Source organism: Miniopterus natalensis, chromosome X, assembly GCF_054644295.1.
Source record: "Miniopterus natalensis isolate mMinNat1 chromosome X, mMinNat1.hap1, whole genome shotgun sequence".
Classification (NCBI taxonomy): Eukaryota; Metazoa; Chordata; class Mammalia; order Chiroptera; family Miniopteridae; genus Miniopterus; species Miniopterus natalensis.
Genome location: NC_142103.1, coordinates 39249868 through 39321956, shown reverse-complemented (window position 1 = coordinate 39321956; position 72089 = coordinate 39249868).

The following is a 72089-nucleotide window of genomic DNA, read 5'->3' as shown; positions in this document are numbered from 1 at the left end:
TCCTGATCTTAGGGGAAATGTCTTCACATTTTCACCATAGAGTATGATATTGGCTGCAGGTTTGTCATATATAGCCTTTATTATGTTAAGATATGTTTCTCTATACCAACTTTGCTGACAGTGTTTTTCTTAAAAGATTGTTCAATTTTGTCAAATACTTTTTCTGGATCTATTGAGATGATCATTTAATTTTTACTTTTCATTCCATTGATGCATGATGTATCATTTTGATTGATTTGTGGATGTTGGACCTGATGTTAAGAATTGCCATTTTAACAACATTGAGTTTTCAACTGATGAATAAGAAATATCTCATTTACTTAATTTGACTTGATTATTCTAATAAATATTTTATTGTTTTAGTGTACTTTTATTGTACATAATTTTTAAATTTATTCCTAAATTGTTTATTATAGTATGTTTTTATAAATTAAATTATTTTAAAATTTTATCACCCTGCCAGAGTGGCTCAGGGGTTGAGCATTGACCCACGAGTCTGGAGGTCATGGTTCAATTCCCAGTCAAGGTACATGCCTAGGTTTCAGGCTCAAGGGGGCATGCAAGAGGCAGCTGATCAATGAATCTCTCTCATCACTGATGTTTCTACCTCTCCTCTCTCTCCCTTCCTCTTTCTGAAATCAATGAAAACATATTTTAAAAAATAAAAATAAATTTTTATTGTTGGATTCTTATATAGAAAATAATTAATATTTTATAAATATCAGTTCTGTTATGCAAACTTGCAGTACTAGTTTCTTAGTGCTAGGATATTTTTTGTAAATTCTTTCAAATTTTCTACATAAAAGATCTTGCTATTTGTGACTGAAGAAAATTTTATTTTTCTTTTAAAACTGGAATTTTTCATTATTATTATTATTTTGCCATATTACATTGTCTAGAACCTTCAATACAATGTTGCTTAAATTTGGTTATTGTGGGGATACTTATGTTTTTCTCAGTTTTAGTGGAGGGGGAGTGAATTCAGTTTTTTACCATTGAATATGATATTAACTTTATATTTAAGGGGATTATTTTTATTTGTTTTGAGAATACCTCTTTTTCCTTTGTTTTCATAGATTTTTATCAGGAATAGATGTTTAATTATGTGGAGCATTTTTTTTTTACACTCAATCATTTAATTTTTTTCCAGTTTTATTGATAAATACTTGAAATGCATCACTGCACAAGTTTAAGGCATAAAGCATGACTGTTTGTTTTACATATATTGTGAAAAGATTATCACATTGGGTTTGGCTAACATTTATCTTTTAATTAGATACAATAAAAGAAAAAGAAGAAAAAATTATAAGAAAATAAACACTCCTTGTGATGATAACTCTTAGGAATTACTCTCTTAGCAATTTTATATCATGCAGCGGTGTTAGCTATAGTCATGATGTTCTACATTACAACCCTCGCACTTATTTATAGCATAACTGGCAATTTGTACCTTTGACCACCTTCATGTAATTCCTGTCCCCCTTTGCCTCTGGTAACCACAAGTCTGATCTCTTTTTCTATAATTTTTCTTTTAGATTCCACATAGAAGTGAAATCATACAGTATTTGTCTTTCCATATCTGACTTATTTTAGCATGACTTTAAGTTCCATTTATGTTGCTGCAAATGGTAGGATTTTCTCATTTTTTATGGCCAATAATATACACATCACAACATCTTTATGCATTCATCTGTATGTGTACACTTACATGGTTTTAATGTTTTGTGTGTTGTAAATAATGCTGCTGTGAACATGAGGGTACAGGTATCTTTTCAAGTTAGTGGTTTTGTTAGCTTTGGCTGTATTTCCACAAGTAGAATTGCTGGATAATAAGGTAGTTTAATTTTAATTTATTTGAAGATCCTCCATACTGTTTTCTATAAGGTATGTGCCAACTTACATTCTCACCAACTTTGTATGAGGGGTCTCTTTTCTGAATTTCCATTCCTGCATTTGTTATCTTTTATCTTTTTGATGATGTCATATTAAGAAGTGTGATTTAAATTTGTATTTTCCTAGTGATTAGTGATGTTGAGCATCTTTTAATGTGCCTTTTGAACTGTTGCATACTTTATTAGGAGAAATGTCTATTTAATTCATTTGTCTATTTTTAATTGGGTTATTTAAAACTTTTTCACTACTGAGTTGTATAAGATCCTTACCTATTTTGTACATTAACCTTTCATCATATATATGGTTTGTGAATATTTTTTTGACATCCTTTAAGTTGTTTTTTCACTTTGATGACTAAAGCTTTGTACTATAGTTTAAAATCTGGTGTGATGCCTTCTATTTTGTTTTGTTTTCTTATTTTTCAGAATTACTTAGACTATTTGAGGTCTTTGTGGTTCCACATAAATTTTAGAAGGGTTTTTATTTTGCACTTCTGTAAAAAATGTCTTTGAATTTTGATAGGAATTGCATTGCATCTACAGATAGCTTGTGTTAGTGTTGACATTTTAACAATATTAATTTTTTAATTCATGAACACATAATACCTTTCTATTTATTTCTTTCCTTCATTTCTTTCATCAATGTCTTGTAGTTTACAGAATAGAGATTTTTCACCTCCGTAGTTAAATTTATTTCTAAGTATATTGTTTTTATGCTATTGCAAATGGGATTAATTTTTTTCAGAAATTTTGTTGTTAATATATAAAAATGCTACTGATTTTTGTATGTTAATTTTGTATCTTGCAACTTTAGTAAATTTGTTGATTAAATCTAACATTTTTTTGTTTAACTCTGACTCTTTAAGGTTTTCTATATATAAAATGATGTTATCTGAAAATACAGACACTTAATTATTTCTTTCAACTTCTGATAGCTTTTATGTTTTTTACCTGATCTAGCTAGGACTGTCAGTACAGTCGTGCCTCATATAACAATGTTTTGGTCAATGACAAACTGCCTATTTGACGGTGGTCCCATAAGATTATAATGGTGCTGAAAAATTTTTAATCTCTATTCACTTCATAGTCATTGTAATACATAGTACAACACATTGTCTATGTGTTTGTGGTAGTGCTTTTGTAAACAAAGCTACTGCACTGCCAGTTGTATAAAATTTTTATATATACAATTATGTACAGTACATAATACTCATTAATGATAACAAATTACTACCTTTCTGGTTTATGATTTTACATTACTATGCTTTTTATCATTATTTTAGAATGTACTCTTTATGCTTATAAAAAAACAGTTTTCTGTAAAACGATGTCATGTTTGGTCTACAGCAGCCTCATACATTTCATGTTTAATACATCTCTTCATTGCATTGTTTTCTCTTGTACTTGATTTATTCTTATTTTGCTTTGTTAATCATGGCTGCCAAACATACAAAACCAACTACTAATGTTTCCGGTAATAGGTCATGTCAAGTTATTGACCTGGAAATTAAATTAAAAGTGATTAAGGACTAAGAAAGTGGAAAATCAGCGATGGTAATTGTTCGTCAGTCAGGCATATCCCATTCCACCATAACTACAATCCTGAAGAACAAGAACAAAATTATGGAAGCTGTTAAAAGATCTGCTTTATTGAAGGCAACAATACTAACACAAATTCAAGAAGGGCATATATCGGACATGGGGAAACCTGGATTAAAGGCCAGATACAGAAAAATATTTCTTTCAACATCGTGGCAAACATAACCAAAGAAAAAAGTTTGTGATGTTAAAAGAAGCTAGACACAGCTATAATGTTGACGTTGCTGCTACTTCTGGGAGGTTTAAATAATTTAAGAACTGTTATTCATTACACATTGTGAAAATGAATGCTGAATTTGTGAGTGCTGATGTAAAATTTTTGGAAATGCTAGATAGGCTGATTGTGAAGGAAAGTTACTTGCCTGAGCAAATATTCAATATAAATGAAACCTCCTCATTCTGGAAATAGATGCCTTAAAAGACTTTCATCTATAAAAAGCTAAGTCAATGCCAGATTTCAAGATTTTTAAGGAGAGGATAAGACTTTTAAGGAGACAATGGCACAGGCTATGCATTAAAACCATTAGTAATCTGGCACATTGAGAACTTCAGGGCCTTTAAGCATATCGGTAAGCAAACACTGACAGTGTATTATAGGAGTAGTAAGAAGTTATGGATTGCCCAGCAGGGCGTGGCTCAGCGGTTGAGCATCGACCTAGGATCCAGGCGATCAGGGTTCGATTCCTGGTCAGGGCACATGCCCGGGTTGCGGGCTGCAGCCGATCAATGACTCTCTCATCATTGATGTTTCTCTCTCTCTCCTTCTCCTTTCCTCTCTCTGAAATCAATAAAGATATATATTTAAAAAAAAAAAAAAGAAGAAGAAGTTATGGATGACTTTGGTTTTTTTCCAAGATGTCCTCGCACCCGGAGTTGTTAGGCCAGTAAAATAGAGAAGCACTATTTCAGGAATAGCATATCCTTCAAGATTTTGCTTATTGTTGATAATTGCTCTCAAACTTCCTGTTTTTATTGGTGATTTCCATCCCAATTTCAAACTAGTGTTTTTCCCTCCAAAAACCACCTCTTGATAAAACCAATGGATCAAAGAGTTATAGCAGCTTTTAAGACCTACTGGAAATATTACAACATGTATGACTGCATCAAGAACCTTCCTTTGGCTTAGGGTGCTGTCACCAAAGAGTTTTAAATGTAATCAAAAAGAAGACATACAAAAATTTTAACCATGACTTCAAAGAATTTTCCAAGAATGAGGAGGTTTCAGAAATAAAAAAGCTGTGGAGGCCAAACAATTTAACTTGCATGTGGATGGGAATGACACTGAAGAACTCCTAGAGGTGATATCTGAGGACCTGAGGAACTGACAAAAGAGAAATAGTTAGAACTGGAAATGAAGCACATAGCTGGAGAAAAAGAAAATCTTCAAGAGAAGATAAAAACCCTTCAAGTAAAATGTTTAGCAAAAGATTCTGCAGACATTAATAAGCTCCTTTAAAGGTCTGAAAACATGGACCCCCAACACTGAAAAGTTTTCATTAGTAGAGATAAATGTTCATGGTGCATTATCTGCTTACAAGCGAACTTTCGTTGAAAAAAAAAAGGTTAAAACAATAAAAACCACCATGGAAATATTTTATAAAAGTGTTACACCTCCTCAAGAAGAACCTCTGGCACAACCTTCAGGAAATATTTTAGTGCAAAGCATTATCGTCACAGGAGATGACAATGTCATGCATGTTATTTCCCCTGAAGGCCCTTTAATGGTTCAATATGTGGTGGAGGAAGACAGTGATAATGATAACCCTGACCCTGTGTAGGCCTAGACAGATTGTGTGTGTTTTGTTTTTAACAAAAAAAAATTATAAAGCAAGACATTTTAAAAATTAAAATTAGAAAACAAATGCACATAGAATAAGAATATAAAGAAAATGTTTTATAAAGTTTTAAAATGGGTTTGTGTTTTAAGCTGTGTTAATACTTAAGAGTCAAAAAGTTTAAAATTATTAAGTTTATACATGTAAAAAATTATGTAAAGCTGAGATTAATTATTGAAAAATAAATATTTTTTATAAATTTTGTGCAACCTAAATTTATAATGTTTATAAAATCTGTAGTAATGTATAGTAATGACACTCACAATCTTGTAAGTTCCATTCATGGTAAGTTCCTTCTACAGTTGTTCTTTTGTTATGATTTATACCACATTTTTACTGTACCTTTTCTACTTTTTCATATCTTTAGGTATACACATATTTACCATTGTGTTACAATTGCTTAAGATATTTAATACAGTAACATTCTGTACATGTCTTTAGTCTAAGAACAACAGACTAAACCATATAGCCCAGTGCAACATAAGCTATATCATATACATTTGTGGAAGTGCAGTCTATCATGTTTGCACAATTACAACATTGCCTAACACCATCAGAATGTATCTTCATCATTAAGTGATGCATAGCTGTACTATGTTGAATAAGAGTGGTAACTCAGGCACATTTGTATTGATCTTGATTTTAGGAAAAAAGCTTGTATACTTTCACCATTGTGTATGATGTTAGCTGTGAGCTTGTCATATATGGCTTTAATTATGTTGAAATATGTTCCTTCTATGCCTATATTGTGAAGAGTTTTTATCACGAATAAAAAGATATACCAGACACATGGATAGAAAGAATAAACATTGTTAAAATGTTCATACTACCCAAAGTAAGCAACAGATTCAGTGCAATCCTTGTCAAAATACCAATGGCAGTTTTCAAAGAATTAAAACAAATAATCTTAAAATTTATATGAAACTATAAAACACCCTAAATAGAAAAAAAAAAAAATTTTTAAAAGAAGAAAGTTGGAGGTACAATGCTGCCTGATACTAAATTATACTACAAAGCTATACTTATCAAAACAGCATGATACTGGCCTAAAAACAGACACAGAGATCACTGTAACAAAATATAGAGCTCACAAATAAACCCACACCTACATGGTGAATTAATATTTGACAAAGGAAGCAAGAATATACAACGGGATAAAGACAGTCTATTCAATAAGTGGTGTTGGGAAAACTGGACAGACACATGCAAAAAAATTAAACTAGACTACTTGTTTACACCATATACAAAAATAAACTCAAAATGAATTAAACACATAAATGTAAGACATGAAACCGTAAAAATCCTAGAAGAAAACATAGGCAGTAAACACTTTGACATAGTTCTTTGCAATATTTTGTTGGATATGTCTCCCAGGCAAGGGAAACTAAATAAATAAATAAGTAAATGGAACTACATCAAATGAAAAAATTTTGCACAGTGAAGAAAACCATCAACAAAAAGAAAAGGCAACCTCCTAAATGGAAGAAGATATTTGCCGATGATATATCCAATAAGGGTTTAATGCCCAAAGTGTATAAGGAACTTATATAACTTAACACCAAAAAAACCTCTCAAAAAATCCAATTAAATATAGGCAGAAGACCTAAATAGAAATTTCTCCTAAGAGGACTTACAGATGGTCAATAGACATAGCAAAATATGCTCGAAGTCACCAATCATCAGGAAATTTGCAAATCAAAACCAAAATAAAATACTTCCTCAAACCCATCAGAATGGCTATTATCAAAAAGTTAACAAATAACCTGTGTTTGAAAGGATGTGGAGAAAAGGAAACTCTTGGGCACTCTTGGTTAGACTGAAAATTGATGAAGATGCTATGAAAAATAGTATGGATATTCCTCAAAAAATTAAAAATAGCACTTCCATATGACTCAGCAATTCCACTAATGGGTATTTACTGAAAAAACCCAAAATGTTAATTTGAAAAGAAATATGCACTTCAATGTTTTTTGCAGCATTGTTTACAATAGCCAAGACGTGTAAGTAACTTAAGTTTCCACCAATAGACAAATGAATAAGATGTGATACATATACAATGGAATATAACTCAGCCATAAAAAAGAATGAAATCTTGTCATTTGCAGCAACATGGGTGGACCTAAAGGGTATTATGCTCGGTGAAATAAGTCAGACAGAGAAAGTCAAATGCCATACAATCTCACTTATATAAAGAATACTAAAAATGAAACAAAATGGAAACAAACTCATAGATACAGAGAGCAAATTGGTGGTCGCCAGATGGAAGGGGGCTGGGAGATAGGTGAAAAAGTTGAAAGGGATTAAGAAGTACAAAGTCAGTTATAATAATAGTCATGAGGATGTAAAATACAGCATATGGGATATAGTCAATAATATTGTAATAGCTATATGTGGTGTTAGATGGATACTAGATTTATCAAGGAGGTCATTTCATAAGGTATATAAATGTTTAACCAGCATATTGTACTTCTGAAACAAATATAATATTGTATGTCAAATGTAATTTAAAAATAAATTATAAATAAATAAATAAAAATGAAAAATATCTAAGAGAAGGGAACACTTTTGGACTCTTTCTATGAATCCAGCATTATCCTGATACCAACACAAAAACATCACAAGAAAAAAGGGGAAAAAGCTTAGAATCGCTTAGAAATATAGATGCAAAAGTTCTCAACAAAATACTAGTAAACAGAATCCAACATCATATAAAAAGGTTTATATACATGACCAAGTGGGATTTATCTCAGGAATGCAAGTTTTTTTAACAGCAGAAATCAATATAATAAACTATACTAGTAAAGAACAGAAACTACATAGTCTTCTCAGTAAACACATAAAAAGAATTTAACATAATCTAATAAGTAAAAGAAGTATAAAAATTCTATTGAAGTTAAGTTATTAGCAGTTCAATGTAGGGTTTTAAAAGTTTAATATATGTTACTTAAGCCTCATGATAACCACTAGATGAAATATTTAATGATTACACAAATTAACAAAATACGTTAAAACACACAACAAAAAATGGCAGCAGCATAAGAAACAAGAACAACGAATCTACAAAAAAAGAAAATGATTAGCAAAATGATTTTCAATAGTAAATCTGTATCTCTCAATAACTACTTTAAATTTAAACAGATTAAATTCTCCAATCAAAAGAATTAAAATGGCTGAAAGGACCAAAAAGAAAAAAAGACTCAATAAAATGTTTCATGCAAGAGACTGACCTTAGCCTTAAAGACACACATAGACTGAGAGTGAAGAGATTCAAAAGACATTTCAAGCAAAAAGTAATCAAAAAACAAACAAACAAAAAACAAAGCAGGAGTAGTTACACACATATAATCCAAATGGACTTTAAACCAAAAAGGGTAAAAAGAGACAAAGAAGTCATTAAAATCATTTTTTTTTGACCCTCACCCAAGGATATTTTTTCCATTGCTCTTCAGAGAGAGTCGAAGGGAAAGAGAGAAAGAGAGGTGGACCGGGCGAGGAATCAAGCCTGCAACCTGTGGTACATGCACTTGGCCAGATAGAACCCAGGACCCTTCAGTCCGAGGACCAAAACTCTACCCACTGACCTAAAAAGGCTAAGGCACTAAAACCGTTTTTATATTGATATTTAGGTTTTCCAGTACCATTTAATTAAAACATTTTTCTTTCCCATTGGTTTGCCTTTATGTTTTGTTTTTTTTTAATTTATCTTTATTGTTGAAAGCATCATAGATATCCCCTTTTTTCCCCCCATTGATCCTCTCCACCGTGCATCTTCCCCCCCAGGCCTTCACAACACTATTGTCTGTGTCCTTGGGTTATGCATATATGCATATAAGTGCTTTGATTAATCTCTCCCCATCCTCTCCCCCACCCCCGCCTTCCCACTAGGACTCATCAGTCTGTTCCATGCCTCTGTGTCTCTGGATCTATTTTGTTCCTTAGTCTATTTTGTTTATTAGATTCCACATAAGAGTGAGATCATGTAAAATTGAATCAGGAAGAATCAGAAAACCTGAATAGGCTAAAAACAACTGATGAAATCGAAGCAGTAATAAAAAACTCCCAGCAAACAAAAGCCCTGGTCTGGACGGCTTCATGGGGGAACTTTCTAATTCTTTAAGTTGTAGAGTTAGATAGTTTACTAAAAATTTTTCTTGCTTTTTGAGGTAGGCCTGCAGCGCTATGAACTTCACTCCTAGGACTGCTTTTGCTGTGTCCCATAGAATATGGGTTGTCATGTGTTCATTTTCATTTGTTTTCAGGAAGTTTTTGATTTCTTTCTTGATCTTATTGGTAACACATTCAGTGTTTAATAACATGTTATTTAGCCTCCATGTTTTTGAGTGTTTTTACTGTCGTTGATTTTTAATTTTATGCCATTGTAATCTGAGATGCATGATATGATTTCAATCTTCCTGAATTTGTAGAGCCTTGTTTTGCATACTAACTTGTGGTCTATCTTTGAGACTGAACCATGTGCACTTGAGAGGAGTGTATATTCTGCAGCTGTGGGGTGAAATGTTCTGTAAATATCAATTAAATCCATCTGACCTAGTGTGCCATTTAGTCACTGTTTCTGTGTTGACATTTTGTCTGGAAGATCTAGACAGTGAAGTCAGTGGAGTGTTAAAGTCCATGATTATGACTATATTACTGTTGATCTCTCCCTTAAAGTCCTTAAGATTATTATTGATAGGTCCTTATTTATTGCCATTTTAACTCTTTATGCCTATGTTTCTCTATTTCTTCTTATTATTACAGCAGTCTATTTAACATTTCTTTCAACACTTCTGTTTCTACTTCTAAATACAGCAGTCCCTTTAACGTTTCCTGCAATTCTGGTTTGGTGATCATAAATTCCTTTAGCCTTGTTTTTTCTTGGAAACTCTTTATTTCACCATCTATTTTGAATTATAGCCTTGCTGGATAGAGTAGTCTTGGTTTCAGATCCTTGTTTGGCATTACATTGAATACTTCATGCCATTCCCTTCTGACCTGCAGAGTTTCTGATGAGAAATCAGATGACAGCCTTATGGGAGCTCCTTTGTAGGTAACAGATTGCTTTTCTCTTGCTGCCTTTAAGATTCTTGCTTTGTCTTGAATTCTTGGTGTTTTAATTACGATGTGTCTGGGTGTGGGCTTCTTTGGATTCCTCTTGCTTGAGACTCTCTGTGCCTCCTGAATTTGTGTGAAATTTTCCTTCATCAGGTTAGGGAAGTGTCTACTATTATTTCTTCAAACAGGTTTTCTAACCGTTGCTTACTTTAGACCTCCTCTGGTACTCATATGATGCAAATATTGCTACATTTCATGTTGTCCCAAGCTCCCTTAGACTGTGCTCCTGTTTTTCGTTTTTTCTTTCTGGATCTCTGATTGTTTTTTTCTACCCTGTCTTCTAATTCACAGATTAGAGGAAGCTAATCTGCTGTTTATTCCTTCCAATGTATTCTTTATTTCTGCTATGACATTCTTTATTTCTGACTAGTCATTTTTCATAGTTTCCATATCATTTTTCATGCTGTTGAGCATCCTTACAATCAGTATTCTGAACTCTATATCTGAGAGATTGCTTATCTCCATTTCATTTAGCTCTTTTTCTGGAGATTTCTCTTGTTCTTTCATTTGGGGCTCGTTTTTTTTGTTTCCCCATTTTGGCTGCCCCTTTGTGTTTGTTCTGATGTATTAAGTAGGCCTGTTAGGACTCTCAGTCTTTTTGGAAGGTCTGTGGTGCAGGACAACATCAGATACTGTTTGTGACTGGCCTTGAGTACTCTGTTTGGAGCTATCAACAACCCACAGCTTGAGGTCCCCTCTGTTAGGGCTGGGTACATTTAGATAGGACCAAGATGCCCACCAAAGTCTGCTTTTCTAAGGCCTGATTCCAGAAGCAGATCAGGCAAAGGCTCAAAACACTCTGCCAGCTGATTAATCTGATTCTCTCAATGTGCCTCAGGCTGTAGAAACTCCACTGGATAGGGCAAAAGGTGCTTGGAGGTAAATGTCTGCCTGGGAAAGATGTCCTCTGCAGTACGGGGGAATAACTCAGCACAGGAATCCAGAGGGTTGCTCTCTGAGCTCTATCTCCAGATCCCACAACCCTAGATTCTCCGCACACAACTCCAGTCCACTCTGCCCTCCCTCTGCTGGAGCCCAAGGTGAGTAGCTGCACATGTAACTTTGTGCATTGTCCCTTTAAGAAGGTGGCTTGAATTTCCAGCCATCTTTCCCTGGCAGATAGAAACCTGGCTGCTTTTCACAGCCAGATGTTATGTGGGTACCTTTCTTAGTTCCGATGCTCTTCACTGGGAAGCCCAGCCTGGAGTTTAGTCCCCAGAGTCCTCAGTGGGAACACACTATGGCTGAGATTTCCCTCTAGACCTTCAGCTGCTGCCTGTGGGAGCCCAGTCAGCCCTCTTGTGCCTCTGCACTTCCTAATAGTCTCTATATGGTCTCCACCTTTCATCCTTGGTTATGAAGCTGCTCTCCAGCTAGTCTTCAGTTGCAGTTAATTTTTCAGGATGGTTTTTCTATATTTTAGTTATAATTCAGTTTGGTTCCAGTAGAGTTTGAATGTAGCTTCTACTCAATCCACAGCCATCTTTAATCCCCTTCAATGCATTATTTTTTAATGACATAATTTTGGAGCTCCTTATTAATTGTTCTCTTGGTTAATCTTAACTTTTTGTTCTTGTGGTTCATAGTATATCATAAATTTTGTTTAAGGCAGGTATTGTAAATTGTACTTATATTTTTATAATATCACTTAATATTTGTATCCCTCTTTTAAATTTCGCATTCCCTTAAGGCAGGTAATATGTCTATTTTATTGAGCACCATCTACCAAAGCTTAGGTAGTCCCTGGATTATAGTAAATGTTTGATAAATGTTTGTTAAATAAGTATGTATTGGTGAGAATATAAGTAATAATCAAAAAAATTATTAAATCTGAGCCTTGGAAGTTAAGGATTTTACCCTTTGTACTATTAATCATTTGTCCCAAATTATGAGGACTGCTAGAGTTGATGTTTTAAATGTATTATAAATAAAACATATTTGTCAAAATTATTCTTCAAGAAATATAATTAAGTATATATAATTGAGAAAGTGGATGGTTTGAGTGATTTCACAAAGCGTAAATCTGACACACACTGCATTTCTGATAATTTGCCAAAGATATCAATAATAGTCAAATTAGCAACTTTTGAATGTTTCCTTTAATGGAATCTATAAAATTGTGATGTTCATTTGTTGATGTAGAAATATTTCTTACTTTTGACCAACTCATATAAGTATTTAAAAACTGGTTTGTATAATTATATAATAATGTTTCATCCAATATTTCCATTCATATTTTATGTTAATCATATTTTTAAAATAACCAGTTTTGAGTAGTAGCTCAATAAAAATTGATCACTAAAGATTATATGAAGAAAATTGTAACAAAATATTTTTCTGATTTTCAAAAGAGTTTAATTTTAATATATCCTAGTCACAAATATATCTAAATTTCCTGAAAGAAGCTAAAATGAAAGATAGATATTTATAGGTAAAATGTCAACCATACGAAGTGAGCAATATTATTCAAATCAAATTCATAAAAGCTATGTTGCATAAATTTTAGGACAACATTGAATCTGGGTAAATTTTTAAAAAGTCATAAATGAAGAAAGATTTTGTTGCCCTTAATTTTTTTTTTCTTTTCAACAATACATTTACAAGAGAATTAAGCATCAAAAGTTAATTCTAAGTTTGAGTCAAGAACTGTAGCTTACTACTCAGTATTTCCTGCCTTCTTCACTCATATGAAAGCTCAAGAACAATAATCTTGTTGATTTCCTATTTTCTCTGATTTGTTAAATGTAAATAATTTAGTAATGTTTTCTTTTATTTATAAGTGATATACGGAACACTGGGGGAAATTACGGACTTTAGTAACAGACCTATGTTGAAAACACATGGGGATATTAGTCATAAAATATATTTCAGGATCTTTCAAATCTTCATTGACTATTCATAACATTTAAATTTAAATTAATATATTGGCTTTGGACTAAGATGTACTTTTTTGGCTTTGCTTCTGACAGGATAATCTCATGTGGATGGTTTCTTGTTACTAAGCATTTGGTATAAACTTGTGACCTAATTGATTTGCTTTGTTATCCATTTCACAACAGTTATAAACAATTGTTGAGTTTCTAATTAAATTTTTCAAATTTATTTGCATATACTTTAGGATAGACTACTTTAAAAAAAAGGTATTATCATTTTATTTCTGTTACTCTATTTTGTTTGCTTATTCTTCACCTTAGGATTTTTTTTCTACATTAGATCATTTGGGAATGAAGTTAGTGAGGGTAGAAATTTTAGGGAGTGGGATACCAGAATTATGAATTCTTTTCTTTGTATTTTAATTATTTTAATAATTGAAGATGGTACAAATAGCAGATTATATTACATTCACATAGAATATATAAAATTATGTAACTTATTATTTGATTACCTTGAATATTCAAAATTTATATTATATGCCATATTTAAACATTTATTCAACTTATACTTTATTAATTTATTATTCATTTAAGTTATTATTTTAGTTTATTCTGTGCCATATTTTATTTACTCAAATATCATTTTAACCATTGAATAAAAAGAATAAAAATAAAATATTTTTCTTAAACTTACTAATTGAAACAATTAAACAATGCTCATCTAGCCCGGCCGGACGTGGCTCAGCGGTTGAGCGTCGACCTAGGATCCAGGCGATCGGGGTTCGATTCCCTGTCAGGGCACATGCCCGGGTTGTGGGCTGCAGCCGATCAATGACTCTCTCATCATTGATGTTTCTGTCTCTCTCTCTCCCTCTCCTTTCCTCTCTCTGAAATCAATAAAGATATATTTTTAAAAAACAAACAAACAAAAAGCAAACAAACAATGCTCATCTATTATATTCTTGTCTGTAATCCCTAAATTTTTTATATTGACTGAAGACAACTCAATGTTCTAAAAACAGCATTTATGTTCCATCATGAAGTTCAGTTTTTTCTTATTACTTTCATTTAAAGAACTTTCTGGCACAGATGAGTAATTTCAGTGTAATTTAGAAATGTTAAGTATCTGTTTACCACAAAGTGTCATTTTATTTGTATTTTGAAAGGAAAGTCAGTAAAATGTTACATTGGTGTTTATATAAAAATTTTTGAATGGTTCAAAAACACTTCAGTGAGAAGATTTTTTTATTTTTTAACAAGCTTTATTAAAGATTATACTTGGAATATGGATTAAAGATTTTTTATAAGTAATTAGTTCATGCAATAACTCACATGAATTCATAGAATGCATGAGATGAATGAGAGTGTTTATTTCCACCTTCAGCTATTCATACTCAAATATTTTTAAGAGTTTCATACCAATTGCATTAAAAGTTGTCTTAAACTTAGCTGAAGATGGCTGCAGTGTAACTTAAAGGGCACAGAAAAGATCAATTGCCTATATTTTTTCTTTTAATGTTATTTCTAATTACCTTCTCTATTACCATTGCAGCTATAGATTTTATTCTTTTAGGTAAAGGGTTATTTGGGAAAGTTTTTCCCAGTGTTAACAGGTCAAGCATTAGCTAAAATTTCTGAACATCAATAATTTGACCAATAAAATCTGCCCAACAACTTTTCACATCCTTTTCAATTTGGACTTTGTAGTGGCAAGGGAAAAGTGAGCAGTTAGGGTCACTATTTTGTGTAGGTGACATTATTGCAGGAAAGTTAAAATAGTTCTTCATAACTCAATGCCAATCAAGTCACAGACGTTTGGAATCTCATGAGAATTATATTACTGAACCTGTAGTGAAATTATATTTTACACTACCTAGAAGAAATTTCATATATTTATAAATTTCTGATATATATCAGAAATACTGTCAATGTCTACTAGAGGTAATGTCAGTAGCTTTATAGACTTTCTGTAGGTTTGTAGACTGGGTCTTCTGTCATAGTTTTACAATTATCCTGAGGTCTGCATACACCCAATGAAGTGGAGCCAAAGAAAAGTCAGAGTTTGATACTATGCTAAGGGGATTTTATTGTGGAAGAAGCCTATACAACTCATATCAATATTGATTTATAAAGTATATTTTACTATATGGGCATTTTAGAACAAAGCAAGTATCCTTAAGTTTGTATTTTTTAGCCTAATTAGAAAAAAATAGACAGCTTTTTGAATTTAAACTGGATACTAGTATGACAATGTGAGTTCTTTCCATTTATATGCTTTCAATAAAGACTTTCACACTTAGTAGTAAACATGGAAAAAGAGTCATCTTTGGTATTTTATCTCTTTGTTCTAAAGTCCAAAGTTTTATTCTTTGTATTTCACCTCTATTTGTACTATAGTTATCTGTGATTGTGCTTTTGTCAAAGATTACATATTAAGATAGTATTTAGGAATGCTTATATTCCTTTACTAGGTCATTTAGGAATGCTTATTTTCTTTAATAGGTCATTCACCACTACCTACGCTTTCATGAAGAGAATACATGAACGGAGAGCAATAAATTGCAAAAATACATTTTCTATCATAGATACTGGGATCAATCTCTAATGTTGAGTTCTAATTACTTAGATTAAAATTCAATGAATATTTATTTTGCATAAGCTAGAGGCTTCATAGTATCTACAAGCAACTATGAATAATATGTGTCCCAAATAATGTATACATACTTTAACAGCTGATAGTTGTTAAATGAAAATGAAATGTATTTTAATAAACACTGCTTTTATTATTATTCAGAGGGTGTGTATACATTTTGGGGGGACACTCTGCATAGTTGTAACTAAATTATTTTACCACTCCCTTAACCAAGAAAGACTTATCTAGGATAACACATAAGCTTACAAGAAAATAGCATCCCAATGTCAAATATTTTTTTGCACAATTATGGTTTATTACATTGTACAAAGCTATAGAATAACAGAATATAAAGATAATAAATTATATAACAGTAAATAATGTAACTAATCATAATATTACACAAATGTGTTCATCTTTTGCCAACAAGGGGATATCTTGCCAAAGGTAAATTCCTAGTGCCTTTCTGCTGCCTTTATCATTTTCTGTGTTTTTCAAAAGGAATAATAAATTTATGAATTCTGTCAAGATTTATTTGGCTGAGGAACTAGTTTATAGTTTATAGTGAGATTTGGAAAACTATTATTTTCATGATTTAAATGTTGGTCTAAATATTATAACTTAGTTATCTGATGATATATCTGTATAACTCACTGATTCAAGTATTAATTATTCCTAATTTTCTTAATAATCAAGTGTAAGATAAAGTATTTAATAGCAGACTTTTAATAGACTTCAGTTAAGTGGTCAGATTAAACATTTGTAGAAGTACAGTATATAATTCAGTGCCTAATTCACAGTTAGTCGATTAGTTTCATAAAGAAAAATTTTGAATGGCATACATTTGGAATACTTTGCCAGTCTCTGTTACGCAGTATCTTACTGCCAATTGATAGTCACTTATGTAATCTTTTGACTTTGTCAGGTTCACAGACTTTTTTGAGACTTGTTTTAATTTTCCATGGAGTCTGGGTTATAAACATAATAGTATGATAAACATGTTATGACATGTCTGAAACTTATTCTTATATGCCTGTAAACAGGCCTTTTAATGATAAGCCCCATATCACATGTTCTACTAAAACACATTCATATCCTCCATTAGGTATAATTCAACTATACAAGTGAATTGAGACACAGGTTAAAGCATGACATTTTATAAACCTTTGATTAAAATAAACTTTAATATTTTAGGTCTTGTCTTATTGTATTTTGAAGCTAAAATTTATTTTTAGTTCTTCATATTTTTTTAGCTTTTAACATTTTATAAAAACCTAGGAATAATGTCTAAATTCCTTATAGATAAAAACAATCCTGGACATTTTCCATAAATAATGTGAAAAGGTAAGTCTCCATATAAGTGAAAATATTAGCTCCCACAGTGCAGCAATAGTGGACTCATGGAGAAATTTTTGATTTTTCAAGATTCCGTTTATCTAGTTAAAATGGTAATAATTTCATAGTTTACATATCTATTAAATATGCTTTCTAGTAAAGAAGGAAAAGTAATCTTGTCAAAATAGGCCCAAAATTTTAGAGAAAGCTTTTGAATCCACTGTATGTTCCAGATAATTTTATAGTATCTTGTGAGGGTTATACTCACTTTAAGGTATAAAAATTCAACCTTTGCCATTTTGTTGATGATGAAGTGAACTTAATAGGTTCTTTTAATCAGCACTGAATACCACAGAGAAATACCCATACTGTAGCCCTGAAACCGGATTCAACAAAGTCCGGGACTACGGCTGCCTGTCACCACCCAGCCAAAAAGCAGAGACAAGGATGGAATTATAAGTGCACGTTTAATAACATCAAGCGGTGAGCATCTGGGAAAGTGATGAGTAAAACCTCTAATATCTGCCTTCCCCTTAAGCTTGTGAGGAGAAAGCCTATATAGGGGGTCAGGGGAAGGGGATGTGGGTAAATAGTACAAGGGCGCTTCTGATGATGCCCAGTCCTAGAATTGAAGTCCCCGTGGGAGTCTTGGGCCTTGATGAGTGTCTTCCTTAATGGCCTCCAGAACAGGACGGTCAGCTTTCTGAAACCCTCAAGCAGGGGTCAGATGGGCATCATCCTGGTGTTTCTCAGACATATTCAGTCAGCCCCCATATTCCTGGTGGCCAGGTGCAGAAGTTCAGGGCTGAGTTAAAAGTCCCTTTGTTCCTGCCTGGTCAACTCAAAACTGCAAAATCTCAGCCAGAACATAGGTTTAAATATGTACATTTGATTAATTAATTACACACCCTGTTAATAAAAGGGAGGGAAAGGAAGAGAAGAGGAAAAAATAAAAATTGTATTTGTATTCTACCCTTGTATCCCTATCAGTGCTATTTCTAGTCAGCTAATTCTGTGATTCAATTAAAAAATATTAAAAATATTAAAACCCGAAAATAACCTTTTGGCCCCTGAATACAATAATGCATTATATAGCTTATCTTTCCCAAGCTGAAATCCATTACTTATTTGTGACGCTTAATACTAATGTATTAATGTCTTCTTTTAAAGAATAAAAGCACAGATTTTAATTTATCCTGTTAAAAACTAAACTACCTTAAGAATTGGTAAACAATCCTTTACAAAAGAGTAGAAAAGAAATATGTTTCGTGTAACTGATTAACATTTCAATCAAGCCATAAAAACATATATTAAATCAGATTGTGTAACAACGTGTAAGAAAATAATGTTTATTGAAATTGAAATGCTTAGTTTCAATATATTGTCATTAGTCAGAATATTATGTTTCTATAAGCACAACATAGAATTAAATCTTTAAGGACATGGTGTTTAATCTTCTACATTTTATTACACTAAGGATATACACTTCACAAAAATATTATGCACATGAAATAGCAATAACCCTGACAATACTGAGATATAGCTAACATATGGAAGGAGAAGAGAAAATTCCAAAATAGTTGAGATTGGTACTAAGTAATGTGAATTTTCAGATGATGGGTACAATGTGTTAAATGAATTAATAAGTCTGAAATTTAATTTATTTTTGGAAAACATTCAAACCATGATTCAAAGCTTAATCATAGAAAATGATCAGAATATCAGAAAGAAAAACATTAGTGGAAAACTAATATGTACTAAATAGCCTTAGTAGGTCTATTATTAATATCACTAATAGGTCAAATCTTGAATTTTGGGGGGAAAAAACAAAACATTGATATAGCAAAATATTTGTTGTAACTTTGTTGCAATATATTTTATCCTCTGAATACAAGTTTAAAACTATTTATATTTTAATTCACACTTCACTTAGTATGATATTTTGTTTATTATGTTTTCTGTGATTAACTGAATAACTGATTTATCCATTGTCTTATTTTAAGAGCTGAACCAAAAATATAACAAATGTACTAAATATGATATATCATTACCAAAAAGATCATAGAAAATTAATGGCATAAACTTAAAAAAAGCTGTTTTAAAAAAAGTTAAGTTTAGGTTTCTGGTACTGCATGAAAAAAGCTTGGAAGTCACCACTTAACACTAATAATAATTAAAAAGCTGAGCAGGCTAAAATATTAATTTTTCTTGGAACCAGAAATTAAGTGAGGATCCAAGGCAAACTGTAGCATGATAGTGGGAAGCTGGGAAAATCCCTGGGCAAGTGGAATGGGGAAACTGAAACAAGAAAATTAAACAAGGATAAACAGTTTGCACAGCTAGCAGCCAGCTTGTGAACTGCAAGACCTTATCTTCCCTAATCAAGAACATTTTAAAGCAAATGGTTTATACCATCTTCCCTAACCAGAAAATACATAGCTTAAATCACCCTGGCCTGGGAAAATAAAGAACAAAGACCCAATTAATAACATTTGTGCCAGCTAAACCCAAGGACAGATGATGTTGGGGGACAAATAACCAAAACCCCCTTAAGGCCAGACAGACCTAAGGGAAAAGTAAAACAGACCAAAGAATAACCCAAAACTCCCCTATATACTCATTTTAATGCATCAGCATATTAACAATGCAACTGGATTTTTGTCAGTCTGTCCCATGCTTTTATGTCTCTGGATATATTTTGTTCATCAGTTTATTTTGTTATTTAGATGGGAAGGTGGAGGTAAGTGGGTGGGTGAGAAGAGATTAATCAAAGAACTTACATATGCATATCTGTATAACAAACAGTAGTGTGGTGAAGGCCTGGGGTAAGGGTGGGAGAGTAGGGGGAGTAGGGTAGAAGGGGTCCATGGGGAAAAAAGAGGACATCTGTAATACTTTCAACAATAAAGATAAATTAAAAACAAAAATGTAAAGCCACAATAAACATATAGGTGATTAGCTCATTAGGAGTTGGTGCTAAGGCAGAGGAGATTTACTTTACTTTTGGCAAACAAGTCAAATAGTAAATTAAACTTAACAGAAATGAGAGGTTTTTTTGAGAAAGGAAACAAGCTGGCAGAATAAAATTTAAAAAAAAGAATGCAACTGGAAAGCTGATGAATATTCTATTGAAACCTCCTGTAAAATTCTCACCTGCAGTAAAAAGAAATAAATTAAAAGCCTTTAGTACAAATACTCAATGTGGCTTTCTCTAGAGCACACCCATACCCCTTCCTGGCATGAACTTTTTATTTCTTCCAAAATTCTAAGGGTCCCCATAATCTAACCTTACACGTAAAGGACTTGAAAAAGAATGAACAAAGCACAAAATGAGTAGAAGGAAGGAAATAATAAAGAGCAGAGTGAAAATAAATAAAATAGAGTTAAAAAAATACAAAAATCAATAAAACCAAGAGCTGCTGTTTTGAAAAGATAAACAAGATTGATAAACCTTTAACCAGACTTATCAAGTAAAAAAGGAACCCAAATAAATGAAATTAGAAATGAAAGAGAAATAACAACTGACACCAGAGAAATACAAAAAATTATGAGAAAATGTTACAAACAATTATATGCCAACAAATTGTACAATCTGGAACAAATGGATAATTTTTTAGGAACATACAATCTTCCAAAACTGAATCAAAAAGAAAGAGAAAATCTGACCAAACCAATTACAACAAAGGAAATTAAAGCAGTAATAAAAAAAAACTCCCAACAAATTAAAGACTTGGACCAAATGACATCACAGGTAAATTACACCACATTCAAAAAAAGAACTAACACCTATCCTTCTCAAACTATTACAAAAAATTCAAGAGGCGAAAAGACTTCCAAAGTTTTTGTGTTGTTTTCTAAGAAGGCCAGAATTATCCTAATCCAGATAAAGACACTACAAAGAAAAATAAAATTATAAGCCAATATCACAGATAAACATAGATGCAAAAATCCTCAACAAAATATAGCACACCGAATCCATCAATACATTAAAAAGACTATAAACCATGGTCACCTGGGATTTATTCTTGGGATGCAAGGTTGGTATAATATCTGCAAATCAATTAAAGTGATACACCACAGGGCACCTTCTTTCATGTTGCCACCTGGCTGTGCAAGAAGACATTGTGGAGAATCCAGAGGGGTCCAACAGACAGAGGGTAGTCCGGGGTCTGGAAGTAAAAAAGCAGAGGTGGGCTCTACCCTGAGAAATTTGCAAGGTGACAAGCTGGGCGACAGGATTACATGCCTACCAAGCTGGCTTCTTCCCTGGGAGCCAAAGCTTCATCCTGCCCACTTCCTCAGACACAATAAAAGTTTTTTGTGGACTCTAAAAATAAATAAGTAAATAAATAAATAAAGTGATAAACCACATAATAAAAAAAATGGAAAATACAAATCATATGATTATATCAATAGATGCAGAAAAAGAGCCTTTGACAAAATCTAGCACTCATTTGTGATAAAAACTCTCAACAAAGTGGGAATAGAGGAAACATACCTCAATATAATAAAGACCATATATGGTAAACCCACAGCCAACATAATACTCAACGGGGAAAATCTAAAAGTGTTTCCCTTAAGATCAGGAACAAGACAGTGATGTCTGCATTCACCATTTTTATTCAACATAATACTGGAAGTCTTAGCCACAAAATTGAGACAAGATGAAGAAATAATGGCATACAAATTAGTAAGAAAGAAATAAAATTGTCATTATTTGCAGATGACTTGATACTATATAGAGAGAACTTCAAAGAATCCACCAAAAATCTTCTAGAACTGATAAATTCAGTATAGTAGCAGGATACAAAGTAAATATTCAAAAATCAGTTGCATTTTTATACACCAATAATGAACAATCAGCAAAGGAAACTAAGAAAACAATCCCATTTACTATTGCATGGAAAAAATACCCTACAAAAAAATTATATCAAGAAGACAAAAGACTCAGAAAGTTATAAGACAGTAAGAAAGAAATCAAAGAAAATACTAATAAATGGAAGCATATGCTGTGTTCTTGGATAGAAAGAATGAACACATTAAAATGTCCATGCTACTCAAAGTAATCTATAGATTACCAATGAACCGATGTCATATTTCACAGAACTAGAAACAATAATCTAAAAATATGTATGGAAACACACGAAAAAACTTAAATAGTAAAAGGAATTTGGAAAATAAGAACAAAGTTGAAGGTATCACCCTACATGATAAAAAAACTATATTACAAGGTTATAGTGATCAAAACAGCATGGTACTGGCATTAAAAACAATACATAGATCAATGAAACAGAAATAAGCCTATGCTTATAAAATCAACTAATCTATGACAAAGAAAGCAATAATATACAATAGGGTAAAAAAGTTGGTTTATTCAATAAATACTGCTGGGAAAATTGGAGGGATGTCAGGAACCAGCCCAAAAGACGAACAAACCTGAGTTTGAGCGGTGGGAATTAAAGAGACAAACACAGTTATGGGATCAGGAGGGCTGCCCTCCAATGAGAGCCTCAAATGGTTTCAATGCCTTTATTATATAGTGAGTAACAAACAACTGGTAAGGAAGTGAGGGTGATACAAAGTAGTTCTTCCCAGGCTGCACAAACACACTTTCAGCGTAAACATCCTGCCTCCTGCATAAGCTCAGACCTCTGTAACTATCTTCATTTCGGCTCCCCACAGGAACCTGCGGGGAGGATTGGGTCCTTGGCTCCAGGCCCTCAGGTGGCGTGGACCATGTCCAGACACGTCACTGGCTCCCAACATCAGGACACCTGTAAAAAATGAAATTAGATCACTTTTTTAAACCATATACAAGAATAAACTCAAAATTAATTAAATACTTAAATGTAAGACCTAAAACCATAAAACTCTTAGAGGAAACATAGGCAGTAAAATCCCAGACATTTCTCTTAGTAATATTTTTTCAGCTATATCTCTTCCAGCAAGAGAAACCAACAAATAAAAAAATAAAAAATAAGACTAAATAGAACTAAAAAGTTTTTGCACAGTAAGATAAACCATCTACCAAACGAACAAAGAACCTACTGGATAGGAGAAGATATTTTCTAATGATAATCTGATAGAAGGTTAATATTCAAAATTAAAAGTAACTCAGACAACTGAACACCAGAAAAACAAACAACCCAATTAAATAGTGGGCAGAAAACCTGAATAAACACTTCTCCAAAAGAGACATACAAATGGCCAATGAACATGAAAATTTGCTCATCACTAATCATCAGAGAAATGCAAATCAAAACTACAATGAGATACCACATCATACTGATCAGAATGACTATCGACAAGAAATCAACAACAAGTGTTTAGGAAGATGTGGAATAAAAAGAACTTTCATGCACTTTTAGTGGTAATACAGATTGATGTAACCACTATAGGCAACAGTATGGAAGTTCTGTAAAAAATTAAAAAATGAAACTGCCTTATGTCTGAGCAATTTGATTTCTGGAAATATATCCAATGAATTCTAATCTTTATTTACAAATAATATAAGAATTCCTATGTTAACTGCATCATTATTTAAAATAACCATGATATGGAGGCAACCTAAGTGCCCATCAATAGATGAGTGAATAAAAAGCTGTGGTATGCCTGGCCTGCATTGCTTAGCGGTTGAGCATTGACCTGTGAAACAGGAGGTCAAGGTTTAATTCCCGATCAGGGCATATGCTGAGGTTGTGGACTCGATCCCCAGCGGAAGGCATGCAGGAGGCTATGGATCGATGATGATACTCTCTCATTGATGTTTCTATTTCTCTCTCCTTCTCCCTTCCTTTGTCTAAAAAATCAATAAAAACATAAAAAATAGAAGTAAAAATTACAAAAAGTTGTTGTACATATACACAATGAACACTAATTGGCCATAAGAAAAAATAAAATCTTACTATTTGTGACAGCATGGATGGACCTAGAGGGTGTTATTCTAAGTGAAATAAGTCTGACAGAGAAAGACAAGTACCATATAATTTCATTTATATGTGGAATAAAAGAACAAAAGAAACAAAGAAAAAAATAGAAACAGACTCAGATTCAGAGAACAGACTGTCAATTTACAGAGGAGCAAAGGTTTGGAGGGCTAGGTAAGAAGGTGAAGGGATTAAGAATTACAAATTAGGGGATTCCAAGATGGCTGCAGATTAGCTGGAAGCTACACTGACAACCTCCCAGGACCAAACTGGGATTAAAACAAAAACATAGAAAAATCATCCTGAAAAATCAACTAGAGACTAGCTGGAGAGAACCCTCATAACCAAGGACATAAAGTGGAGACTGCATAGAGACTGGGAGAGATGGCTGGAAATGCAGGTACCCTCTTAAAGGGCCAACAAACAAAGTTTCATGGCAGCCATTCAACCTGGGTTTTGGCAGAGGGAGGGCAGAGTGGACTACAGCTGTGAAAAGAAAATTTAGGGTTGGGGGCTCTGGAGATAAAGCTCAGAGGGCACCCCTCTGGATTCCGGTGCAAATCATTACCCCAAACAGCAGAAGACATCTTTCTCAGGCAGGCCTTTACCATTCAAGCAGCTTTTGCCTGAGGGGGGGGGGGGGAGCAATTGCCCTACCCATTGAAAACCTCTTACCCCACCCTGTGGAGTTTAATCTTTGCTTTGGTCTATAGCCTGAGGCTCATTAAGAGTTTTTCATAACAATCAGTCTCTTGGTGCTTTGAGGGTTTGCTTGATCTGCTTCTGGACCTGGGGCTTTGAAACGCAGACTTGGTGCACATCTTGGTCTTTTCCAAATGCACCCCCAGGCCGAGCAGAGGGAACCACAAGCTGTGGATTGCTGAAAGCTTCGAACAGGGTACCCAAGGCCAGTCACAAACAGCATATGACATTGGTCTTCACCAGAAACTACCCAAAAGACTGGGAGATCTAGCAGATCTACCTAATACATAGAAAAAAACAAACAGGCAGATAAAATGAGGAGACAATAAAACAAGCCCTAAAAGAAAGAACAAGAGAAGTATTCAGAAAAAAAGCTAAATGAAATGGAGATAAGCAAGCTATCAGATATAGAGTTCAGAATACTGATCATAAGGATGCTCAACAGCATGAGAAAAGATATAGAAACTATGAAGGAAATTAAGAATGATATAGTAGAAATAAAAAACACATTGGAAGGAACAAAAGGCAGATTAGGGGAAGCCGAGGATTGGATCAGTGAATTAGAAGACAGGATAGAAAAAATACTTCAGAGAACCAAAAAGAAAAAACAATTAAAAAACAAGAGGGCAGTTGAAGGGAACTATGGGACAAGAAATGTAACAATGTTCGTATCACAGGAATGACAGAAGGTGAAAAAAGTGAGCAAGGGATAGTCTGTTTGAAGGAATTGTGGCAGAAAACTTCCTTAACCTGATAAAGGAAAATGTCACACAAGTTCGGGAGGTACAGAGAGTCCAAGCAAGAAGAACCCAAAGAGGCCCGTGCCCAGACACATCATAATTTAAATGTCAAAAATTCAAGACAAAGAGAGAATCTTAAAGGCAGCAAGAAAAAAGCAATCTGTTACCTACAAAGGCACTCCCATAATTCTGTCAGTTGATTTCTCATCAGAAACTCTATAGGCTAGAAGGGAATGGAATGAAGTATTCAAAGGAAGTATCTGAAACTAAGAATACTCTATCCAGCAAGGATGTCATTCAAAATAGATGGTGAAATAAAGAGCTTCCTAGACAAAAAAAAAAAAAAGGCTAAAGGAGTTTATCACCACCAAACCAGCATTGCAGGAAATGTTAAAGGTAATGCTGTAATAATAAGTAGAAATACAGAGAGAAACATAGGCATAAAGATTTAAAGTGGCAATAAGTACCTATCAATAATAATCTTAATGTAATTGGATTAAATGCTCCAATCAAAAGACATAGGGTAACTGAATCAGTAAGAAAATATGACCCAAATATATGCTGTCTATAAGAAACCCACCTCAGAACAAATGAATCACACAGGATGAGAGCGAAGGGATGAAAAAAATTTTTCCCTGCAAATGGAAATGGAAAAAAAAAAAGCTGGGATAGCAATACTCATATTCGGCAAAATAGAATTCAAAATGAAGGACATAACAAGAGATACTAAAGGTCATTACATCACACTAAGGGAATCTATCAAACAATAAGGTATAACCCTGGTAAACATATATTCACCCAATATAAGAGCACCTAAATATATAAAAAAAAACTTCTGGAGGACTTTTAGGGAGAAATTGACAGCAATACAGTCATAGTAGGGGGCTTTCACACCCCACTTTCACTGGATAGGTCATTCAGACAAAAATCAACAAGGAACAGTGACTCTAAATGACACACTAGATCAGATGTATTTAATTGACATTTACAGCACATTTCAGCCCAAAGCTGCAGAATAAACATTCTTCTCAAGTCCACATGGGGAATTCTCAAAGATAGACCACATGTTAAGACACAAAACAAGTTTCTACAAGTTCAAGAAGAGTGAAATCATATCAAGCATCTTTTTGGGCATTTACAACATAGAATACTATGCAGCTGTACAAAAGAAGGATCTCTTACCCTTTGAGACAGCATGGTGCACCCTGGGGAGTATTATGCTAAGCGAAATAAGCCAGTCATGGAAAGACAAGTATCACATGATCTTAACACATGTGGAATCTAATGAATAAACTAACTCAATGAACAAAATAGGTTCAGAGACACAGAAGCATGGAATAGACTAACAAATCTCAGAGGGAAGGTGGGGCTGGGTGAGTGGAGAGATATTAACCTAAAAACTTATATGCAAATATGTATAACCCATGGACACAGACTATAGTGTGTTGAAGGCCATGAGGGGGTGGGGTGCAAGATGGAGGGGATCAATGGGGACAAAAAGGACATTTGTAATACTTTCAACAATAAAGATAAATTAAAACATTTTTTAAAATTACAAATTGGAAGTTACAGAATAGTTACAGAGATGTAAATTACATCAGAGGGAATGTAGTCAATAATATTGTAATAACCAGGAATGGGACCAGATAGGTAACTGAAATATCAAAGGGACCACTCTTTGAAGTACATGATTTTTTAACCACTATGCTCTACATCTGAAGCTAATACAGACTAGTATTGAATGTAAACTGTAATTGAAAAATAAAAAATAAAATAAAATAAAAATAATGAAATTTAAAAAAAAGAATACATGGCCAAATTGTACAGAATTGAAGAAGAAAAGAGTTTTACAAACATAATGGTGAATGAGTTCATCACTAGACCAACCTTCCAAGTTATGTTAAATGGATTTCTTTAAGCTGAAACAAAGATGCTTATTAGCAATAGGAAAACATAAAATGGTGTGTTAATGCATACACTATGTAATAAGATGCAAATTGTGATATTAAAACATAAAATGTGGAAGAGGAGCTTTTGTATGCATCAGAACTGAGGTTATTATTAGCTTGAAATAGATTGTTGTAAATATAAGTTTTTTTTATGTAAGCCTCATTGCAATCACAAAGCAAAATCTTATCATAAACACAAAAAGTGTTAAAAGAATGGAATCAAAGCATACCATAAAGAAAATCATCATATGGCAAAGAAGGAGAGCAAAAGAGAAGGAAACAGTGTAATTACAATACTAAAAGAAAATATTTGTTAAGTTTATGTCAATCAATAATTATTTCATATGTAAATGTACAAAATTCTCCAACCAAAACAAAAGAGATGAATGGATAAAAACTGAAGACTCAAATTTATGCTGCCTACAAAAGACTCACCTCAGCTATATGAACTCACATAGACTAAAAGTAAAGAAATTGAAAGTTATTCTTTGCAAGTGAAAACCAAAATAAAACAAGAGTAGGTGCTCTCATCAGACAAATTAGACTTGAAGTCAAAGACAGTATCAAGAGACAAGAAAGGTAATTAAATATTTATAAATGAGGCTATATATCAAGAAAATATAATTTTGCTAAATATTTAAGCATACCTGAACTTAAGTATTCTTAAACACTTAACATAGAAGCAGCCAAATACATAAAGCAAATATTAGTAGATACCAATGGAGAAATGGAAAGAAATACAATAGAAGCAAAGTTTTTCTATACCCCATTTTCTATAATGGGTAGGTTATTCAGACAGAAATCAATAAGGAAACATTGGACTTAATTTACATTAGACTCCATGACTCTAACAGACACATACAGAATATACTGTCCAACAGTAGAATACACATTCTTCTCAAGCACACATGGTATATTCTCCAGGATAGATCACATGTTAGGCCACAATGCAACTTTTAATGAATTTAAGAAGATTGGAGTCATATTAAGAATTGTTTCCAACCACAATAAATTACAAGAGGGAAACTGGAAAATTAAAAAATATGTGGAGGTTAAACAACATGGTCCTAAACAACAAATGGGTTAGAGGAAAAAATCTAAAAAATAAAAAAAAATTTAAACCAATAAAAATATAAATATAACATAACAAAACTTATGGGATGCAGCAAAAGCAATTTTAAAAAATATATAGTAATAAAAGTCTACATGAAGAAAAAAGAGAGTTCTCAAATAATATAACTTTAAACCTCAAGTAATTAGATATATAAAACAAACTAAGCCCAAGGGTAGCAGAAGAAAGAAAATACAAAGATCAAAATGGAAATAAATTAATTAAAGACTAAAAAGGCATTATAATAGGTCAGTGAAACTAGGAGCTGTTTTTTTCTGACAAAATAGACAAAACTTTAGACAGACATACAAAGAAGAAAAGAAAGGACTAAGGAAAAGAAAATAAGAAATTTTAAAAAATGAAATGATACAACTGGTACCAAAGAAATAACAAAGATCTTAAGGGATTCCTGTGAACGATTTTACACCAACAAATTGTATAACTCAGAAAAAATAAGATAAATTTCTAGAAATCTGCAACTTACCAAGACTGAATGAATCATAAAGAAATAGAAAATAAAAATACCCCATTATCAATAAGAACAATTGAAGCAATAATCAAAAATCTGCAAAGAAAAAGAGGTCCAGGACCAAATGGTTTCACAAGTGAATTGTACCAAACAAACAAAAAAGAACCAATTCTTCTCAATCTTTTTCAAAAATTAGAAGAGGAGAAAATACTTCCAAACTCATTAATTGAGACCTGCATTACCCTGACACCTTAACCAGACATGGATATTACAAGAAAATAAAATTATAGCCAATATCGCTAATGAATATAGATACAAAAATACTTATCAATATATTAGCAAACCAAATTCAACAACAAATTAAAAAGATAATACAACAAGATCAAGTGGGATTCATTCTACAATTGCAATGTTCATTCAACATCTGAAAATCAATCACATCATTAATAAAATGAAGGGTAAAAATGATGCCATCATCTCAATAAATGTGGAAAAAGAATTTAACAGAAATCAACATCTTTTCATGATAAACACTCTAAACAAACTAGGTACAGAGGAAATTTACCTCAACATTATCAAAGTCATGTATGAAAAGTCCATAGCTAACATCATTCTCAGTGAAAAGCTAAAAAGATTTTCTTCTACGATCAGGAACAAGTAAAGAATGACCATTCTGACCATTTTAATCAACACAGTATGAAGTTCTAGTTAAAGCATTTGGGGAAAATATAAAAGACATTCAAATGAAAAAAAGAAGTAACTTTTTTTTCTATTTGCAGATGACAGGATATTATATACAAAAAATTTGAAAACTGCATTCAGAAACTATGAGAACTAATCAACAATGCTGCAGGATATAAAATAAAAATTAAAAACTTAGTTGTGTTTCTATACAATAACAATGAACTAACAGAAAAAGAAATTATGAAAATAATCCCATTTATAATAACATAAAGAGTAAAATACTTAGAAATAAATTTAACCAATAAGGTAAAATAACTGCAAACTGAAAACTATAAGACATTGCTGGAAGAACTTGAAGAAGACAGAAATAAATATTTTGTGTTCTTGAATTGGAAGAATTAATATTATTAAAATGTCCATACTATGCAAAGCAATCTACAGAGGCAACATAATCCTCAGAAAGATCCAATGGCATTTTTTCAAAGAAATGGTGGAAACGATACTAAAATTTGTACAGACTGACAAAAGACCATGAATAATCAAAGCAGTCATAAGAAAGAATAAAGCTGAAGGAATTACACTTCCTGATTTTAAACTACATTACAAAGCTATTGTAATCAAAACACTATGGTATTGTCACACAAACAGACATATAGATCAATAAAACAGATTAAAGATCCCAGAAATAAGTCCACATATATATGTTCAATTAATTTTCAAAAAGGGTCCATTAATATATAATGGGGGAAAGAGTGTAAAGTTGCAGGATACATAATCAATGTACAAAAATCCATTGCTCTTCTAAATACTAACAATGAAACTTCAGGAAAAGAAATGAAAAAAACAGTTCTTTTTGCAATTGCAACAAAAAGAATAAAATACTTAGAAATAAACTGAACAAAGATGTGAAAAAACCTATATACTGAAAACTACAAAGCATTATTATAAGAGACTGAAAAAGACAATGAAATAGAAAGATATCCCGTGTTCATGGAATAGAAGAATCAACACAGTGAAAATGGCCATATTACTCAAAGCAATATATATATTTTATGCAATCCCCATCAAAACTCCAATGTCATTCTTTAAAAATCCCAAATAGCCAAAGCAGTCCTGAGAAAAAAGAATGAAATCAGAGGTATCACACTACCTTACTTCAAATTATACTACTGAGCTACAATAATAAAACCAGCATGGTATTGGCAGAAAAACAGACACACTGACAAATGAAATAGAATTGAGAGCCCAGAAACAAAACCGCATGTATATGGGCAAATAATTTTTGACAAAGGAGCCAAAAACACACAATGGAGAAAAGAAAGCCTCTTCAATTAATGGTACTGGGAAAACTGGAAAGCCACAAGCAAAAGAATGAGATTAGATTACAGTTTGTCTCCACATACGAAATTAATTCAAAAACGAATCAAAGACCTAAATATAAGATCTGAAACAATAAATTACATAGAAGAAAACATAGGTATTAAACTTATGTGCCTTGAACATAGAGAACATTTTATGAGTTTGACTCCAAAAGCAAGGAAGTAAAGGCAAAAATAAATGAATGGAACTGTATCAAACTAAAAAGCTTCTGCACAGCAAAAAAAACCACCAACAGAACAAAAAGGCAACCAACTGAATAGAAGATAATATTATTTGCAAACAACAGCTCCAACAAGGGATTAATATCCAAAATATATAAAGAATTATTACAACTCAACACTAAACAATCAAACAACTCAATTTAAAAAATGGGCAGAGGACCTGAACAAACACCTCTCCCAAGAGGGCATAGAAACGGCCAACAGATATATGAAAAGATATTCAACTTCACTAGCTATTAGGGAAATGCAAATCAAAACTACAATGAGATGCCACCTCACACCTGTTAGAGTGGCTATTATCAACAAGATAGGTAATATGTGTTTGAAAGGTTGTGGAGAGAAAAAAAACCTCAGTCACTACTGGTGGGAATGTTAACTGGTACAACCACTATGAAAAACAGTATGGAGCTTCCTCAAAAAATTAATGGATTTACCTTATGACCCAGTAATCCCTCTTCTGGGTATCTACCCAAAAAACTCAAAAACATTTATTCCCAAGGATATATGCACCCCAATGTTCATTGCAGCATTATTCACAGTGGCCAAGACATGGAGACAACCAAAGTGTTCTTTGATAGAGGACTGGATAAAGAAAATATGGCAAATATATACTATGGAATACTACTCAGCCATAACAAAAGATGAAATACTGCCATTTGGACAACAAGGACATATCTTGAGAATATTATGTTAAGTGAAATAAGTCAGTCAGAAAAAGCTAAGAACTATATGATTTCGCTCATATGTGGGATATAAAACTGAAATTCATAGACACAGACAACGGTATGGTGGTTACCAGAGGGAAAGTGTGTGAGGGGGTGATATAGGGTAAAGGGAGCCAAATATATGGTGATGGAAGATGATTTGCCTTTGGTTGGTGGGCACACAATGCAATATACAGATCATGTATCATAGAAATGTACACTTGAAACCTATATGACCCTATTAAATTTAATAAATATAATAATTTTTAAAATATATATGGGTTCAAAACCTTAACAAACACCTCACCAAAGAAGATATACAAATGGCAAATATGCATATGAAAAGATGCTCCACATCATATGTCATTAAGGAAATTCAAATTACTAGAATTATTGGGGTGATCACTATATTGGACACCTGATACTAATATATCCAATATGAAATTATAAACTAACTATAAATACATCACAAATAAATTTTAAAATAACAATGAGATACCACTACATACCTATTATATTGGACAAAATCGAGAATTCTAACACCAAATGTTGGAGAAGATGTGAAACAGCAAGAATTCTCATTTATTGCTGGTGGGAATAAAAAGTTGTACAGCCACTTTGGAGAAAATTTTGCCTGTTTCTCACATAACTAAATTTACTCATATCATAATATGCACAATTGCACTCCTTGAAATTTACTCAAAAGTGTTGAAAATTTTGTTCACTAAAAAAATAAAGTCAATAAGTCAGATGGAGTCTTCTACAGTAGAAACAATGATTTTACATTTGTTAGTTTTCCAAAGTAAATACTTTTCTTATAAATATTGTATATGATATTTCATAATGAAAAATATAATTTCAGATTTCAGTAACAATGTTCTATGCTCTGCATCAATAAGCATAAATTTGTGAAAGTAAAATAATTCGAGCTGGCAATTCCTTATTGATTTTAGTAAAATGCAATTTTTGATCTGGATTCCTAGGAATGTAGTCTTGGAGTTATGGAATTTGAAATTATAAATTATTAAACACCTTTCATGTATCATAAAATAATAAAGTTAGTTTGGAATTTAATAAAATTTTAAGTAAAGTTCTAACTTTTCTATAATGAAATAAACAAGTCTAAAGTAACTCTAATCCTATTTAATAATCTTTGCTCTTTTCCAGCCAGTTCTTCTTATTCTTGTAATGTTTAGTCTAATATTTCTCTCACATGTGTGTTACCTAAGTTTTGGCAATGGTTTAATTTTTTCATATTCAAAAATTATTTTTCATAATCTATTAGGTTTTCATATCAAAAATATGGTAGCTTCTTTACATAATTTAGGGAGCCTTATTCTTTCAACATTTGTAATGTTTTATTGTTATTCATGTGTTTATTTTTATTTTTATTAATTTTGTTTTAATTTTCTTGTCTATTTTTTTAAAATCTTCACTGGAGGATATTTTTTTAAAAATTATTTATTTATTTTTAATTTTTCTTTATTGTTTAAAGAATTACAGATGTTCTCTTTTTTTCCCCATTGACCCTTTCTATTCCACAACCACCCCCTGCCCCAGGCCTTCACCACACTATTGTCTGTGTCCATGGGTTAAGCATTTATGCATATAAATTATTTGGTTAATCTCCACCACCACCACCCCCTTTCCTCTGAGATTAGTCAGTCTGTTCCATGCTTCTATGTCACTGGATTTATTTTGTTCATCAGCTTATTTTGTTCTTTAGATTCCACATATAAGTGAGAGCATGTGATATTTGTCTTTCTCTGCCTGGATTATTTTGCTTAGCATAGTATTCTCCAGGTCCATCCATGCTGTCCCAAAGGTAAGAGATCCTTCTTCTTTACAGCTGCATAGTATTCCATGGTGTAATTTATTTTAGAGAGAGAAAAGTAGAAAGAGAAACATGGATATGAGATAGAAACATTGATCGGTTGCCTGTCATATGTGCCACTACCAGGGATCAACTGGCAACCTGAGTATGTGCCCTGACCAAAAATCAAACCTCCCACCTTTGGATGTATGAGAAGACGCTCCAACCAACTGAGCCACATGGGCCAGGACCATGAGTTTTTATTTTATTTTATTTTATTTTATTTTATTTTATTTTATTTTATTTTATTATTTTATTTTATTTTATTTTATTTTTATTTTTATTTTATTTTATTTTATAATTTTTTATACCGTGTGTTTATTTTTAAGTGAAGTTTTGGTGACTTTCTTCCAGGAATTATCTAAAAGAGATTTATAAATCTATTGGCATAAAGTTTATTTTATATTTATTTCTTCTTCATTTCTGCAGAATATATTTTATTTCCTATTTCTCATTCTTAACTATACATATTAATTCCTTTTTCTTTTTAATGTTCCCCTATATTGCCAAAAAGTTGTCAGTTATCTTGACTGGGCAGACATTTGAATTTATTGAGCCTCTCTATTATATATATTTCCTAGTTCATTAACTTCTGCTCATATTTATTTTACTTCTCTTTAAATTTTTAAAAATTTGTTGTTTTTCAACTCATTGATTTCAGCTTGCCTTTTAATATAAACACTTAAGTAGTTTTAAGTACCATTTGAATTTCACCAGACATATATTTATATGTAGTATTTCTGAGGTTTTTTAGCTATAAATATTTTGTGATTTACAGTGCAAATTATTCTTCCACAATACATTACTTATAAGTATGTTTCTTAGTTGCATAGTCATGGAAATATTTAAAGTTATCTTTATTTTTTGGATTTCTATCACAATTGCCTTGTGATCAGTGAATGTGGATTTTATGATGCAAGCCTTTGATATTTATTGGAACTCAGTCAGTGGTTTGGTATGTGGTTATTATTTATAAATGTACAGTGTTTGCTTTAAAATAAGTATTTTACAATTATTTGTTGCAGTGTTTGATGATATCAATTAGATTAAGCTTGTTATTTAGATCTTCTATATCCTTACTGAGTTTCCATTTCTTTGAACCATCAATTACAGGGAGCAGTGTTGGAATATCCTAATATAATTATATATTTGTTTATTTTTTCCTTGTACTTGTGTCAGTTTCTGCTTTACATATTTTCAGATGCATACAAATCAGTAATTTGTTGGTAAATGTTTGAAAATCAGCTCTCTGCAAGGAAAAAGATGACCCGACTTTCAGTGTTTGCCAATTTCTCTAGCTCAAATGATGTCAAGCTATCAAACTTGAGGTCGTTAAATGCTGAATTGAAAAAAGATGCTAACAATCATCTGTCACAAGCCAATTGTAGCAGGCTCTGGCATATCACCTATACAAATGTGTAATTGTTTTATGCTCTCAGTTAATTGTGTGTGCTATTAATAATTCTCACCCAGCTTTATGTGATTAGTATTACTCTGGTTTAACTTTTGCTATTATTTCAGGTTCTACTTTTATGTAATTTATATTTAAATATGGTTTTTGTAAATAACGTATTGTTGGATTTATTTTGTATATACTTTTACAACGTTCATATTTAAATGATTTAAATTACTAAAACATTTTATTGATTTAAATTATTTAATTTTTGTTTTAGTTGTTTGTGTTTTATATCCTTCTTCCCTACATTTTATATTTGTTTCCACACACCCTCACCCCCCTGCCTCTCTCTCTCTTTGGCCTCTACTGGTTTGGAAGTTATAATCCCTGTTTCTCTTCCTTTAATGGTTATCCCTGACATTTTAACATGCATATTTCATCAAAATTGTAAACTTTCTTGCCCAAAAAAATACAAGTTTCTAAGAACATCATAACTATGATAACCACCCTCTTGACTAATAAACATTTATTTTTCATGTGAGAAATTTTCTCTATTTTTATGCCAGTAAATAAGTTACTAGTATTCAAAATACTATTTGTTACATATAATCCCATACTTACTACTCTTTTACATTCATTATTCCTTCTTGAATCTCACAATGCAATTACTGGTATTCAGTATCAGCAGCATCCTACTTTATTTTAGTATTTCAACATCAGAAAACATTTCAGCTTCTCCTCAGTTTTATCCTTTGTATTATTTCACTGATATATTGTTTCTGAAATATAAAGATATGACCTCTGTTTCAGACTACTAACTTTTCTTTATGCTGAAATTGTGGTGAAACTACAAATGAATATTTAAAAAAACATGTAAAATCATTTAAGTCATGTTCATTTTTGTAGACAACGTTTTTTTCACTTCTCTCAATAAGTCATTAGGAGCACATGAAATTAAGGTTTTTAATATTGCAGCAAATGAATATGAGAAAATTTAAATAGTAATAAATAAATGTCAGTTGATTCTCATTTTTACATTTTCACATTACAAAAGGCATGCAATATTCATAGTACCTTTAAAAACATTTCTAATCTGGATTCTTAGTAGATTGTAGGTCAGGTTATAATGTATATCATTATCTCATGGTTATAATGATAGCTATCTGCCACAAAGTAAAATAATCTGCGTTTTATATATATTTATATTATATATAATATATACATAGCTTTATTATAGCTTTACTTTAATCTATATACATCTTTATATTTATATAGCTTTACTTTACTATACACATAGCTTTATATATATATATATATATATATATATATATATATATATATAGCTTTGAATTAATCTCCCCCCACAACCCAAACAAACAAAAAAAACTGACTTTGAAAAGGATTTCTAGTAACTAAAATGGCTAATATAGTTTTCAGTGTTTTAACAATTGTGCTTCAAAGAGGTAAAGATTTCTTGCTATCTTGATGTGCAAAGAATCAAATTAGAAATCATTTCCTCCAGATTAATGTCATCGGGCTAGGTGAATAAAGTTATTTGTTCCATGATCTTTTAACAAGACAGTCTTCTAAATTTATATCGAGTTAAGGGACCTTGGCATCAATGATGTATATAATTTAATATCTTCTATTTCTAGTCCAGTTACTTTTTAAAGCCTGTGGAAAATAGCCATCTGATCTTTAACATAAGCAAATTCATAAAGATTGGCAGAGAAAATAGAAAAAAGGGATCAATATTTTCATATAAACCTCAATTTAGGAGTTCTACAGCAGTGCCTCATAGCTTTAATCAAATAGTCTTATCTGTCCTTGTTATATGTCAAACAATTCACTACTGTAAATATAAGAAACTGGTAATGAATAGCACCAATTTGAAGTAGTCATTATGGCTTTAAACTCTCTATCCTTAAAGGTGTGAGCCTGCATAATTTTTAACCAGAAGCAATTTTAAATAGGAGATATAACATCAGCCATTAAAACTAGCAGGTGAATTAGAACCAATATAAATTTTAATCTATTTTGAATGCCAGCTCCATGCTTATAAATTGTGTTGGAAGCTTGTGAAAGTAAAAGAGCTACAATGGTCTACATTCTCATCAAACATATATCACAGTAACAGATGAATTGGTGTATGCATGAAATAGAATTATATTCTGTATAGTGAAGAATTTGAGCATATGGCAAATAAATATTTAGGTGTAATTATGAAACAGTGCACTTGCTTTCTATCACATAATATAGTCAGTTCACAGGTTTCAGGGTTGTTAACCAGACATTTTTTTCTGTAATCAGCCTTAGGAAAAGCAATCCCTCCCTCTCTCCCTCTCTCCCTCTCTCCCTCCCTCCCTCCCTCCCTTCCTTCCTTCCTTCTTTCTTTCCTTTCCGTCCTTCTTCTCAGAGACCTGCTATAGCAAAATGCATTGAAATGAGAAATTGTAAACAGGGAATTCATAATCTATAATCTTGCAATGAAATGTTATTCTTTAGGATTTTACCAAGAGAAAATGAAGGTAGAATATATGGGTCAGTCCTTAATTCTTTGTCCCTTAATTCTTTCTTCATCCCTGGATGGGTCTCTTTATTCTTATCTATCTATTTAAGATCTACTCCTTTTCAAATATTACTGTTACATATTATATTTATATATTAATATTAAATGCCATTACTAATATTAATGTTAAAGATTTCTTTAAATCCAGTTAGTACTAATCTAGGATATATAGAACACTTTAATATCTGCTTGGATATCATTTTGAACTTTTTTTTCTCAAGGCACTCTGAATGTAAGTCTTTTTTCCTAACAATATTGTAAGCTTCTGGAGGGCAAAATTCAATAACAGTTTGAAGTGTTTATCCTATGTAGCCTCCCAGCACTCCACATACATGATCTATCACTCTTTGACATTTTCTTCCCTTGCCTTCTAGAACATCATCTTTTTAAAAAATTTCCCTCTCACCTCATTAACTTGTCCATCTTAACCTCCTTTGTTAATTATTGATCATCTTCCCAACTAAAAAAAAAAAAATTATTATCTTCTCTATGAACACTTTCATCATAGGTAATCTCATCATTTGCATGATTTCAAATACCATGTGTATTCTGAAGACTTCCAAGTGTATATCCTCAGCTTTTCTCTCTTTTGAGTTCCAGACTTCTTTCCTTGGATTTTTAATGAAAATCTCAGACTTTCCAGGTCCAAAATGGAAATCTTGCTTTCTCCTTCAAAATTTGTACATACTTCAAAGTTTCACATCTAATATAAAGGTTATGCTTACACAGTAAGTTGCTCAGGTCCCAAACTTAGTAGTCCTTGCCTCCTCTCTCTGCTACACCTTATATCCAATGCATCAGCAAGTCTTTTCAATTATGCCTTCAAAACACATTTGAACACCAATTTTTCTTTTACATTAATACTATTATGGCCCAAAACATCATCACATTAATTTGCACTATTGCAGTAGCTTCCTAATAGATATCACTAGATCTCACATTTTTTCTCTTTCCTAATTACCTAAACACAAACTCATTTGGTTTTCTACAGAGGCCATGATGACTTTTAAAAAAATAAATAAATCCCATCAAACTCAGAATAAAATCCTCCAAACTTATTTTGGTTTACAAGACTATTTATGCTTGTTCCCGGCTATCTCCTAAACATACTCCCTGCCACTAACTCCTCTTCTTCAGCTACATTATCCTCCTGTTTTCCTTAAAGCACAAGTATGCTCTCACCTCAGTATTTCTGCATATGTTGTTTTTTTTTCTGCTAGAAATCCCCTTTTCTTGAGCATCATGTGTTTCTTTTCCTCATTTTATAATGATATTGTTATGCAACTGTTACCTACCCAGTGTGACCTCCCATACCACCCTGAATAAAATATCCTATATCTAACAGCATTCTTAATCACCATACCTTATAATTTTGCTTTCACTGTACTTATTATCTGAAACTGTATTATATATTGACATATTTATTCTTTCTGTTTTCTCCCCTAAAACAGAAACTCCCAATGTAACTGTTTGAAGAAAGAGCCTGTAAAGAGGCAATTTAGTTTAAATGAGGTTAGAAGGGTGTGACCCTGAACTAATAAGATTAGTGTGTTTGTAAGAAGAGACACAAGCCCGGCCGGGCGTGGCTCAGTGGTTAAAGCATCGACCTAGGATCCAGGTGATCGGGGTTCGATTCCCGGTCAGAGCACATGCCCGGGTTGCGGGCTGCAGCCGATCAGTGACTCTCATCATTGATGTTTCTATCTCTCTCTCCCTCTCCTTTCCTCTCTCTGAAATCAATAAAGATATATTTAAAAAAAAAAAAAAAAGAAGAGACAAGAGAGTGATTGCTCTCTGTCGCTGAGGTCATGTGAGCGTACAATGAGAAGGCAGCCATTTACAAACAAGAAAGAGCCCTCATAAAAAAACTGGAAACTTGATGTTGGACTCTCCAGGCTCCAGAACTGTGAGAAAATAAATTTTAGTTGATTAAGCCACTAAGTCTATGTTATTTTGTTACTGTAGCCTTAGCTTACTGTGGGATCTAAAGTCCATCCAGGCTCTTCCCCTTAAGTGTCATTTCTGTTAGTGGCAATGTGGATTGGTGCAGCCACTTTGGAAAGCAGTATGGAGTTATCTCAAAAAATTAAAAACAGAACTGCCTTATGACCCAGCAATTCCATTCTTGGAATCTGAACAAGCTCGAAACACTAATTTAAAAATATGAATGCACCCCTATGTTCACTGCAGTGTTACTTATAATAACCAAGATTTGGAAGCAACCCAAGTGTCTATCAGTAGATAAGTGCATAAAAAAGCTGTGGTACATTTACAATAGAATAGTACTCAGCCATAAAAAGAAGGAAATTGTACCCTTTGAGACAGCATGGGTGGACCTGAAGAGTATTCTGCTAAGTGAAATAAGCCAGTCAGCAAAAGACAAGTACCATATGATTTCACACATATGTGGAAAATAATAACAAAAAGACCTACTTTTTAAGATATGACTTGCCTTATTATGTGTTTATGTGTGGGTTTTGGGAAAGTGAGGAGGCATTAAGGGCTGGAAATAATGAGTTATGGCCTCCTCTGGTATTTCAGTTATGCTATCTACATGGCTAGAGAAACCCAAATCATTTTGCAGAGTTGTAAATAATTTTCTCTTACTGCCTCCATTTCTCTTGATATCCTTAGCACCAAATAGCCTCTTGTTCCTATTTCTTCCTTTCTTCAAGTGCTGATATGTATAAGTATCTAAAATATAATTGTCATCAAAAGTAGAGAAGAAAATTTGGAAAAGATGAAGTGGGGGATTATATGAGTGTCTGAAAGACTAAAACTGTGTTTACAGGTTTTCCTTTTATTCTCAGGTTGCTTTTTTAATTTATATATATAATTCTTTTTGTGTATTGTTGAGTTCAATTTGCTAATATTTTATTCAGGATTTTTGCAACTATGTTCATTAGAGATATTGAGATACTGATCTGTATTTTTTTGTTGCTGTTTTTCATGTCTTTGTCTTATTTTGGTATTAGAGTAACCCAAATTCATAGAATGTGTCAGGAAGTATTTCCTCTGTTATCTTTTGAATGAGATTATGAAATGGTATAATTTCTTAAATGGTTGATAGAATTCACTAGTAAGCACATCCAGGCCTCCTCCCTCCCTCCCTCCCTCCCTCCCTCCCTCCCTCCTTCCCTCCCTCCCTCCCTCCCTTCCTTTTTTTAATGATTATTAATTATTGATTTATTTTTATAGATACGGGCATATTCAGATTATCTTTTTCTTCATGTGTGACTTCTAGCAGGTTGTGCTTTCCAAGAATTGGTCCATTTCATCTAAGTTATAAAATTTGTGGGCATAAGGATGCTCATAATACTACTTTATTATTCTGTGAATACCTATGAGATGTACAGTGATGTCCACTCTTGTAATTCTAATGTTACTAATTTATGCTCTCTTTCTCTTTCTTCTTACCCTGCCTAGTGCCTTGCTAATTTTATTAATCTTTTCAAAGAACCAGGTTTTGGCTTCATTAATTTTCTCTATTAATTTTCTGTCTTTAATTTTATTGATTTATGCTCTATTTATATTAATTCTTTCCTTTTGTATATATTGAATTTAATCAGGTTTTTTGTCCTAGTTTCCTAAGGTGAAGTCATAGATTATTAATTTCAGAAATTTCTTCTTTTCTAGTTAATGCATTCAATACTATAAATTTCCCTCAAACACAACATTTGCTATACCCATAAACTTTGGTAAGGTGTCTCTTCATTTTCATTTAGTCAAAAATATTCTTAAGTTCTTACTGATTATTGTTTCAGGTTTCTTTGGATATATTCCCAGAAGTGAGATCACTGGATCAAAAGGCAGTTCCATTTTTAATTTTTTGAGGAACCTCCATACTGTTTTCTGTAGTGGCTATGCCAGTCTGCATTCCCACCAGCAGTGTACTAGGGTTCACTTTTCTCCACACCCTCGCCAGCACAAGTTGTTTGTTGATTTGTTGATGGCAGCCATTCTGACAGGTGTGAATTGATACCTCATTGTGGTTTTAATTTGCATCTCTCTGATTACTGGTGACTTTGAGCATTTTTTCATATGTCTCTTGGCCATTTGTATGTCCTCTTTGGAGAAGTGTCTATTTAGGTCCTTTGCCCATTTTTTAATTGGATTGTTTGTCTTCCTTTTGTTAAGTTGTATGAGTTCCTTATATATTTTGGATATTAACTCTTTATCAGATGTGTCATTGGCAAATATGTTCTCCCATACAGTGGGCTCCCTTTTGGTTTTGTTGGTGGCTTCTTTTGCTGTGCAGAAGCCTTTTATTTTGATGTAGTCTTATTTGTTAATTTTCTCCTTTGTTTCTCTTGCCCTAGGAGATGTATCAGCATACATATTGCTATGAGAGATGTCTGAGATTTTGCTGCCCACGTTTTCTTCTAGGATTTTTATTTTTTCAAAACTTGCATTTAGGTCTTTTATCCATTTTGAGTTTATTTTTGCATATGGTGTAAGTTGGTGGTCTAGTTTTATTTTTTTTCATGTACCTGTCCAATTTTCCCAACAATATTTAGTGAAGAAACTGTCTTTACTCCATTGTATGTTCTTGCCTCCATCGTCAAATATTAATTGACCATAATGACATGGATCAATTTCTAGGTTCTGGGTTCTGTTCCACTTATCTATATGTCTGCTCTTGTGTCAATACCAAACTGTTTTGATTACAGTGGCTTTGTAATATAACTTGATATCAGGTATTGTGATCCCACCAACTTTGTTCTTCCTTCTCAAGGTTGCAGTTGCTATTTGGTGTCTTTTTTAGTTCCGTATAAATTTTTAAAATGTTTGTTCTAGATCTGTGAAATATGCTGTTGGTATTTTAATAGGGATTGCATATGCACCCCTATGTTCATAGCAGCACAATTCACAATAACTAAGATCTGGAAACAGCCCAAGTACCTACCAGTAGATGAGTAGATAAAAAAAAGCTGTGGTGCATTTACACCATGGAATACTATGCAGCTGTAAAAAAGAAGGATCTCTTACACTTTGGGACAGCATGGATGGAACTGGAGAGTATTATGCTAAGCGAAATAAGCCAGTTAGAGAAAGACAAGTACTACATGATCTCACTCATATGTGGAATAAACAAAATAAACTAATGACCAAAATAGATCGAGACACATAGAAGCATGGAACAGAGTGAAGGATCTCAGAGGGAAGGTGGAGGTGGGGGAATGGATGGGGAGACAGTAATCAAAGAACTTATGTGCTTATATGCATAACCTATGGACACAGACATTGGTATGGGGAAGACCTGGGGTCAGGTGGATGGGGAGTGGAGTGTATCAATGGGGGGAAAAAAAGACATCTGTAATACTTTCAACAATAAAGATAAATTTTAAAAATAAATAAATAAAAAATAAAGGAAGAAAAAAAATTTTTTTTAATTTCTGAGGTTTCTTCTTGAGCCATGTATTATTTGCCTGTTGTGTTGTCTAATGTACAAGTATTTGGGGATTTCCCAGTTATTTTCTTTTATTGAGTTTTAGTTTAATTCCATTGTGGTCTGAGAGCTTACATTTTTATTATTTATAATTTAAAAAAAAATGGTTAGTGTGTGCTTTATGGTTCAGAATGTGGTCTACCCTGGTGAATGTCCCATGTGAGGTTTATAAGAATATGTATTCTGCTGCTGTTTTATAAAGTAGTCTGTAGATGTCAATTATATACAATTGACGGATGGTGCTACTGAGTTCAATTTGCCCTTACTGATTTTCGGCCTTCTGAAGCTGTTCATTTGTGGTAGAAGTGTTTTGAAGTCTCCAAGTATAACCGTGAATCCATTATTTCTCTTTCCAGTTCTATCAGTTTGTGTCTCATGTATTTTGACACTGTTGTTAAGCACATATACATTAAGGATTATTTGGTTTGCCTGGATAATTTAGCCCTTATTATTATGTAATGCCTTTCTTTATACCTGATTATTTTACTTGCTCCATAATATGTGTGGTTTGAAGCTAGTATTGCTACTTCAGCTTTCTTTTGATTAGTATTAGCATGGTGTATTTTTCTGCATCCTTTTGTTTAACCTGTAGGTGTCTATATTTAAAGTGGGTTTCGTCACAGACAACATAGAATTGAGTCTTATTTTTGTATCCACTCTGACAGTTAATTGGACTTTTAATTGATCTGTCATTTAATTGGTGTATTTAAATCATTGACATTTAAGGTGATTATTGATATAGTTGATTAATGTTTACCTTATCTGTTACTGTTTTCTGCCATTCTTGTTCTTTGATTCTATTTTTGTACTTGTCTTTTTATGCCTTATGTAATTTTACTGAAGCATTTTATATTATTTTATTTCTAGCCTTTCTTAGAATATCAATTATTTTTTATTAGTTTCGCTAGAGTTTGCAGTATACATTTAAAATAACTCAAGTACATTTTCAAATAGCAATATATTACTCAGAGGTATTGCACATGACTTACAATAAACTATTCCTATTCCTCCCTCCTGTCTCTTTTGTTATAATTTACATTCTTTTCACTTTTCCATACTCTGTATTTTGGTATATTTTTTGCTGGCATTGTTTTGAACAAACAGTTATCTTTTGTAACAATTATAATAAGAAATAAGTTTTTCTTTTCTTTTAGCCCTTCTCTAATGTTCTTTCTTTCTTTCTATATGTAGATCCAAGTTTCTGCCCTATATAATTTTCTTTCTCTTTGAATACCTTCTTTTAACATTCTTTGAAAGGCATACTGGCAAAAAAATTCCCGCAACTTTTGTTTGTTTGAGAATGTCTTTATTTCTCCTTCACTATTTAAGGATAATTTCACTATTTAAGGATAATTTCTCAAGATACAGCATTCTAGGGTGTTTTTTCTTTCAACACTTTAAATACAGAGGTTGGCAAAAATAGGTTTACAGTCATGTGTGCACTGTGCCATTATTAATGAGGCTTTTGTAATAATCATAACCTTCATGTCTTTATCCAATCGAACAACTAGACACCTAACTTTGCCCAGCCCTGAATTTCACTCAGTTCTCTTTTGTTTGCACGGTTTTTGAAGTCAAGTCTAGTGTGATTCTTACTTTTGCACTTCTATGTGTAAGGCACTATCTTCCTCAGGCTTCTTTCAAGATCATTTGTTTTTGGTCTATGATTTTCTGTATTTTGACTATGATATGGTTAGAAAAATGAAAAAAAATGATTTTTTTTCATTTATCCTGCTTCGTGTTTTTTGAGTTTCCTGAATCTGCGCTTTAATCTGATTTGGGGAAATTCTCAGTCATCCTTGCTTCAAATATTTCTGACTTATTTTTCTCTTGATTCTTCTTCTGCAACCCCACATGTATATGGTGCACTTTTTTAGTTGTCCCATAGTACAAAGTTTTTTTAGTTTTGATTTTTTCCTCAGCTGTGTTTAGTTTATTGATGAGCCTGTCAAAGAAATTATTTATGTTTAATATGTTCTTTTTGATATCTAACATTCATTTTTTTATTATTGTTTAGAATTTCATTTTCTTTGCTTACATTATAGTGATAATTTATTTTATGTTTAAGCTTGACTGGGTAATGGGGAACCCAAATATATGGTCAAATATTTTTATTGGTGTTTCTCTGAGGCTGTTATTAGGTAAGATTAACATTTTAATTGATAAATTGAGTAAAGCAGATTGCTGTCCCTAATGTAGGTGGGCCTCATCTAATTAGGTGAAGGCCTGAATAAAATAAAAACCGCTAAATCTCTACTGAGTTGAGAAATTTCTTCCTCTCTAGAGTTGAGAGAATTCTTCCCATCTGAAAGCCTTTAGTCTAGAATATCAGCCATTTTTCTGGCTTCAGATTCAAATTATAATATTCACTCTTCCTGGGTCTCAAGCCTGCTAGATTTTGAACCTACACCATCAGCAGTCCTGGGTTTCAGGCCTTGGGATTCAGATTGGAACTAAACCATCAGGGTCAAGGCTTCTGACTCCAGTTTTGCCCACTCACTCTGAAGATCTTAGGACTTGCTAGCCTTCATAATCACTCAGTTATTTGAAATAAATCTCTCACTCTCTCTCTAAATATATATATATATGACATATTGGTTGTTTTTCTGGAGAAATATTACTACTAAAATTACCCATTTGACCTTGCATGTTGTTTACTTTTCCCATAAAATCCTTTAGTATATTTATCATAGTTATTTTAAATTCCCTGTCTGATAATTATTACATTCATGCCATATCTGAGTCTGTTTCTAATTCTTGGAGTGTCTCTCCAGACTGTTTTGGGAGGTTTTTTGGTTAGTTGTTTTTTGCTTTTTAGAATGCTTTGCAATTTTTTGTTGAAAGCCAGACATAAAATACTGGGTAAACAGAAGTAAATTGGCCTTCAGAGATGTGCTGCTAAGGTGTAGGGCTAGGCATAGCTTTCTTTAGTACTATGATTAGATGTCAGCCTATTAGTGACCATGTGCTTCTGAACTGGGACCTTCAGAAGTGCTTTTCAATCCTCCCACCACCTTAATGAAACAGGATGACTAGAGCAGTCTGGAGTTGGGTATTTCCAGGTCACTTGGTTTCTGATAAAACCTAGGAAGTTAGTCTGTTTAAAAAGAAGTTTCTCGTGAAAGTAGCCTTGTTAAAAAGAACAGAATGCTCTGGGTGTATTTCAAAATGCTTGCCTTCTCCTTTCCCCAGACAGAAGCATGATGGATTTTCCTCTGATCTTCACTCAGAGGACCTGGTAAGACTCCTTGAAGTAAAACACTCCAAAACATGCCCCCACAAAAAGACGGGGCCCCACTAGCATTTTTAAGTTTCAGACTTGTCCATACTGAGCCTCTAGTCATTTGTCAATTACAATGTAAGTTTTCCTAGGTCAATACTGGTTCCTGGAAGATTTCTGCTTGTGAATTTCTGTTCTAGTACATTGTTTCTGTTTGCATTTACTGACTGTGTCTCCAATTTGAGGGGCAATAGTTTTCCCAGTGACCTCAATTCTCTGACATATATAAAAAGATTTGGCAGTTTTTAGTTTGTTCAGCTTTTTACTTGTAGGCTGTGGCTCAAAGTTCTTTATATGCCAGACTGGTAAGAGGAAGTCATTAATGCTTATAAATTAAAATATATTTTATTTGTTTATACTTTCTCATTGCACTCAACATAAAGTCCAAAACCCTCCATGATAAAAACCTTGTTTACTTCTACAGTCTGAACTCTCAGAAAAGTCAGTCCTCTTTTGGAATCTTAATTTTTAGCCATAAATGATTTTTTTTTTTATAACCAGTAAATGACATAATTATTTATGTACATTTTCTGTTTTCCTGGAATGTATTTTTTTGTCTTCTTTACTTTCTCATTTAATTTCACCTTTATACTTGAATGGTGCCTTTTTTAGGAAGCTTTTTCTGATAGCATCTCTCCCACTTCTGTCCCCTAATCAATGTATAGAATGCACCTCTTTTTAACTTGTTCCTCCACCTGTACTCTGGAAATACCACATTGTATCAAAGTCTTTATATAACTTGGGCTAAGGAAGGCATGATATCAAAGGTGGAAACTTTTGAAACAAACAAAAAAATACGTCATAAAATAAGTTTTAAATTCCAAATTGTTTTCTATAGCCATTATATTGAATTATTTTTAAAAAGTCCTATGTAAGGAACTTGAACACCTGATTATAGTAACTGGCATTTGTGAAGTCAAATTATGGGAAATGGTAGTAATGATTTAAGTGTTTACTGGTTTGGAGGTAGAAGAGTTTTCTTTTTGGAAATAAAATATCCTGCATCGAGCTCCTGTGACTCTTCAGTCATCAAAAGCAAGTCCACCTTTTTAAGCATGATTTAAAAATCCCTGTAAGAACAAATTCTTTCTTACATTTCTGTCATAATCTCTTCCTTTTTCTCTTCTTCTTATCCTTATATACCCTAAACTATCCAGTCTGAATTTATGTCTATTCCCTGACTCTGTCATGACCTCTTTTGCACAGGATCTTCCTGTAAATTGCACTTCACCTCCTATTCACCTGGATAAAACACTACTCAGCTTAAGTATCAATTTTAAGTCTCAGTTTAAGTATCATTTTCAAGTCTCCTCTTAAGTATCATTTTCTCTATGAGGCCTTGTCTGATTTCTTTTCATCTGCTGGTTAGCTCACCATACCATGTTCTCCCTTAGCACCCTATATTTATGCATTGTAACACTTATTTAATTACCTACTATTTAGCTTGGTCTTTGACAAGTTTTAAGTTGTATGAGAGAAGAAATACTATAACTTGGTCACTGCTTTATTCCCAGATTCTTGAATAAGGGTTGGCATGGAATAGATATCTAAATAAATATTGGTTGAATTAATATACAACGCACGAATATGTACAACATTAAAAATCTAGTTTAAAAAGTGAGTACACAAATTATTCATCTTGAGTTTCCTTTTTTACTTGTCATTAGAAATTGTATATTCCCTGAGTTCTGAGAGAAAACACTGTCTTCAATTGGGCTTCTTTCTATTCCAGTACATAACTAAGCCTACTTTTTATAAGCTCTACAAATAGAGCATTGATCTTCTGAAAAATGGGAGTGGTTTGCACGAGTTAAACCAAACTGTGCTTTAAGTGTTTTATGCTGTGAAAGGTGGGAAACATGGAATTATAAGAGTATTCACATTGCTTTTAGCAAGAGCATTTACATTCTAGCCCTAAAAACTTTTCAGTTATATGTCCCCATACATCTTGTCTTTCCAGTCTTCATTTAGGATAAATTACACTTAACTGCATTCACAGCTTTATGCCATTCCCTGTACCCATTGCTATTACTGAATTCTAAGAGTATTTCATAGTTCTGCTTAAAAGCCCATGTTTTATCCTATATTATCCCAGCAAAGAGTTATTCATATGTAAAATACATAGCATAGTACTTGTTTCACAGTAAGTGGTCAAGACATCAATCCCTTTTCGCTGTACTACTGTGGTGAAAACATCACACTCTGCATTGAAATGTAGCTATTTAGTTATCTCTCTCACTAAATTGTCCATTGAGGGCAAGATTTGCTTAACTTTTGTTTCCATAATTTTGAACATGCTTTTTACATATATGTGTATATACTTATCAAAACTAATTGAAAAGTACACTCAAAATCCAAGTATTTCACTGCATGTAAATTATACTAAAAATTTGTAATGTTCACAAAATCACATGCATGAGTTGCATATTAGTTATTTTCTCTATTACTATAGATGTCTTTCTAAGTTTCTCATAACTTTAATATGCAGAAACACTGAACAAAAAGCACTAGACATTAAACGATTCTCTTGATTTTCTTGTTTACATATTAGGAGCCTTTTCTTTAGACAATCACTTTTTCTGCAAACATCTTTTGACCAAACAGTCTTTCAATATAGTTATACAGACATCTATGTAAATATTTGTAAGGACAGAAAAATGCCTTTCCTTTCCTTTGCTGTGGCCTTCCACAATTTATAAGAAGCACCTGGTAATTAAGCCCAGATTGTTGGCTCCATTGATTCAAACAGCTCCTCTGTTCAAACCGCAGGACAAGATAAGCTACTCTCAAGGCTACATTCCTGCATCCTCCTCCTTCATTTTCAAACTCAGGGATAATTCACACCGAGGAGTCTCTAGTTAGTAGACAGTTCCCTTCTCCCCTCCCGTTCAAACGAGCCTCTTTTGAACTCTTCATAACTTGCTCTAAGTATGTTTTACAGGCTTGGGAAAAATACTGATAAGATACCTCCTTACAACATCTGCCAGACAGTCTCCTGGAAAGCAAACAAACTGTAACTTTTTAAGACAACCACCCTGGTATCTAAATGTCAACATCCCCGTCCCTTCCTTGTTGCTTAGCAACAGCCACTGCTTAAAACAGCAGGCCACCCTTTCTGCCTTGCCCTTTATTGACTAGCAATACAACTCCCTTGGAAAGTAAAATAAACTTCTTCTCTGCATCTCTTCTTTTAGTTGTGAATTCTTTCACAGCCTGTGTCACCAGCCAAACCTTAACAATATTGTTTTAGAAAATCATTCTAAAATCACTATTCTTAATAAAACTTATTCTGTTCCTTTGAGAGTAAACTCTTTTACCTGATTTTAAGGTCTTCTGCCTCACCCAACTTAACTTTTCATGATACACACTCCTTGTAGCCAGTGTATTCTGCTTATTTCACCATGGGGGCCTTTTCATTATTTAATTCCCTTCCATTTATCTGCCTCTCTAAGTTCCATCCAACTTTCAACATCAAGTTTTCTACTCTCTTCTAAAAATTTTTTATTTGATCATTTACTCCTTTATCATTTTATTATTTGAACACTTAAAACTTTATATTGCATAAATTTGTATTTGCATCACCACAAACTTTATTTACGTATTCTTTTTTACTGTTTATTGAGGTGACACTGGTTAACATAATCATACAGGTATCACATGCGCAATTCTATAACACTTCATCTGCATACTGTATTGTGTGTTCATGACCTCAAGTCAAGTCTTCATCCATCACCAGTTATCCTCACTATACCCTCATCCACCTACCTCTACCACGTTCCCCCCTGGCAATCACCACACTATTGTCCATGTCAATGAGAAGAGTTTTTTCTTTCTTTTTTTATCTTTTATGCTCAATCCCTCCACCTCCCCACACCCAGCCCCCACCCTGAGAGCTGTTCCCCCTCAATAGCTGTCAGCCTGCTCTCTATTTTTGAGTCTGTCTGTATTTTGTTTGTTAGTTCATATTTTTCATTAGATTCCACATATAAGTGAAATCATATAGTACTTATCTTCTTCTGACCGGCTTATTTCACTTAGCATAATGTTCTCCAGGTCCATCCATGCTGTCACAAAGGATAGGATTTTCTTCTTTTTTACAGCAGAGTAGTACTCCACTGTGTAAATGTACCACAACATTTTTATCCACTCTTATGATGGACACTTGGGCTGCTTCCAAATCTTGGCTATTGTAAGTAACTCTGCAATGAACATAGGGGTACTTATGTTCATTCAAATTAGTGTGTCTGGTTTCTTCAGATACATTACCAGAAGTAGAATTGCTGGGTCATAAGATAATTCCATTTTCAATTTTTTGAGGTAATTCTGTACTGCCTTTTATAGTGGCTGCAACAATCTGCATTCCCACCAATAGTGCACAAGGGTTCCCTTTTCCCCACATCTTTTCCAACACTTGTTGTTTGTTTATTTATTGATGGGAGCCATTCTGACAAGTGTGAGGTGATATCTCATTGTAGTTTTATTTCCATTTCTCTGATGATTAGTGACATTGAGCATCTTTTTGTATATCTATTGTCCAGCTGTATGTCCTCTTTGAAGAAGTGTATATTCCAGTTCTTCGGCCATTTTTAATTAGACTGTTTGTTTTCTGGTGTTGAGTTGTATAAGTTCATTATAAACTTTGTATATTAACCCCTTATCAGATATATCATTGGCAAATATGTTCTTCCATTTAGTGGGCTATCTTTTCATTGTCTGATGGTTTCCTTTGCTGTCCAAAACTTTTTAGCTTGATGTAGTCCCATTTGCTTATTTTTCCTTTTGTTTCCTTTGCCCAAGGTGATATATCAGAGAAAATATATTGCTGTGAGAAATGTCCGAAATTTTACTGCCAATGTTTTCTTCTAGGATTTTTATGGTTTGGAGTCTAACATTTTAAGTCTTTAAGCCACTTTGAGTTTGTTTTTGTATATGATGTAAGAAAGTCATCTAGTTCCATTTTTTGCAGGTATCTGTCCAATATACCCAACACTATATATTGAATAGACTACCTTTACCCCATTGTATGCTCTTGCCTCCTTTGTCAAATATTAATTGACTATAAAGGTATAGGTTTATTTCTGGGCTCTCTACTCTGTTCCATTCTTCTATATGTCTCTTTATGCTGGTACCATGTTGTTTTGATTACTATGGCTTTATAGTATAGCTTGATATTAGGTAGCGTGATTCTTCTAACTTTGTTCTTGTTTCTCAAAATTGCTGTTGCTATTCAGAGCCTTTTGTGGTTCCACGAACATTTTTGGAGTATTTGTTCTTGTTTTGTGAAATAAGCCATTTGTATCTTTTTAAAAAAATCTTCACCCAAGGATATGTTTTTACTGCTTCCATTTCATTAGTTGCATTTCATTTGTCTATTCAGATTCTCTGATTTTTCCTGATTCAGTTTTGGAAGGTTTTATGTTTCTAGGAATTTATCTATTTCCTCCAGGTTTTTGTCCTTTTCCATCTGACTTATTTCACTCAGGATAATACTCTCAAGATCCATCCATGTTGTTGCGAATGGAAATATTTTATCTTTTTCATGGCTGAGCAGTATTCCTGAGCAGTATTTTTATATATACAACTGTAGTATAATTTGCATGCAACAAAATGCATTGGTCTCAAGTATATTGGTCAATTAATTTTTACAAATGCATACGCATGTCACACACACACATTAATATTTGTATCATTCCAAAGAGTTTCTTATGCCCCACCCTGTCAGAAACCCATCAAAATACAATGCTCTCATTTCTATCAAATTGTTTGAGTTTTGTCTATTGTTGAACTTCATATAAATAGAATTATAATGTGTACATTTTATTTTTACTAAGAATATCTTTATATTAACTCATCTTTTTTAGGTACCATTTTTCTATTGTTTGCTTAATATTCCATTTGTATTAATATACTATAGTATTTTTAATCCACTGTTTTATTCTTGGATACTGAAATAATTTCCACTTTTTGGCTATTACGAATAAAGTGCTATGAACATCTATAAATCGTCTTTTTCTAGACATATTATAATGATACCAGATTTTCTCCTTACCTGGTTCTTTGTCTAGTGGAGTTGAAGAATGAAATTCTTGGGCAATGGAAGAGTAAGGGAAAGAGTACAAAGGTTTATTGTGTGAAGAAAGCAAAGCTCCCAGCATGTGAGAGCTCTGAACATAGGGGTACTTATGAAAAAGGTTGCTGCTAAAGCTCACTAGTCTAGGGGTTTATATTCTCTATATTTGTTCTTCATTTTGAAGAACAAATGAATTCTACCTTAGTTACAGCCAATCCTTCTTGGTTTTTAGTTTCTCACTTCAGGGGGTCGGGTATAGGGCAAACTTGTTTTTCTCATATCTTGTTTGCCCAGAACATTTCACCTTTGCATGGTTCCTTTTTCCTCAGGGTCCCTAGCCTTACACTGCCTGACCATTTCTGACTCCTCAATATCTTGGGTAAACATATAGAAGTGGAATTGTTTGCTCAGAAGGTGGATGCATGTTTATCCTTTTAAGAAACTGCTTAACAATCTTCTAAAATAGTTGATCCATTTTACATTTCCACTAGCAATATGGTAGCTACATTTATTCACTACCTCATCAACATTGACATTGTTAATATTTTTTAATTTAATGACTCTAGGTATGTAATGACTTTAGTGTGCATTTATTGCTGCTAATGACCTTAAGGCTTTTTTCATGTGTTTATTAGTGATTTTTATTTTTTGTATACAAGGTCTTTTCAAATTTTGACTCACAGCTTGAAACTAATTTCTCAGTCTTATTATTGAACTCTAAAAGTTATTTATATATTATGTATTAAATTCCTTTGTCAGATATGTAATGCAAAACATTTTGCAAGTCTGAATTTTACATATTTATTTTCATAGTATAGTCTTTTGTTGAACAAAAGAATTGAAATTTGATATAATTGATTACCATTTTTTTCTTATATGGTTAATCCTTTATTTGTTTTCTCACAAAAATCTTTCTCAATTCAGTGTATTAAAAGTATTCCATAAGTGATGTCAGAGGAATGGCAGTGTGAGAGATCCCCTTGGTCTCTCCCAGTGAAACTTCAACAAGTTAATCAACTATAATGCAACAGAGTATTCTCTGCTCAAGATGGAAGCATGCCTGAGAGACCCAAGCACTGAACTATCCAAAGGTACACAACCAGGAATAAACAGAAAGGTGAGTAGGGTAGAGAGCTCTGATGGCCATGGATGGAACTTTGCAGCTTGGAGCTGGTGACCGGCTCAGCCTAGAGAGGGGAAGAAGCTGGTGGTAGAAGGTTCTTCCATAGGCAGGGAGGGACAAAGAATCTCAGTGGGCTCTCCTGCAGGGCGAGTTGTAAAAAAAAGTAGCTGAGCAAGCAAAGATGCATGGGAAATGACACAGCATAGAGGTTCCACTGTAGATGTCCACTATTGGGCAAAAGTGTTTCAGACAAAGAAGCAGAGCCACAGAGCTCTCTCTCACCCCTTGGACTCCTAAAATTTGCCTACAAATTGCCCTTGGTGTGGGTTCAAGGACCACATTATCTGAAAACCAAGAGCTATTGTAATAGAATCACTGTTTGCCTCTGTGCTTCATCTCCAGTTGGGGCACATGGAAAGGACCTGGGAGTGGTCAGGGGTAACCATTATGGTGAGGACAAAACAAACCCCACCACTAAACAATGTGGCTATACTGTCTGATGGAAGCAAAAGAGGTGAGCTCAAGTTGGTCACAGAGGTAAAAAAAAACTCTTGTGATTCAGCAATGTTTACTTGAAAATAGTAGACATGTTTTCTATTATTTTCTAGAGAAAGCTGCAAGAGAGAGGTCAACAATACAATAGATGCCTACACAGAGGAGACCATCAAATACCATGAATAACCACGGTAATGAGGAAGAACAGAAAGAAAACAAAAATCTAAAAAGCAAACTGAAACAAATGGAAATATGTGATATAAATAACAGAGAATTCAAGATTGCATTTCTGAACATACTTATTGAGATGAAAGAAAATACAGACGGCCAATTCAATGCACTAAGAAAACAAATTAATGAATAAAATGAGTACTTTACCAGACTAAAACTTTAAAAAAGAACCAATCAGAAACCCTGGAAATGAAGCATGCAATGAAGGAGATAAAGAGTGAACTGCTGAGCATAAGAAACAGCCAACCAGATGGAGGAAAGGATTAATGACATCAAATATAGGAAACTAGAAATGACACAGATGGAAAAAGAGAGGGACTTGATCATAAAAAAAAAGTGAAAGAGCTCTATAAGGACTATCTGACTACATTAGAAAAAGCAATGTAAGAATAATAGGTATACCAGAAGAAGAAGAGAGAGAGAAAGTAATGGGGAGCCTATTCAAACAAATAGTAGATAAAAACTTCCCAAACCCATGGAAAGAACTAGATCCAAGAAGCAAACAGAACATCTAGTTACCTCAATCCAAAGACTGCCTCTCCAAGGCACACTGTTTTAAAATTGTCAAAAATTAATGATGAAGAAGAAATTCTCAAAGGAGCCAGGGAAAAGAAGGAAGTGACCTACAAATGAAAAACCTGTCAGAATATCATCCAACTTTTTTTGGAGAGGGGGCAAGATCAGAGGCCTTGAAGCAGAAGGATATTTATGTTATTGGAGGAACATCTAGGGGGTTGATGTGGTTGAAACAGAGTGAGTAAAGGGAGGAATGTTAGGAGGTAAGATCAGAGCTACTCAATGGGAGTGCCAGCAAGGAGGGTCTGAGGCTTCTTCTCTTGACTTGTAGGCAGCTGCCATCTTGCTATGTGCTCACAAGACCTCTTCTTTGTGTGTGCTGGGTGGGGGACTCATCCAGATTTTCAGCAGAAACTTTTACAAGCCAGAAGAAAGTAGAACCAAATATTCAAATGTCTAAAGGAGAGAAATTACCAGCCATGAATAATATATCCAGCAAAACTATCCTTTCAATATGAAGGAAAAATAAAGTCATTTCCAGACATACAGAAGCTGAAGAAATTTTTCACCAGAAAACCTCCATTGCAGGAAATACTCAAGGGAGTTATTATACCAGAAATAAAAACATAAAAAGAGAGAGAAAAGGGCTGAAGTGGCAAAGGAAGAAGGAGATCAGATGCACTCAAAAGAAACAAAACAAACTACTGTATATATGTTATTTTATCTTTCATAAACCTAATGGTAAACACATACAAAAACCCCCAAATTAAGAAACATAGCTTTAAAAAAGAGGAAATAGAGGAAATAAGTATGGAATACCACCAATCAGCAAAAACAGACAGAAACACAAAAGAAAAAAAAAAATAATGAAGGTACAGAACTACCAGAAAACAAAAGATAAAATGGCTATTGAAAATCCTCATACATCAATAATAGTTAAATGTAAATAGGTTGAATTCACCAATAAAGAGGCACAGAGCAGATTGGATCATAAAAGAAAACAACCATATACTGCTTTCAAGAGACATATCTAAGCTGCACAGAGAAAGGTAGCTGCAAAGTGAAAGGGTAGAAAACGATTCTCCAAGCAAATAACATCCACAAAGAAACAAGTGTAGCCATACTTATATCTGACAAAATAGATTTCAAGATAACAAAGATAACGAGACAAAGATGGACATTTTATAATGATAAAGGGGACACTATATCAAGAAAATATAACATTCCTTCATATATATGCACCCAATCAGGGAGCACCAAAATATATAAAGGAACTACTCAAAGAACTAAAGGGAGAAACAGATCAAAATACAATTGTAATTGGGTACCTTAATACTCCATTGACAGCTCCAGATAGGTCATCCAAATAGATAATCAATAAAGAAATATCAGCCTTAAATGACACACTAGAAAAAATAGAAATAATTAACATTTACAGAGCCTTTCATCCCAGAATATCAGATTATACATTCCTCACCAGTGCACATGCAACATTCTCAAGGATAGACAATATGTTGGGTCACAAAACTAGCCTCAACAAATTCAAGAAGTTTGAAATTATACCAAGCATATTCTCTGACCATGATGCCTTGAAATTAGAAACCAACTGCAAAAAGGAAGTAAAGAAACCCACAAATATGTGGAGATTAAACAACATACTACTAAAAAAATGAATGAGTCAAAGAAGAAATAAAATGTGAGATCAAAAGATATATAGAGACAAATGAGAATGACAATACAACATATCAAAACTTTTGGGATGCAGCAAAAGCAGTAATAAGAAGGAAGTTTATGTCATTACAAGCTTATCTCAATAAACAAGAGAAATCACAACTAAAAAACCTAACATTACATCTTAAAGTACTAGAAAATGAAGAACAAAACCTACCCAAAGTAAGCAGAAGAAAGGAAATAATAAAAATTAGGGCAGAATTGAATGAAATACAGAACAAAAAGACTACACAAAAAATTAATACAACAAAGAGCTGTTTGTTTGAAAAGATTAACAAAATTGACAAACCTCTGTCTAGATGAACTAAGGAAAAAACAGAAAAGACTCTTATAAACATAATCAGAAATGAAAGAGAGGTCACCACAGACATCTCAGATATACAAAGGATCATACTATAATATTATGAAAGACTATATGCCATCAAATTAAATAACCTAGATGAAAAGGATAAGTTGCTAGAAATATATGACCTTCCTAGACTAAGTCATGAAGAATTTGCAAATCTAAGTAGACTGATCAGCAGTGAGGAAATTGAAACAATCATCAAAACCTCTCCCAAAATAAAAGCCCAGGACCAGATGGTTTCACCAGTAAATTCTACCAAACGTTCAAACATTTAAAACCTATCCTTCTCAAAGGCTTCCAAAAAATTGAAGAAGAGGCAATACTTCCTAACACATTTTATGAAGCCAATATAACCCTGATATCAAAACCTAGCAAGGATAACACAAAAAAAGAAAACTACAGGCCAATATCTCTGATGAACACAGATGCAAAAATCCTAAATGAAATACTAGCAAGTAGAACACAGCAGTACATCAAAAAATAATACATCACGATCAAGTGGAGTTCATTCCAGGGGCATAAGAATGGTTCAACATATGTAAATCAATCAATGTAATACACCACATTAACAAATGAAAAGATAAAAAAGCATATGATCTTAACAATAGATGCAGAAAAAGCACTTAATAAGATGCAACATCCATTTATGATTAAAAACTCAATAAAATAGGAATAGAAAGAAAGCACCTAACATAAAGACAGTATGTGATAAATCCTCTGCCAATATTATACTCAACGGCAAAAAACTGAAAGCTTTTTATCTAAGATCAGGAACAAGACAAAGGCGTCCACTCTCACTACTCTTATTCAACATAGTTCTGGAAGTCGTAGCCAGAACAATGAGGCAAGAGAAAAAAATTAAAGGCATCCGAATAGGGAAGGAAGAAGTAAAACTGTAACTTTTTGCAGATGATGTGATTCTGTATATGGAAAACCCTAAAGATTCCACCAAAAAAACTATTAGAAACAATAAACAAATACAGTAAATTTGTAGGATACAAAATCAATGTACAAAAATCCCCTGCTTTTCTGTATACTTACAATGAAACTTCAGTAAAAGAAACAAAAAAATAATTCCTTTTGTAATTGCAACCAAAATAATAAAATACCTAGGAATAAACTTAAAGAATGTGAAAGACCTATATACTGAAAATGACAAAGCATTTTCAATAAAATGGAAAAATATCCCCTGTTCATGGATTGGAAGGTTCAACATAGTTAAAATGGCCATATTACCCAAAGCGACAGCAGACTTAATGCAAATCCCATCAAAACCCCAAGGTCACTTTTTAAAGAAATAGAACAAAAAATTATCAGATTTGTATGGAACCACAAAAGACCCAGAATAGCCAAAAGAATCCTGAGGAAAAAGAATGAAGCTGGAGCCCAGCCGGACGTGGCTCAGAGGTTGAGTGTCTACCTAAGATCCAGGCGATCGGGGTTCGATTCCCAGTCAGGGCATATGCCTGGGTTGCAGGCTCAATCCCCAATGACACTCTCATCATTGACGTTTCTGTCTGTCTGTCTGTCTCTCTCCTTTCCTCTCTCTGAAGTCAATAAAGATATATATTTAAAAAAAAAAAAAAGTGAAGCTGGAGGTGTCACATTACTTGAATCTGAATTCAAATTATACTACAGAATGACAATAATCAAAACAGCATGATATTGGCTGAAAAACAGATCAATGGAACAGAATTGAGAGCCCAAATATAAAACCACATGTACATGGGTAGATCATTTTTGAGAAAGGAGCCAAAAAACACATTGGAGAAAAGGAAACCTCTTCAATAAATGGTGCTGGGAAAATTGGAAAGCCACATGCAAAAGAATAAAGCTGGGTTACTATTTGTCCCCATGTACAAAAATTAATTCAAAATGGATCAAAGACCTAAATATAAGATCTGAAACAATAAATTACAATAAATTAGAAGAAAGCACAGGTAGTAAGCTTATGGACCTTGGTCATAGAGAACATTTTATGAACTTGACCCCAAAGGCAAGGGAAGTAAAGGCAAAAATAAATGAATGGGACTATATCAAACTAAAAAGCTTCTGCACAGCAAAAGAAACTGATAAACCAATAAGGCAGCCAACCAAATGGAAGATGATATTTGCAAGCAATAGCTCTGACAAAAGTTTAATATACAAAATATATATAAAGAACTTATAAAACTCAACACCAAACAAATAACCTAATTAAAAAATCAGCAGAGGACCTAAAGAGATACCTCTCCCAAGAAGACATGCAAACAGCTTACACATATATGAAAAAATGTTCAATCTCACTTTGTAGTTTGGGAAAATACAAATCAAAACTACAATGAGATACCACCTCACACCTGTTAGAATGGCTATTATCAACAAGACAAGTAATAACGAGTGTTGGAGAGGTTGTGGAGAAAAGGGAATCCTCTTTCACTGCTGGTGGGAATGTAGACTGGTACAACCACTGTGGAAAACAGTAAGGTGATTCCTCAAAAAATTAAAAATAGAGCTACCATGTAACCCAGCAATCTCTCTCCTGGGTATATACCAGAAAATTTTGAAAATGTGTATTCACAAAGACATATGTACCCCCATGTTCATTGCAGTGTTATTCAGGGTGACCAGGACATGGAGGCAACCGAAGTGTCCTTCAATAGAGGACTGGATAAAGAAGTTGTGGTACATATACAAAGTGGAATACTACTCAGACATAAGAAGAGATGAAATACTGCCATTTGTGACAGCATGGATGGACCTTGAGAATATTATGCTAAGTGAGATAAATCCGTCAGAAAAAGCTAAGAAACATATAATTTCACTCAGACATCGAATATAAAACTAAAACTTGTGGACACAAACAGCAGTGTGATGGTTGCCAGAGGTAAGAGGGTAAGAGAGTAGAGGGTAAAAGGGACCTAATATATAGTAATGGAAGATGATTTGACTTTGGGTGATGGGTACACAGTGCAATATACAGATCTTGTAACAAATCTACACCTGAAACCTATGTGATGATTTTTACCAATATCACCTCAAAAAGTTAATTAAAAAAATATTTAGATACTTGAAATAAGTTAAGCTTTGGTTTAAAAAAACCATTTTATTGCAAAAAATAAAATTATTCCATATTTTCTTCTAAAAGTTTGCTAGTTTTGCCATTTATGTTTGGATCTATGATTTTTTTCATTGATAAAATGTTAAGGTTATTGTGAGAGTTAGGATTGGAAGTTGATTTTTATTTATATATATTCAGATATTTCATCACAATTTCTTAGGAAAAAAAATTCTATTTTACATTCAATTATTTCAGTGTCATTTTTGAAGATCATCTGAATCCGTACACGTGGTCTATTTCCAGATTTCTTATTCTCTTTTATTGATATATTTGTCCATCTTTACACCAATGTCAAGTTGTCTGTGCAAAGTTAATTTTTTCTAAGTTTGATATCATATAAATTAAGTCCTCAAACCTTGCTTTTCTTTGTAAAGATTTTGTGGTTATTCTGCATTTATTGAATATTTATATAATTTTCTAAGGTCAAGTTGTCAATTTTCTCAAAAAAAAAAAAAAAAAGCTGGGGCTTTAACTAGGACTTTATATATCATTTTGGGAAATTAACATCTTTCAATCAATGACAGTGGCATATCTACCCATTTATTTAAGTCTTCATTAATATTTTTCAGTATTTTTATACAATTTTCAGTATAGGAGTTAGTGTAGTTATTTTATATTTGGGTGGCATTTTAAAATTTTTATTTTTTAATACTTATTGGTAATATATAGAAATGTAATTAAAATTTTATTGACTTGTTTTATATGAAATTCTTAAGTTCATATATTAATTCTGGTATATTTTTATAGATTAAGATATTCTTAGTACAGAGTCTAGTCACCTTTGAATAAGTAAATTGTTTATTCTTTGCCAACCTGTATGATTTCTACATCTTTTTTTTCTCTTGCTTAATCGGCATAGCTAGAATCATTAACACAATATGGAAATAGTAGTGGGATGCAATTGCCCTGTTCTTGATCTAAAAGGTAAACATTCAGTATTTTACTGATAATTATGATGTTGATGGTAGGATTTTTGTAGAAACATTGTACTAGGTTAAGTGAGATTCCTTTTATTCCCACTTTGTTGAAAGTTTATAATATAAGTAGATGCTGAATTTTTCAAATGCTTTCATTGCATCTGCTAAGATAATCACATAGCTTTTCTCCTTTCTTTTTTACTATGTTTAATTACATTGACTCTGTATAATACTGACAATTATTTCTTTCTGAATATTTGATAGAATTCAACAATGAAACCATCTATGCCTAGGTTTTTCCTTGAAGAATTTTTTAAATTATAAAATCCAGTTTACTATTCACAGGGTTATTAAAATTTTATTTTTCATGTGTCAGTTTTGTGGACAAAAAGGCGTCACAAGCTAACTTGACAACTCAGGGAAGGCCAGTGCATGGGCCTTGCAAACTCAAATACTTAAAGGAACAACAAAGGATGGCTAGAAATCAATACTTTTTAAGTTAAAGCAATTTATGGTAAGTAGTAATGTCCTAGGCAGTCATCTTCCCTTACAAAGGTCAATCTTTACCTTAACAGAGCCTGTCTATTGTCTTTTTGCATCTACGATAACAAATTTGGAATGTCAAAGTAATTTTCCTTTTTCTGGATCCCTCAAAGCACAGGCATCACTCTGCAGAGACAAAAATCCCTCCATTGTTATTGAATTAATTGTTGACTGTTAACTATCCTGTACTTACCTATGTAAAAGATAGATGTGTCTATCATTTTACTTTTCACCCAATCCCAGAGGTTTCCCCACTTTGTTTTCTCCCACCTGCCTAACCTATTACCAGTGGATTTCATGTAACCCACTTACTGCTGCTTTTTTAATTGTAATGTATAAAATAAGGTGCAATGATCTGGGAAGATGGTGAGACTGTGACAAGAAGCACAACACCCTTGTTCCCAGCCATGGACTCTATTTACTGCTAAAATACTGCATAACCAGCTTGGAAAAAACAGAGAAATATACCGGAGTGGGCATATTTCAAGTAGGGAGCACTGAAGAAACATCAAAAAGTTTGGTAAGAGGAGGGGAGTGTAGAAAGGGAGGGTTCCCTCTGCAGCCTGTGTTGGGCTCTGAAACCCTTAGGCTACAGGCTGTAAAGCTCCCTCCCTTTGAGAGTGTGGACTGGCATCCAAAAGCTTGGATCTCAAAGCCAGAGCAGAGGAGAAGGGAAGGAGACTCCATGAGCAGAGGGCAGAGGGAGGCAGGGGAACAGTGTGCCTACTAGGAAGGGACAGTGCCTTCCCAGTGAAACAAAGCTTCTAATGGTAGCCTGGACAGGAGTCTTTCGCCCTGGGTGCTGACTATAGGAAAGGCTGTCCCACAGTGTGTGATTCCTGAATAGAAAGGGGTCTAAAGGCTGCACTGAGCAGCCACATACAGGGACCCTCTGCCTTCCTGTAAGGCATTGAGTAGAACCCCAGAAAGCATTTGATCTATGTGGCTTGGGGAAGGAAAAGAGAACCCTCTTGCCCCCAGAAAGGGTCTGGAACTACCAGCAGGACAAATCAAGACTCCAGCCGCCAGAGCTACCAGTGTGGTAAATCGGGACTTTTTGACCTGCTCTGAAGGGAGCCAGGATAGTGCTGAAGGAGCTGCCACAGCTTAACTGAGATCAGCTGTGCAGGGGAGCTAAGTGGGGCTGACTCTGAGAACCCTCCTGCTTGGTACCAAGGCGGGGGGCTGATGGGATCTCCCAGGACAGATTCTCTGCCTGTGTGCTGCTTTGTGCATTTTTTAGTTTTTGATTGCTGAATGGGCATCCACCTTCCTGGCTTGCATGGGGGAGACAGACCAACAAAAGCTGAGATTTGTGTCTGCATAGTGGAAAGTTTGAAATAAGTACCACATTCGATCAGCCAACCAGATCTGGGAAAGGGGGGGCAAGCATGCCTAGCTCTCCTGCAGGCTAGGAGCACCACTCTTAATAGGAAATGTGCTGGTTCAGCTCACTGAAGCCCCAGATATCCCCTCAAGGCTGTGCTTGATATTCTCTGCTTAATTTCTTGGATATTATCATTAGAACCAATAAGTTTACTATTTTTCTCTATTGTTTCCCCCATACCTATTATTGGACTCCCTCTCTACCCTTGCTTTATCTCTCTCTCTCTCTTCTTGTTCCATTGTTCTCTCCTCTTGTTCTCTCTTCTTTCTTTCTTTCTTTTTTTCTTTCTTTCTTTTCCTTTTGTCCCTTATGTCTTCCTATTTGTTTTTTTGTTTCTGTTTGTATCTTTACTGTAATTTTATTTTTCAACTATTTTCCTATTCCTACACACTACCCTTAATTTTCTGCTTGCCCTTGTTTCAGAATCTTTTCTCTGCCTCTTTTTTCTCCAAGTACCTTCTCTATTCTAACCTTTTATTTTATTATTTTTTTCCCTTACTATTAGCAATAATATCCTTTTCTCTGTCTCTCTCTTTTTTCTCTTTACCATCTGTGTTCTCACTTCACTCTCCCAATTTTACCTTCACTTTGGATATTTTCATTCTGATTGTCAGGATATTTTGTAAGATACTGCTTGTTTTCTGGCATTTTGGTTGTGTATTGTCTGGCCTTGCCAGCATTCGTACAACTGCTCACACAATGTGGTTGGAACTGAGACACAGAGTTTGCCAACCTGAGAAGAGAGGCCTCCCCAAAACGGGTCAACAAAAAACTAGACCCTATCACAACAAGAGATCCCAAAGAACTCACAAAAGGGACACCCAAAGGGGACAAGCCTAGAGAAAATAACTCAGAAGTATAAGGAAAAGACATTTCTGGGCTCCACTGGATATAAACTACAAAATACCACCCCACAAGACTGGGAGACAGAAAATATATCTACTATATAGATACAAATACTAAGAACACCCAAATGGGGAGACAAAGAAACAACCACCAAACTGAAAAAAGGAAAATTGCCAGAAAAAAACTTTGATGAGATGGAGTCAAGCAAGTTATCAGAAACAGACTTCAGAATAATGGTGATAAATATGCTCAAGGAAAAAAATGAGACCAACAAGACACTTAAAGGAAAAGTCTGGGAAATTAGTGAAAGCATGAAAAAAGAGTTATATATCATAAATAAGAACCAGGCAGAAATGAAGAATACTGTATCTGAAATCAAGATTACACTGGAAGGAATTAAAAGCAGGCTCAATGAAGCAGAGGATAGAAGAAGTCACTTAGAAGACAGGGTAGGAAAAAACCCCTACTCAATCAGAGCAGCCAAAAGAAAAAGCACTAAAAAGCACGAGGACAGTCTAAGAGAACTTTGGGATAACATGAAGAGAGACACCATTAGCATCATAGGGGTTCCCAGACGCGGAAAAAAGTCAACAAGGCATAGGAACTTGTTGGAGGAATTAATGAGAAAAAACTTCCCTACGCTGGTGAGGGAGAAAGCCACGTGAGTTCAGGAAGCACAGAGAGTTCCAATTAAAAGGAACCTAATGAGGCCCACTCCAAGACACATCATAATTAAAATGGCAAATGTTAAGAATAAAGAGAAAATATTAAGGGGTGCAAGAGAGAGACAAGCAGTGACCTACAAGAGAACCCCCATAAGGCTGACAGCTGATTTCTCCACTGAAACTTTTCAAGCCAGAAGGGAGTGGCATGAAGTTCTCCAAGTAATGAAAAGCAAGAACATGCAACCAAGATTGCTTTATCCAGCAAGGCTATCATTTAAATTTGAAGGTGAAATAAAAGCTTCACAGACAAAAGAAGGCTAAAGGAATTCAGTACCACCAAACCAGCACTGCAAGAAATACTACCAGGACTGCTTTAAGAAAAAGGAATATTTAGAAACCTCTAAAAAAAAAAAGAAAAAAGAAAAAAGAAAAAAAATATTCAGAGAAAGACACATAAGTATAAATGGGGGAAATGGCATTAAACAAATGTATATTAATAGTAACCTTAAATGTAAACAGAATAAATCCTCCAATAAAAAGACATAGGGTAGCTGAATGGATAAGGAAAAGGGACCCATATATATGCTGTTTACAAGAGATCTACCTGAGAGCAAAAGATTCACACAGGCTGAAAGTGAAGAGATTAAAAGAAATATTATATGCAAATAGAAACAAAAGTAAAACTGGTGTAGTAATACTTATTACTGACAAAATAAACTTCAAAATAAACACCATAACAACAGACAAAGATGGTAATTACATAATACTAAAGGGATCAATCAAAAAGGAGGAAATAACAATTATAAATATATATGCATCCATCACAAGAGTATTAAATATATAAAACATTTATTGGTGGACTTTAAGGGGGAGATCGGAAATGACACAATTATAGTCAGGGACTTTAACACTTCACTATAAGCACTGGACAGATCATCAAGAAAAAAATCAACAGGGAAACACAGACCTTAAATGACACACTAGATCTAATGGATTTAATTGACATTTACAGAACATTTCACCCCAAAGCAGCAGAATGCACATTCTTCTCAAGTGCACAAGGAACATTCTCAAACATAGACCACATGTTAGGGCACAAGACAAATCTTTAGAAATTCAAGAAGAATGAAATCATATCAAGCATCTTCTCAGATCAAAATGCCATGAACCTAAAAATCAAGCACTATGAAAAAATTCAAAAATACTCAAACACATGGAAGCTAAATAGCATCTTATTAAACAATGAATGGCTTACCAATGAGGTCAAGGAAGAAATCAAACACTTCTTGGGAAAAAACAAAAATTAACAGACAACAACCCAAAATGTATGGACACAGCAAAAGCAGTCCTGAGAGGAAAGTTCATAGCAGTATAGGCCTACCTCAAGACACAAGAAAAATCGCTACTAAACCACCTAACACAACAACTAAAAGAAATAGAATGAGAAGAGCAAGAACAGCTCTGAGGAAGTAGAAGGAAGGAAATAATAAAGATCAGAGTAGAAATTAATGACATAGAGACTGAAAAAACAATACAAAAAATCAATGAAACCAAGAGCTGGTTCTTTGAATAGATAAATAAAATGAATGCACCAAGAAACAAAGAGAGAAGATCCAAATAAATGAAATCATAAGTGAAAGAGGTGATATAACAACCAACCCAGCAGAAATATAAAAAATGTTAAGAACATACTATGAGCAAGTATATGCCAACAAACTGGAGAACATGGGTGAAATAGACAAATTCCTAACAGCATACAATCTTCCAAAGCTGAATCAGGAAGAGGCAGAAAATCTGAATAAGCTGAAAACTAATGAAATTGAAGCAGTGATCAATAAAATCCCAGCAAAAAAAAAAAAAAGGCAAGGACCAGATGGAGTTTTAGATGAGTTTTATCAAACCATCCAAGTGGAATTAACACCTACTCTTCACAAAATATTCCAGAAAATTCAAGAGAAAAGAAAACTCCCACTCTTTTCATGAGACCTGCATCATCCTAATCCCAAAACCAGATTAAGACACTACAAAGAAAGAAAATTGCAGGCCAATATCCCTGATGAACATAGATGCTAAAATCCTCAACAAAATACCAGCAAACTGGATCCAGCAATACATTAAAAAGATCATACACCACACACAATTGGGATTTATTCTACGGATGGAAGGCTGGTATAAAATTTGCAAATCAATAAATGTGATACATCGCATAAACAAAAAGAAGGAACAAAATCATATGACCATATCAACAGATGCAGAAAAAGCATTTGACACAATCCAGCACCCATTTTTTGATAAAAACTCTCAACAAAGTAAGAATAGAGGAAATATACCTCAACATAATAAAGGCCATATATGACAAACCTATAGCCAACATCATACTCAATGGGCAAAAATTAAAACCATTTCCCTTAAAAACAGGAACAAGGCAAGGATGTCCATTTTCACCACTCTTATTCAACATAGTATCGGAAGTACTTGCCACAACCATCAGACAGGAAGAAAACATAAAAGGTATCCAAATTGGAAAGGAGGAAGTAAAACTGTCATTATTTGCAGATGGCATGATATTGTACATAGAAAACCCTAAAGACTCCATCAAAGTACCTGTAGATGTGACAAATGAATTAGGCAATATAGTTGGATACAAAATTAACATGGGGAAATCGATGACATTTTTTTATACCAACACTGAACTCTCAGTAAGAGAAACTAAAAAGCAACACCATTTACCATTGCAACTAAAAAAATAAGATAATTAGGAATAACATTAACCAAGAACATAAAAAACCTGTACTCAGAAAAGTATAGGGCACTGAAAAAAGAAATAGAAGACGATATAAACAAGTGGAAGAATACACCACGTTCATGGATTAGAAGAATTAATATCATTAAAATGTCCATACTACCCAAAGCAGTTTATAGATTCAATGATATTCCTATTAAGATAGTAACAACATATTTCACAGAGCTAGAAGAAATATTCCAAAAATATTTATGGAACCAAAAAGACCCTGAATAGCTGCAGCCATCTTGAGAAAGAAGAACAGAGTGGGAGGGATCACTTTATCAGATATCAAACTGTACTAAAAAGCCATTGTAGTCAAAACATCCTGGTATTGTTACAACAACAGACAAATAGATTAATGGAACAGAACAGAAACACCAGAAATAGACCCAGGGCGTTATTGTCAGTTAATATTTCACAAAAAAGGCAAGACCATACAATGGAGTAAAGAAAGTATATTCAGTAAAAGGTGCTGCGAAAATTGGAATGCTACATGCAAAAAAATGAAACTAGATCACCAGCTTACTGCATACAAAAGAATAAATTCAAAATGGATAACTTAAATGCAAGTAGAGAAACTATAAAAATACTGCAAGAAAACATAGGCAGTAAAGTCACAGACATCTGATGTAGTGGACTTTTTACTGATACATCTCCTAGGGCAAGAGAAACAAAGGAAAAAATAAACATGTGGGACTACATCAAACTAAAAACCTTCTGCACAGCAAAAGAAAACAGCCTCAAAATACAAAGGAACCCCATGGTCTGGGAAAACATATTTGCCAAGAATGAATGTGATAAGGGGTTAATTTCCAAAGTGTACAAAGAACTCATAGCACTCAGCAAGAGACAGACAAACAACCCAATTAAGAAATGGGCAAAGGACTTAAATAGACACTTCTCCAAAGAGGACATACGGATCGCCAAGAGACACATGAGAAAATGCTGGACGTCACTAATCATCAGAGAGATGCAAATTAAAACCACAATGAGGTGTCACTTCACACCTGTCAGAATGGCTGCCATCAAGAAATCAACAAATGACATGTGCTGGCGAGGGTGTGGAGAAAGAGGAACCCTAGGACACTGCAGATTGGTGCAGCCACTATGGAAAACAGTATGGAGGTTCCTCAAAAAATTAAAAATGGAGCTGCCTTTTGATCCAGTGATTCTATATCTAAGAATATATCTTAAGAATCCTGAAACACTAATTAGAAAGAATATATGCACTCCTCTACTTGTTAAAGCATTATTTACAATAGCTAAGATTTTGAAACAGCCCAAGTGCCCATCAGTAGATCAGTGAACAAAAAAGCTGTAGTACATTTACACCATGGAATACTATGTAGCTATATATTCTAAAAAGCACACGGAACATCCTTAAAAATAGACCACACATTAGGGCTCAAGGCAAGTCTCTACAAATTCAAGAAGACTGAACTCATATCAAGCATCTTCTTGGATCATATTGCCAAGAAACAAGAAATCAATCACCATAAAAAAAACTTAAAAATATTCAAACACATGGAGGCTAAATAACATGTTATTAAGCAATAAATGGGTTACCAATGAACTCAAGGGAGAAATCAAACACTTCTTGGAAAAAAGCAAATATGAACAGACAACAACCCAAAATCTATGGGACACAGTGGAAACATTCCTGAGAGGATAGTTTATAGCATTACAGGTCTATCTCAAGAAATAAGAAAAAGCTCTACTAAACAATCTAACACAACAACTAAAAGAACTAGAAGCAGAACTGCAAGAAAAGACCCAAGGAAGTAGAAGGAAGAAAATAATAAAGATCAGAGCAGAAAGTAATGACATAGAGACTAAAAAAAAAATACAAAAAAATCAATGAAACCAAGAGCTGGTTCTTTGAAAAGATAAATAAGATTGATGCACCTTTAGCCATACTCACTAAGAAACAAAGAGAGGACCAAAATAAATAATATTAGAAATGAAAGAGGCAATATAACAGCCTACCCAACAGAAATACAAAGGACCATAAGAAAATACTATGAGCAACTATATGCCTACAAACTGGACAACATGGGTGAAATGGAAAAATTCCTAGAAGCATACAATCTTCCAAATCTGACTCAGGAAGAAGCAGAAAACCTGAATAAGGTGATAACAATTAATGAAATTGAAGTAAAAATTTAAAAACCACCAACAAACAAAAGTTCTGTACCAAATGGATTTACAGACGAGTTTTACCAAACATTCAAAGAATTAACACTTATTCTCCTCAAAATATTCCAGAAAATTCAAGAGGAAGGAAAACTCCCAAAGTCTTTTTATGAAACCAGCATCATCCTAATCCCAAAACCAGATAAAGACACTACAAAGAAAGAAAATTACAGGCCAATATCCTTCATGAACATAGATGTTAAAATCCTCAACAAAATACAAGCAAAGTGGACCCAGCAATACATTAAAAAATCATATACCATGACCAAGTGGGATTTATTCTGGGGATGCAAGGCTAGTATAACATCTGCAAATCAATAAATGTGATATATCACATAAACAAAATGAAGGACAAAAATCATATGATCATATCAATAGATGGACAAAAAAATTCAACAAAATCCAGCACTCATTTATGATAAAAACTTTCAGCAAAATGGGAATAGAGGGATTATACCTCAACATAATAAAGGCCATATATGACAGACCTACTGCCAACATCATAGTCAATGGGCAAAAACTAAAACCATTTCCCTTACAAACAGGAACAAGACAAAGATGTCCACTTTCACCACTCTTATTCAACATAGTATTGGAAATCCTTGTCACATCTATCAGAAAGGAAGAAAACATAAAAGGTACCCAAATTGGAAAGGAGGAAGTAAAACTGTCATTATTTCCAGATGACATATTATTGCACATAGAAAACCCTAAAGACACCATCAAAGCACTACTAGATTTGATAAATGGATTCAGCAAAGTAGCTGGATGCCAAATTAACATCTGGAAATTGGTGGCATTCTTATACATCAACAATGAAGTCTCAGAAAGAGAAACTAAAAAAACAATACCTTTTACCATTGCAACTAAAAAATAAGATACTTAGAAATGAACTTAACCAAGGATGTAAAAGACCTATACTTGTAAAACTATGGGACACTGAAAATAGAAATAGAGGAAGGTATAAACAAGTGGAAGAATTTACCATGCTCATGGATTAGAAGAATTAATATCATTAAGATATCCCTACTATCCAAAGCAACTTATAGATTCAATGCAATTCCTATTAAAATACCAACAGCATATTTCACAGAGCTAGAACAAACATTTTGAAAATTTATATGGAACCAAAAAAGACCCCAAATAGCTGCAGCCATCTTGAGAAAAAAGAACAGAGTGGGAGAGATCACTATACCAGATATCAAACTCTACTGCAAAGTCATTGTAATCAAAACAACCTGGTATTGGTACAACACCAGACGTATAGTCCAGTTAAACAGAACAGAGAGCCCAGAAATAGGCCCATACCACTATGGTCAGTTAATATTTGACAAAAAAGCCAAGGGCATACAATGGAGAAAAAATAGCCCCTTCAATAAATGGTGCTGGGAAAACTGGACAGTTACATGCAAAAAAATGAAACTAGATCACCAGCTTTTACCATACACAAAAATAAACAGAAAAATGGATAAAAGTCCTAAATGTAAGTCCCAAAACCATAAAAATCCTGGAAGAAAACATAGACAGTAAAGTCACAGACATCTCACGTAGTGGAATTTTCACTGATACATCTCCTAAGGCAAGAGAAACAAAAGAAAAATAAACAAATGGGACTCCATCAAATTAAAATGCTTCTGCACAGCAAAAGAAATCAACCTCAAAATACAAAGGGCCCCACGGTAAGGGAGAACATTTTTGCCAAGGATTCATCTGATAAACGGCTAATTTCAAGGTGTACAAAGAACTCAATACTACTCAGCAAGAGGAAGACAAACAATCCTATTACAAAATGGGCAAAGGACTTGAATAGACACTTCTCCAAAGAAGACATACACAATCCAAGAGACATTTGAAAAAATATTCAATATCACTATCATCAGAGAGATGCAGATTAAAACCACAATGAAGTATTTCTTCACACCTGTCAGAATGGCTACCATCACCATATCAACAAATGGTATGTGCTGGCGAGGATGTGGAGAAAGAAGACCTCTCGTACCCTTTGACAGTAGGGATGCCCCTGGAAAATATTATGCCAAGAAAAATTTTGAAGCAGAGAATGACAAACATCACATGATCTCACTTATATGTGGAATCTAAAGAACTTAATAAACTGATAAACAGAATAGATTCAGTAACATGGAAGCATGGATTAGGCTAACAAATCCCAGAGGGAAGGTGGTGGTGGGTGGGTGGGGGGAGATTAACCAAAGAATTTATATGTATATATGGATAACCCAAGGAAACATAATAGTGTGGTGAGGGACTGAGGAGTGGGGTGGGGGAGGGGTGGTAAGGGTCAATGGGAGAAAAAAGGACATGTAATATTTTGAACAATAAATATAAAAATTTCTAGCTAAAAATAAGTAAATAAAAATAAATAAATAATGTAAAATAAAATAAGGTGCAA